The 72089-nt window shown below is 39.0% G+C and overlaps 3 protein-coding genes across 3 annotated transcripts; 2 read left to right on the top strand and 1 right to left on the bottom strand.

Annotated features, from left to right (window-relative positions):
* The first annotated feature begins 14484 nt into the window (after positions 1-14484).
* Positions 14485-15057, top strand: LOC143027516 (uncharacterized). Its single transcript, XM_076188802.1, has one exon. It carries the CDS (start codon positions 14485-14487, stop codon positions 15055-15057), a length of 573 nt encoding a protein of 190 aa, XP_076044917.1.
* A 16862-nt stretch (positions 15058-31919) lies between these two features.
* On the bottom strand, positions 31920-45927 carry LOC143027536 (mitochondrial tRNA methylthiotransferase CDK5RAP1-like). Its single transcript, XM_076188830.1, has 6 exons — positions 45902-45927; positions 42141-43402; positions 41820-41968; positions 41177-41303; positions 40103-40189; positions 31920-32144 (listed from the first exon to the last, which is right to left on the bottom strand). The coding sequence occupies exons 2-6, from the start codon at positions 43374-43376 to the stop codon at positions 31986-31988; spliced, it is 1758 nt and encodes a 585-aa protein (XP_076044945.1). The 5' UTR covers positions 43377-43402; positions 45902-45927; the 3' UTR covers positions 31920-31985.
* A 3073-nt stretch (positions 45928-49000) lies between these two features.
* On the top strand, positions 49001-49663 carry LOC143027515 (uncharacterized). Its single transcript, XM_076188801.1, has one exon. The coding sequence runs from the start codon at positions 49001-49003 to the stop codon at positions 49661-49663; it is 663 nt and encodes a 220-aa protein (XP_076044916.1).
* The last annotated feature ends 22426 nt before the right edge of the window (positions 49664-72089 follow it).

The following is a 72089-nucleotide window of genomic DNA, read 5'->3' as shown; positions in this document are numbered from 1 at the left end:
GTTCCTGTCTATATATATGAATATATAATATATATGATATATAATATATATATATATAATATATAAAATATTATAGTTCCTGTCTTCCTTGGCGTTTCACAGTTTTCTTCAGTGTTTCACAAAGAGAAAACGGACCCAGCCTAATGACGTCAGAAGCTGCGCACAATAATTCAAACGGTCTGACCTGTATATTTAGACCTTGGTACAAACAACGCGCAGGTAGTAGGACACGCGTCATCACCCGCCATTGGCCGGTCTTAAGGTGGAGGCACACTAGGTTAGCATGCTACTTGCTTTTGCTACTTTGAGTAGAAACTACTTCGGTTACAATAATCTAGATTTCCGTAAGAACACCTCGACACTGTGTCTAACATTCGTATTTTAGGTTTATCTTTCCTTAGTTCGTCGTTCAGCTTCTCGATATATGACCCAAAGAGTAATTTGACATTTGGAAATTTGAAGAATTTTTTTTATCGTAATCGAAGTTGTTTCTACTCAAGCGAAGTAGCGAAAGCAAGTAGCAAAGTAGCCTAGTGTGCCGTCACCTAGTCGCTCACAGGGGGGTGCCGACCTCAGTTGGGCAATGGTGATTTAAGCAGTTTGTATGTGTGTGTCATCATTGCTTTACGTGAGTGTGGGCGTTACAGTGTATAGGTGTATGGGTGGGCATTGCTACATGCACGTTTGTATGGTGCTCCGATAGTTGCCCAATGGAAGCCTTAAGCGGGCTACACACTATCAAACATGCTTGTCCAACAAGGTGTTTGATCAAACAATTTGAGAGTGTGTGGGCAGGTTGGAAGGTTTGACAAGCAGTTTGATACTCGATGGTCAAACTGCCTGTTTGTTCAGCATGTTTGATGAGTGTGTGGCGATGTTTGACCAAACATTGTCAGTTGGAAAAGTACAGCCATGTCATCAACACCTGAGAACCAAGTTTTGGTTAGAATTCATTTAACTTTACAAATTGCTTCCACCATTATGGAAAGTAGAAAGTGAGGAGTATAAGAATCGAAACCTCAAAGCAAAATGCTACAAACAGTTGAAAAGCTGAGAGAACATGCACCAAGTGTAACGAAGGACCTAGTATGCAAAAAAAAAAAAAAAAAAAAACGCTTTTCGCACCAACTATAGAAGGGAACTAAAGAACTTAATTAAAAGCTAAAAGTCTGGTGCTGATAGAGAAAACATATAAACACCATCGCTGTGGTATTACAATGCACTAGACTTTCTTCGTGATCAAGAAACTCAAGAAGCTCTGTGTACAATGGAATTGGATGAAGAGGTAAATACATACCTTTCATTACGTTTTATTAGTCCACATTAGTCTGTAATATTACAGGTAATCATCACACGCACACACACACGCACACATTTATATATATATATAATATATATATATACTGTATATATATATGCGGACATTTATATACAAACATATCATATATGATGTGACACAGCTATGAAGTGATTAATCTATATGAATTATACATCCTACTCCATTAAAATAACGACAGTATTTGTCTCTGACTTCCTTGGCAAATGATGATGAATTTATGTTAGTTGGTGCTAAAGGAATGCGTACTTTACTCTCATCAGGCCTATATGTTCCTCCCCAGTACTCTGCAACCAGTCTTTGACGCAAATAGTTATGCAAATAACAACATGTGAGGACTATTTTACAGACCTTAGGTGGGGAAAGGTTGATAATGGTCAGAAAAATTCGAAACCTACTTGCCATAATGTCCGCTGCACAACACAACGGGCTCGGGACATCTTGTAATTGTATGTCTACTGTTCTTTATTTAGATCAGGATGGCTGTAGGACTTCATTAAATTGTCTTTTAGAGGAAAGGCATCATCTGCCACGAAGACATACGGCACAGGGTCATTTGATCCAGGTAAAGGACTGGGTTCGGGGATATGTAGGATATTCTCGGTCAATTTCTTGCTGAATGTCGTGTTTGCAAAAACACCTCCATCAGACACCCTCCCGTTGGTTCCTACGTTTACCATCATGAACTCACAATTAATGTTCACAAGAGCCAGTAAAACGACACTGAATGTGTGCTTGTAGTTATGATAGTAAGATCCAGATCTAGGTGGCTCTGTTATCTCCACGTGCTTTCCGTCGAATGCACCTGGACATTGTGGGAAATTTCATAGCTGTTCAAACGTCTTTGATACACTTTTCCGCTCTTCCTCGGTTGCAGGCATCTGGTAACATTAAAACAGAAAAATATTAGATGTACATTTCTTATTGTAAGTGCATGCATTTCAATACATTATAGTCTAATTATCCACGAATTATCCTTGAAGCTTATAATAATATATGAGAAATTCGCTAGTGAACAGCGACATCAATCAGATCATTTTTATTACCGTCGCGCGGAGGATTCGAACCTACTGCTCTGATGCCAAGAGGTTCCATTCCTTGGCACCCTCAGGAACCAAGAACATCCGGAGGTGGTCCCCAGACTGCCAACAAGAAACGAAAAGATGGTGCTGAAACAAAAAGAAATGAATTGCTAGAATTGACGTGTGACCACCTCAAAAAAGGATGAGGATGAAATTGATGCATTGGAGGGGGGGGGGAACCTGGGCACAAGATTTTAGGAAAATAACCGAAGAACAAAAAAAATTCGCTAGGAAGGCCATTAATGACATTCTGTTTGAAGGTCGCCTAGGGACGCTCCCTAGGAACTCTGTTAAAATGAATGAGGAGAACAGCGTGCCTTCTAGTAGAACATCAACTCCAATTTCTGATACCAGTGTACAGCAATTGCCAGCAGTCATTCCAATGAATAATAATGATAATAATAATATCCTAACATTCCGTAGTCTTCCTGCTGCAAATAATGAACATAAGTCGATAGTAGATCTTTTGCAGAATCCACAGTTCAGTCTTTAATTCTGTTTATTGTCATGTCTGTGATGGACTACATAGGGGCATTTATGCATAGGTATTTATGTAGCTGTGAAATTAATAGCAGTGACTATTTTGTCTTAACGTATTCCTTTCCTTTTCTTTTGATCATGCATAATAACTTATTCTTTCAATTTACCAGACCCATTTTCTTTCAGTTTATTTGTCATTGAGACAATGACGTGTACTGCCAATTATGTTGAAGTGCTTTCTCAATTAAAAAAAAAGTAAAAATGTGTATTCTTGACTTCTTAATGAAGTCCTCTAAAGCTGACACAATGGCGTCACATGTCTCCATTACAATTAATCCAAGACTTTGAGGTGAAATACAAGTACTAAATTTCAAGTCTTCGAATGAATCACCTGTTGCAAGGAAGCGAAGTGTACTTGATAGTCGTTCACTTGGAGGTACAGCATCCCGAAGTTGGATGTTTCTTTTCTCAATCAGAGATCTGACCATTGTCAATACATTCGTGAAGGCATCATGATCCATTCCTAGGAAATTTTTGTAGTCTTTGGGTGATGTTATCGCCTCGTTCTTGCATTTCTTCTTGTAACACCCCTTCATCCACACTCTCTTCTTTCGCTTAGCAGGCTTTTGAGTGGCTATAGCTATACACGCTTTCTTTTGGCTCGTGTTGAAGGGACGTTGTCGGTAGGCATACTGACGTTTGATCAAACACCCGTTACAGTCTATGGCGATGTTTGAACAAACACGCTGGGCAAACATGTTTGATAGTGTGTAGCCCGCTTTAGGGAAATCCTGAACTTGCCAATGTGCATCTCAGGTGATGTCTTGTTGGGAATTTATCATTACAAAAGCGATAAGGACACGTCCCGAGCAGCTGTCATATGTAGCTAGATGTTTTTCTTAGGCCTAAACCTAAACTTACAATACAATTTAGTTAAAACTAGGATATATTACTACTACTACTATTTTCTGTTGCCATCAAAAGTACCCGACTACAACCATTTCCACTAATACTTCCACCAGATTAATCTACGAAATAGTTGCAATATTTTAATACCTCGCAAAGATAACATCACTTTAGAACATATTGGTTCTTATCCTGGGGTACCTGTATCCCAAAGTGATACGAAATCTTAATCCTTGGGGGTACGAGACGTGATAACCAGTGCAGTATATTTACCACGAGAAAGCATAATGTGCTTTCATTGTATCCTACTAATTGACATTTCTAATTTGAAATAAAAAAAGTTCCTTCGTTCAGTAATGGAATATATCTAATAACTTCTCAGCAATGTTTGTATCACTAGTTCTTTTCATATATTTGCATTGTATTTATGTTGGATGGGGGTAAGAGAAGGTTTTCTGAGATATCAAGGGGTACTAAGGGCACTGAAAAGGTTTAAGAATCACTGATCTAGAATGTATCCTATGTCCTCCCGACATCAGCTCGTGAAGAGGTGCATGCATTGTATATCAAATAACTGCATGCATTGTATATCAAATAACCCCGGACCGCCACATGACAAGTATTTAGACTCGTTTCGACAATTTGATCAAGTGATCAACCCCATAGCCTTCTTTTAACACCCGTAAATAACAAAGTGGTAGTCTTGGCCGTGCAAGTTATTGGTAAAAATAACAGTAAGTACGATTACAAGTTATTTGGAAATTCGTTAACAAAAATGGATAGTGAAAAGGATCTCTGAGTAATTATCAGCAATTATCTCAAATCATCTAAGCAGTGTATTTCAGCCTCTGAGAAAGCATATGAGATACTAGAACTGATTGCGCCATATTTTGACTTTAAAAGTTCATCTCTCATTAACAAGCTATATGAATCGTTAGTTCGTCCACATTTGGAATATGCTATTTCCGTATGGTCACCGAATCTCATTAATGACATTAACAGATTGGAAAAAGTACAACGGCGAGCCACAAAACGGATTCCAAATATCAAAAATAAATCATACAAAAATCGACTAAAACATTTTAATCTATTTTCTTTGTGACATTTTGTCAGACGTAGGTATGGGAATCTATTTTCTCTCTCTAAAAAAAAAAAGCGTAGACCTAGAGGTGACTTGATACAGGTAATTAAGATTCTAAAGGGATTTGACATCAAAAGTGACAAAATTTCAGGAAATTTCAGGAAATAGATTTAATTTGGAAGTGGGTATAGATAACTTCACCAACCGAGGCAGTGCATTGTGGTTCAGTTCGAAGCTTTAAGATTCGTTTAGAATAGATAAACACCTAATCAAGATGCTGTAATATCTGTCATTTATTTGTTTGTTATTATTTGTCTGTTTATTATTTATTTGATTATTATTTTATTTGTTATTGTTTATATTATTATTATTTATCATTATTCTATATTTTTTTTACACCCGACCTAGTTATGGACCAAAAGGTCTCCTGTCGGCATGTTCCTCCCTTGTAATCCTTTGAGTGAGAGATTCACAAGAGTCTTGGATCATGTGTTGGACTCGTGATCGACAGCTATTACAGCTGACGAGAGCTCAGATATGGCCCGATCTATGGGTAATGTTGTGACCTTACAACGGATCTAGGATAATTGCATACCAGGACAACTGCGCAACTGGTTACACAATCAGTGTACGTGCATGATAGAAACATTTAGTATTCCGAGTTTGTGATCTTCCAAATAATACAAAGGAAATATATATTCGACTAATCACATATTTGTTGCAACTAAAATCCCAACTTGATCCAAAATCTTTGTTGACAGACTTTGAAATTGGAAATTAATTGAAACATTGAAAAGGGAGGAAGCTATTGCAATAAAGAGAAAAGTGATTTGAATAGAGGTATTCAAGTAGTACGACAAAAAAGTCGGTGGGTGGGAGGGGTGTGGAGTGTATTTAGGGATGAAATGGGTGGGAGTGTTTTTATGCCTTTCCCTTTTTGGCTACCTCCCTTGGAAGGGGGAAAAAGCCTTGGTATATGTATGTATGTATGTATGTACATATGAGAATGGCTGTTCGAAACATAAACCTTCCCCAAGGGACTATGCGTTCCTAGACTGTATATATATATATATATATATATTTATATATATATATATATACATATATATATATGTATATATATATATATACATATATATATATATGTATATATATATATGTATAGATATATATATATATGTATAGATATATATATATGTATATATAATATATGTATAGATATATATATATATATATAATATATGTATATATAATATATGTATATATAATACATATATAATATATATATAATATATATACATATATATAATATATATACATATATATATATAATATATATATATATAATATATACATATATATACATATATACATATATATACATATATATATATATATATATATATATATACACGAGAAATTCGCTAGTGGACAGCGACATTAATCAGATAATTTTATGACCGTCGCGCAAGGACTCGAACCTGCGCTGTACATGACGACAAGAGGCCCCCATGACTGCCGCCTTACACCGCTCGACCACTGATGCTTAAAATCGTACGAACTCAGAACACTTTACTGGTTCTCGAGATTGAGAAGGTCACTACCTGCAACCCTATTCTCATTTTTACCATACGACCAAGCACGCTCGTGGGAGGGGTAAGGACCAGATCGAATGCTTTTCACGCTTCTCGCCATTGTAACCATACGAGAAATTCGCTAGTGGACAGTGACATTAATCAGATAATTTTATAACCGTCGCGCAAGGACTCGAACCTGCGCTGTACATGACCAAGCACGCTCGTGGGAGGGGTAAGGACCAGATCGAATGGGGGCCTCTTGTCGTCATGTACAGCGCAGGTTCGAGTCCTTGCGCGACGGTCATAAAATTATCTGATTAATGTCGCTGTCCACTAGCGAATTTCTCGTATGGTTACAATGGCGAGAAGCGTGAAAAGCATTCGATCTGGTCCTTACCCCTCCCACGAGCGTGCTTGGTCGTAAGGTAAAAATGAGAATAGGGTTGCAGGTAGTGACCTTCTCAATCTCGAGAACCAGTAAAGTGTTCTGAGTTCGTACGATTTTAAGCATCAGTGGTCGAGCGGTGTAAGGCGGCAGTCATGGGGGCCTCTTGTCGTCATGTACAGCGCAGGTTCGAGTCCTTGCGCGACGGTCATAAAATTATCTGATATATATATATATATATATATATATATATATATATATATATATATATATATATATATATATATATATAAATATATATATATATATGAATTAAGTAAGGTACAAGCTTAAATATCAAATGGTGTAGAGAACGGGGGCTGTCTCGGAGAGGGTAGCCCCAAGAGGCCTTATGTGAAGTATGCAGGCCTGGGGCTAAACAAAGTTGATGTCCTTGTTTTACCTGTACTCTGTTTATGCTAGTGTTGCCATCCCTACTGTATATGGTCTCTAAGATTTGTAAATTAATATATACTGAGACTATATTTTATCTGTTCAAGTGAACTTTGTGACATTTGTAGGCGTGTTGTTTAATGGCTTCATCATTTAGGTGGGAGGTCATTCAGCGACTAAGAGTATTGCATGTGAAGCCAATGTAGTGTAATGGCTGAAGTTTGCAACCTTCAAATGGACAACTAAACTGATACACTACATTGACTTTTTGTGTGCCGTTGATGGGTTTAGGGCTGTTTTTATTAGAAAGTGACTGACTTTAGGGTTCTTGTAATAAACATTATGTCTTCATTTTCCAGTGGGGTTGGTACACCTAACGTTATTTAGTTTAAGGTCTTGAATTACCCTTTCGTCTACCTTATATGCTTCATTCGAAAACCAAATGAATGCGTAAGACGCTCGTGAACCTGCTGTATGACTATTTGTAGACTTGTAATTGGACAACGCTTACGTAAAGTTTATTATTTCGAACAGTGTGGGTGTACGCAACCGGAGAAAAGTTTCTTGCATTTGATTCTAGCATCAAATGATGAGAATAGAGTATTAATATTTGGTACCGAAGAAGGCGTGGAGGATTGGTAAAGTTTCCTAATTGGGCTTCGGATGGTACTTTTAAAATATGTCCATATACACTAATGGAGTGACACTGTTCGAAAAAAATCAAGATTTTAAAGTTATAACTGTAGCTTTAGGAATATTACAAAGAAAAACACATTTGTTTTTTTTATTTACAACAGTTGCGAAAAGGGGAACGTGGCAATGTGTCTGGTTGGTCCCCCACTCTACGTCATCTGCCGGTGTGACGAGTTGTCGCAGCGAGTAGACAAAATATCCGCCTGTTGGTCGTTGCGTGGCTGAGCTGTCCGTTTGGATCAGAGATTTCATATATTATACTATTGTTATTTTTGGTTGGGTCTTGTTTCTTTGTTATAAGGTCCTTCACTTTCACACTCCCTCTGTTCCTCTCCTAATCCTCTCAATCAAGATCCTCCCATAATGATGAAGAATGGACGACGAAATGAGTGGTAGGGTGGTGAGATAAACACCGAGAATAGTTGAAGTTTTATATACTGACGTTTCGCTCTTAACAGAGCTTCAGAGTGTACATACATGGTCAGAAAATCAACAGTTTATACATCGCATCATTCCGCGTTCCTTCATTAATCCACCCCATCCCTCCCTCTCGTACCCTTCAACTCCCGTAGGACCATCCAGCCGGACCTTTTGGACAGCTTGATAAAACCATTCCGATTGTTACAGCAGGGCTGGGATGTTATGAACGCTGCCTCGACTATTTTTCGGTTTTTCTTGTCTAACCCTTGTTGTAATATTTCCACTCCGTCCCAATTGGGTAAATGTCCATATTTCTCCGCATGAACCACCAAGGCGTTTGATGTTCGGTGGGCCCTCAGGTCACTCTTGTGCTCATGTCCGCTTGTGTGGCCTCTTCCTGTCTCTCCAAAGTATTTCAGGTCACAGCCACCACATGGGAGTATGTAAATCATGCTGCTGTTATTGTGTTCTCTTCTACCCTTACCATTCACCCTCCCAACTACACTCAACAAGCTGATCCCTCTGAAACTACTACACTTACACTTGTCCCCCTTTCCCTTGTAAAATGCAACTATACAGGCACTACTCCAGTCCTCCGGTACTCTACCCTCTTTTCAACAAACATTAAATAACCTCACCGGCCAGTCCACCACAACTGTATCTCCTTTTTTCAGACATTCTGCATGGCATTCATCCAACCCAAGTGCCTTACCTGCTCTCATCATCTTAACAGCTGCTTTCACTTCATCTTTCCCTATTTCTCCTCCATTTTCCTCACTTATCACTGTCATTTTCTTAGCGCTTCCCACTGCAACTACCTTCCCTCCCTATCCTCCTTCACATTTAGCAACTCCCTAAAATACTCTGCCCACCTTCCTCTCACTGCCTTCTCTTCCATTATCATCTCTCTATATGCACCTTTTGCCTATTTCTCTCTACTTGATTCGCCTCTTCTTCCTCTTTTAACTTCTCTCTAAAACATCTTTTTATTACTTTCAAAATGTTCTGCTATACTCTTACAGCATTTCATATCTGCTCTCCTCTTTGCCTCCTTTATCTTATGCTTGACTTCCTTTCTCTATACTTTGTACCTCTCATACGATTCCCTCGTCCTAATTTGTAGCCAATCTATGAATGCCTGCTTCTTCTCTTATACGCCCGTCTTTGCTTCCCCATCCCACCGTTCAATACCCTTCTATCTATTTCCTCCCGCCCTCCTTGTTCCATATGCCATCCCCATTCCTCCTCCACTCCTAGCTCTACTCTATCCTTCACTCCCTCCCACTTCTCTGTCAGCTTCTTTTTATACTCCTCCTTTTCTTTCTCATTGAAACAGTCCACTCTAAGTACCTCCCTACCTTCTGCCCTTTTCCTCGTTCTCCACCTATTTCCACTCTCAACTTAACTTCCACCAAGAAATTACCTGATATTCCCCCATTCACTACTCTTGAAACATGTATACATCCTTAACTCCTGCCCACAAAAATGTCCTTTAAACTCTCTTACTTCTCACATCCGGTCACACCTACCTGCAAACGTCTTTTGAATTATCATTTTCTTTCGGGATGATCCAACATGACCTGACCTTGTCTATCCTTTCTGGCCATTTCCGGTCACAATCACATCCGGTCACACCTTTCCGTAAAAGTCTTTTAACGGAGTGTACAAAAGCCAACTATTTATCCCACCAGTTACTCCTCGTATCTTCAATTACGTTTTAATCATCCCTGAGGACAGGCAAAGCTCAGAAAGGAAATTAAGCTTGATTATAATTTACATCAAGAAACCCATGGCCAAGTTCCTAAAATCTACTGGTGGGAAAATATTAGTGAATGAAGAACATATTACATATCACTTTCATAAGAAAAACAAGGATAACTCAATAAAGTACTGGAGATGCGTAGAGAGATCTTGCAAAGCAAGAGTTCATACAGTGAATGACGAAGTAACGACTCATATTCATGAACATAATCATGGATCCTCTTCCGCTAAAGTCCGAGCACAAGATGCTATTTCCCAGTTGAAAACTACTTCAGTTTCAGAATACGAACCAACCAGAAGTGTTGTTGGAGCAATGATCGCCAAGGAAGATGAATTTTTCAATAGTCTACATCCCATCTTTTTCATCATCGGGAAGAAATGTGCGTCGATAGACAGAAAGCACAAATTGCGCCACCAATTCCACAGCAAAGAAATAATTTCGAGATAGCTGAATTCTATTTTTTTTTTTTTTTTTTTTTTTTTTTTTTTTTTTTTTTTTTTTTTGGCTTCAGATGGTACTTTTAAAATGTGTCCATCAATTTACTACCAGTTACATGGTATTCATATCCAACAAGAAAAATTTAGTATTTCGAGAATTTTTGTTCTTTTTTCCAAATAAGACAAATAAAACATATATTCGACTATTCACATATTTGTTGCAACTGAAACCCCATCTCAGTCCAAAATCTTTGTTGAGAGACACTGAAATAGGCACTCAGAAAGCTTTTGCAGAAGCATCCAGAAGCATCAGTAAGTTCCTTGTGACCAAGGATTGAGGCAACAGTATAGGGAAAATGACGAATTCAATCTAAAAATTCGATGTTTTCCCGCATTAGCATTTCTCCCCGTAAATGACGTTGTCGAAGGATTCATTTATTTGTCTGATGATTATGATATCCCACCAGAATTAAAAAGAATCTCGTACTTTGAAATAACATACATTGGCCAAGCAAGAGGAGTAAGGATGCCACCAACTTTTCCTATACAGTCTTGAAATGTTCGAGAACGAGTGACAAATCAGTTGCCCAAATCTAACAATAGTTTAGAAGGATTGCATAGTGCTTTGACCTGTCACCATCCTTCTATTTGGAAATGAATTGAAACATTAAAAAGGAGGAAGCCATTGCAATAAAGAAAAAAAGTGACTTGAATAGAGGCATTCAAGTAGTACGACAAAAAAAGTCAAAATGTAAATTAGAGAATCATGACTTAAAATTATACTGTCCTGATAACAAGATATTTTTTTAAAAGGGATAGCCAACAACATAGACAGTTTTTTGTTTTATTTGAGCTATATCAAAGTTACTTTTTTAGTTTTTTTGTCATAATTTTACTCCACACTTCTATTTAAACAACCAAAGTGTTAATAATTATGGAGTGGAAAAGGTAGTGGGGAAACTCCGTTAATAATTATTGTTCATAAATGCTTCAACAATGTTACTCTATTAGTGTATTTTGAAGAAATATAAAAACTGAAATAATTTTGACTTTTATTCCTTTTTGATGTTTAAATATTAACCTGGTTTAGCACATACACAATAATGTTACTCTATCAGTGTATTTAAAAAATATATATAAAAATTTAAATAATTTGAACTCATTCCTTTTTAAAGTTTAAATGTCACACAATATATCTAAATCAACAATTATAACTTTAAATTCTTTATTTTTCGAACAGCGTTACAATGGTTGTGTACGCAGTTAGGCAACTATCTGGTACGCAATTGTCCGTGCACCCCTTACAACATATACTCCCAACTCCCCACGAGAGTTGGAGTAACGACCAGCGGTGATTCCCCTTGGTCTTTGGATCACATGCTGGACTGGTGATCAACAGCTATTTCCCTCCCGAAAGAGAGCTCAGAGCTCGTATGACCGATCTATGGGTAATGCTATGACCTTACACGCATACACACCCCTAACTCCCCGCCCACGAGAGTTGGAGTAACGACTCGAAGCGCAGCGATACTGAAATAATTTCAGCCCTGGGCAGGATTCGAACCAGGTACCGCCGATACCTCCGTACTGACAGTCTGAGACTCTACCAACCGAGCCACCGAGTCGTGGGGATGCTCAAGTGTGTGATCCTTAGGCGTAGCTTGAATTAGGAGAGCATGTGTGTGTGCGTTTATGGCGTCATCTGAGTCTACTTTTTACTTGTTTGCTCCACGCGCCATTATGAATAACCTTGACAACCGAACAGACTGTAGAGCGAGTTAATCTTCGTTAGTTAAGAGAATGTTGTTTAATGGATGTAATTGTTTTATTTTGCTTTGTGCAAATATATCAACTTAATGGATGCGTACGTGTGTGCTTGTGGGAACTTAAAGCTTGTATGATGCTTGATCTATGTAAGAGAGCTCATGTATGACCGATCTATGGGTAGTGCTGTGACCTTACACAAACACACACACACAACTTTCCGCCCACGAGAGTTGGAGTAACGACTCACAGCGCAGCGATACTGAAATTATTTCAGCCCTGGGCGGGATTCGAACCCGGACCGCCGTAGTGGCGGCAGCGATCGTGTGAATCACTTGTGATCGACAGCAATTTCCCTTCAGGATGAGAGCTCATGGATGGCCCGATCTATGGATAATATTATGACACACACACACACACACACACACACACACACACACACACACACACACACACACACACACACACACAATTTGCCCACCAAGATTTGGAGTGCAACAATGCGTGCATATTATATGTGCATGTGTGTGCTACATGCATTCGTCTGTGTGATTCACCATGGTCTTGGCTCACGTGTTGGATTCGACAGCTGTTTCCCTCCCGGAAGAGAACTCATATATGACCGATCTATGGGTAATGTTGTGACCTTACACGCACACACACTCACCCCTGGGCATGATTCGAGCTCGGGCCGCTGTAGTAACAGTTGCGAACGCTACCACTGTACCGTCGTGTCGTGTATATGTGTATAAATATGTGCGCGTGTTTGTATGCATGTATGTGTGCAAAGCCCATACATGCCTAAGTGCCGCCCTAGGCACCATTCCTTACTGCCTATTATGGCTATTGGCTTGCGAAATAATTAAACTGATTTTAAACATTGTATTTAATGTCCCTATCCTATTGCAGAAAGGATAAGGGAAAACATTTCACATTCTGTTGATTCTAACGCAAAATTGGTATATTACGGTAAAATATTCAAGGCTCCTTCGACATTTTTTTATAATAATTATTTTGTCAGTCTTGTGGGCGGCATGTCCAGACTAAAATTGCCGCTCCCCTAAATGTGCCGCCCCAGGGCATCTGCCCCCCACCCCATGTGAGAGCCTTGCATGTGTGTACTATGTGCACCCCCCTGCCTTAGCCATGAACAGTATTTGTAAATGTGCGTATCAGGACAATTTTCCCCGGAGGACAGTTGCCCCCTAGGACATTTTCCCCGGAGGACAATTTCCCCCCATTGACAATTGCCCCCTAAGAAGAAGATAGAGAGAGTGGTGGTAGCAGTGGGAGGCGCCAAGAAAATGACAGTGATGGATGAGGAAAAATAGACTGTGTTATTCTAAAGTATATTGATATACTAGAACATTTACCCCTATATAGTTTAATTTTTAAGCCAACTAAACAATACTAAAACGAAATAAAAATAATTTAAAAAAAAATAATTTGATTAAGACGTTAAGTCTTTTAAATTTTTAGCTTCTTCATTAAAAAATATCCAAAAGGTAATTACCATGATTTAGCTTGTTCAAACCCTATAGTATTAGGAATAAATTTGCGGACTTCCTGCCTTTCTAAAGTATCATATGATTATTAGTATTGTCTGGATCTACGAAATGCCTATTGTAAAAAACAACACGGTGATCAACCCCCCCCCCCCCTGTTTTTAATGTCTTGTGCAGTTACAGGTTTAAGTGCAGAAGCAGCAACTAAAATGCCTCTCTTCATCACTTGCGCCGTGATATTAGACGCCAAAGACAAAGAGCTAATGTTGCGCTACTTTTGCCATTAAAAGCACAAGAACTGGTTTTGGAAGAACAGTATAAAAGAATCATCGATGGACAAAAAAAAATTCTTTATGATTCTGACAACTCTGTTGGTGAGCGTAGACTAAGGATTTTAATTTTCGGAACGTATAAAAGTGTAGAAATGTTATCTTCTTCTCTTCATTGGTTTATGAACGGAACATTTAAAACATTTCCTCAGATTTTTGCCCATGCTTTGCAATATAGTCGTACAGTACCTCTGATTTATGCTCTCCTCCCCGATAAAAGCCAAGCCACGTATACAACTTTTTTTTTTTTTTACAAGAGCTGGAGAAATTAAATCCTAATTTATCTCCAGTCAGCATGATGGTCGACTTTGAGAGAACCATGACCAATAGTTTGCATGCTGTGTTTAACCAAACAAAAATAAAGGCCTGTTTTTCCCACTTTAGCCAAAACACTTACAGAAAGGTACAAGCTTCAGGCATGCAGCAAACCTATCTAAATGACCAGGAATTTGTTCCTAGCATGAGAATGCTCGCAGCATATGCTTTTGTGCCGACTGCTGAAATTGAAGAAACGTTTGATAAACTACTGGAAATTATGGCTCCGGACAGTCAGCCAATACTTGATTATTTCGAAGACACTTATATTAGACGACCTTGTAGGAGGAGAGGGCGACGAGAATCAATGTTCGACATGGCTCTATGGGGCATGAACGACAGAACGAAGAAAGATCTTCCAAGAACAAACAATTCAGTCGAGGGATGGCATCAGAGTTTTCTTGAAAGCACTGGTTGCTACCATCCCAATATTTGGATTTTTATTTCAAAACTCCAGAAAGAGCAGTCACTTCAAGAGTTTAGTATCAGAGTGCAGCCGGCATTGCAAATGAAGGATCACGGAAAAGGTATAAAGATTGCTCCCAGCGAATAGTCAGTTTAGTCAACGATTACAACAGAGAGATTTTTTATTAAAAAGAATTGCGTATAATCTAAGTTTTTAAACAAAACTAAGCTTACTTTCATTCTTTGCAACTAAATGTATTTTTACTCTTTGACTTTATAAATAGAGTTTTGAACAAAATTAGCCTTATATTTGTATTTTTTCAATTGTCCATGCGGGAAATTGCAACTAAATGTATTTTCACTCTTTGACTCTTATAAAGTTCTGGGTAAAATTAACTTTGAATTTGTATTTTTTTTTCAATTGTCAACGGGGGAAAATTGACATCAGGGGGTAAATGTCCCAGGGGACAATTGACAACGGGGAAAATTGTCCTGGAACTGTAAATGTGTACGTGCTGGCACTTCCACCTATTCTAAGGTCACCCTCTAAAAGTGGAATAGTTTTCTTTATTACTTGGCATCCGTTTTCTGTTGCGAGGGTGACCTCTGGATAATTTCCACTCGAACACATGTGATTTTTTTTTTATTCAACTAATTATCCACTTGTTCTCTATGTCGTCGTTATATTCAATTAATGAAGGACATAAATTGCGACTGAAATTGCCTTCAAGAAGAAACGTTCGTGCATTGGTACATACATACTTTCTCAAGAGCGCTGCAAATTAGGATATGAGTGCTTAAAAACAAAAAATGAATAGGAATTGTCTGTTAAGTATTGTGTGTGTGCTCGCGCGTATGCATGTGCATGTGCACGCCTGTGTGTGTGCATATACTTAGTTGGATTCTAGCTGTATTTTACGGGAAGGTATGCTATGCTCGCGGTGTCCCGTCTTCGTATCTCATTTTATCTAGACTGTTTTGAAAATCATGTATTGTTTTGGCACACACCACTTCCTCATCTAACTTGTTCCAAATGTCTATTACTTTGTGCGGGAAGCTGTTCTTTTTCAGGTCTCTTCTATAACTATCTTTCCTGATTTTCTTTCCGTGTCCTCTTGTATTTCTACTGTCCCATTTTATTAGATCCTTACTATCAATAGTTTCTATGCCTTACATGATTCTATAAATAGTTATCAAGTCTCCTCTCTTTGCTCTAATGTCTGTAGCTCAAGTTTTGCTAGTCTCTCTTCATATGATAGTTCTGAGAGTGTTGGTGTCAATTTTGTAATTGCTCTTTGTATTCTTTCAAGTTTTGTTATATATTTTTATTTTGTACTTGGTGACCACGTCGTCGCTGCATATTCCAATCTTGGTCTTATCAAAGTTACTAGTATCTTCTTCACCATTTCTTCATCTAGGTATGTAAAGGCAACTTTGATTGTTCTTATTAAATCATAAGTTTCTCAAAAAAAGATTTGTTTATATGTTTCTCAGGGGACATATTATTCACAATAATGACTCCCAGGTCCTTCTAATTTTCTACTTTTTTATTTCTTCTCCCAATTTATATGATCCCACTATTCTTTATTTGCTTCTTCCAAATTCCATTTTACTACACTTCTTAATATTGAATTCCATCTCCCACTCCCTACTCTATTATATTTCATTGAGATCACTCTGTAGCGACTCACAATCTTCTTCAATTTTCACTTTTTTTTTTAACAATTTTGCATCATCCGCAAAGAAGCTCATATAACTTTCAATTCCTTTAACCATATCATTAATATATATAGCAAACATTATTGGGGCCAGAACTGTTCCTTGTGGAACACCACTTATCACTTCATCCCAATTAGAGTGTTTGTCTCTTATCACTATTCTCATTTTTCTTTCATGCAAGAAGTCTTCCATACTTTTCAGCAATTTGCCCTGTATTCCTCCTGCAGTTTCTAATTTCTTAAGAAACTTCTTATGTGGCACCTTATCAAAATTTGTTTTCATGTCTAGAAATACACAATCAGCCCATCCATCTATTGTATTACATCTATTAGCCATGAATAGAAACACATTAAGTTTGTGACACATGATCGTCCTTATCTAAATCCAAATTGCCTTGGATTTAGTACTTTTTTTCAAATGCTTTACCCATCTACTTTTGATAATTATTTCACAAATTTTAGCTATCGTACTTGTAAGAGAAATTGGTCTATAGTTAGTAGGGTCTTCCTTGTTTCCCCCTTTACATATTGGTACTATATTTGCTCTTTACCAATCTTCTGGAACTTTTCCTTCTTTCAATGAACTGTTTATTAGATTATGTATTTTGTCTGTTAGTTCATTCCTGCATTCTCTTAAAATCCAGTTTGCCATTTCATCTGGTCCATGCGATTTTCTGACATCGAGATAACTCAAGTGTTTCATTGTTTCATTCCTTGATACTTATATCTCTTTCATAGGGGGGACTTTCTCCTCCCATTCGATATCTCTAGGTTGTATGTTCTCCCTTGTAAACACCGATTTAAAATGCTTGTTCATAATATCTGCCATTTCTATTTCCTGTGTGTATTTCCTTGTCGTAGTTTCTCTAATTCTTGTTTGCTTTTCAGTTTGTTGTTTACAGATCTGTAAAATAGTTTTGGTTGATCTTTACAATTTTCTATGACATCTTTTTCGTATTTTCTCTTTTCATCTCTGCACTCTTGTACATATTTATTTCTATAACTAGTATATATTTTCCATTTTTCAGGTTTTTTGTCTTTTTTCCATTTTATCCAAGCTTTATCCCTTTTGTCTTTTAACTCCCTACATCTTTTGTTGTACCAGCACTTTACATAATATTTTCTTGTTTTTGTCTTGAAACATACTTTTCCACTCCTTTATAAATTGTTATTAAAATATTCCATCTCTGTTCTACTGTTGTTTCCTCCTTGTGTATCCTTTCCCAGTCTGCTTTTAAAAAAATTCTCTTATTTTATATAAAAAAAAATTCATACATCAATCTTCCCTTTCTATGTTGTTCATTTTTTTTTCTCTCATTTAGTTCCAGTCCAACCAATATGTGGTCACTTTTACTTATTGGTGTCTTATATTCAATCTTGTCCACTATTTCGGGTTCTGATGTGATTATTAGGTCCAGTCTCGATGATTCTTCCTCATTTCTATACCTAGTATTCTCTTGTATCCATTGCGTCATTGTATGTTCTATAATCATATCAAGTAGTACATTTCCCCATAGGTCGTCTCCACCCTTCACTGTCATCTCTTCCCAGCAGATTTCTTTACAATTAAAGTCACCCATTATAACTATTCGTCCTCCATCTTCTAACATATTTTTGTGTTCTCTCTCTTCCCTTGGAAGCCGTTTTAGGAGGCACATAATTTACTACAAACTTCCTGCTCTTCCCATCCTTGTCCTCCACTTCCATCGTAATCATCTCTACTTTCCATATGTGACATTCCTTACATTTATATCCTTCTTAGGAACATAACTCCACCCCCTTGTTTTACCTCTCTGTTTCTAATCCAATAATTATATGCACCATGTCCTACACTGTTGGGTGGTAGTGAACCTTTCAATTTTGTCTCTACAATTCCCATTATGTCCGGTTCTTTTTCCTTCAGATAATCATTCAGTTCGTTCAATCCTGTTATTAAGCCATCTATATTTGTGTTTTCCATTTCCCTTCTGTTTTCCTCTGCTATGAACCATTTCCTCACTTTCATATTCACTACTCTCCAATAGAATTTCTCTTTTTCTGACTCTGTTCTTTTCTCGTTTTTTTTCCTTAGCTTCTAGTCTTTTTGTTTTCTCATCCTCTCTTTCCTCTTTATTCATTTCTCTTTTTATCCATACCTGTTTATATTTTTCACTGTTTGCTAGTTTCCCTGTTTTTGCTAAGATATTCTCTGCTGTCGTTTGTGACCTAAATTTAACCTTAATTGGTCTGGTCTTATCTGTATTGTATTACCCTAATCTATATATTTCTTTTATTTGTTTCCCTATTCCTGGTTCATCTTCTTGAACTACTTCTAATTTCTTACCTTTTCCTCCTTCTTGTAGTCCTATTTTGATTATACTTCTCTTCCATCCCTAATATAATTATACATTTATTTTTGTCCGCAAAGTCTCTTACTATATTCTCCTTCTCCCTCATCACTTTAATAACTGTGTCCGTAGTTTGTTCTTTCATCTGCTGTTCCATTATACCTCTAAATTCCATTTTATTGTTCTCTTGTACTTTTTTTCCAACCACTTACCTCTTTTGCTATGGACTCTTTATTTTCTTTATTATTCCTCTTTAATTCCTCATTCTCTTCCTTTACTTCTCTTAACTGTCTTTTTAATTCTTCTATTTCTTTAGTTAGATTTTGATTCTCTTTCCTTAGTTCTTCCAGTTTATCAACTTTCTCGGCAACTAGAGTTAATTGGTCAAACCTAACCTCCCATTCTTCATTCATTTTTTTTTTTAATTTCTCCTCTAGATTTACTAGTCGGGGGAGGTTGTCACCTCCCTCATTAAATCCATAAAAGCAGTTATCTTCTCTTTCCATTGAGCTGCTATTATCTATATTTCTGCTCTTGACACCTCTGCTTCCTTGTTGTTCGTCTGTGTATTCTGCCCCCCGTTTGTTTACGCTTCTCCTAAGATCCGGGGCCCGTTCGTCCCCTTCCTCATTTCCTTCCATTTTCTTCAGCAATCCCTTCCCTTCTCCTTTTTTCACCTTCCCACTTCACCACGAGCTTTCCCCTTCCCTATTAATACAACACAGGTACTTCCTTGTCGTTGTGATCCTCGTATGTGGAAAAAAGCACAAACCCTTTGATACCCACAGAACCTTGATATCACTAGAATATCATTCCGCGTCCCACAATCCAATTTCTTACAGCATTAAAACCTCAGCTGCCTCTCATGATTTTATATACTGTACATGATCTCCATTCACGTGCATAAAACAAATGTGGACCTGCTATCTGTATTGGGAACTAGCGAGAAAATTCTTCCCATAACACCCTACCAAGCTCCCTGGTCACTTCCTCCACAACAACCGTTTTGCCTTATAAATATTAATTTGTTGAAAAGGAAAGAGTGTAAGCAATAGCTTATAAAATGTTCTCCCCTACTCTGTCTTCAAACAACAATGACCCTGATCTAAACCAAACCTATTACCTAGGGCGACAAAACACCAATACCTTCATCTATCCACAACTTCCTGAAAAGGGACTTTCAACCAAACCATCGACTAATTTAACTAATGTATGGAATACAAGCTTTAAGAATCATTTAGATAAACACCTAAGCAAGATGCTGTAATGATTACCATTTATTTTATACTATTTGTTATTGTTCTGTTATCATTTGTCTGTTTGATTCTCATTTATTATTAGTTATATGTCAGGTTATTATTTTCTATTTACCTGTTTGTTTAATATCTAACTATACCTATGCATTTATATATGAATTTTATTTGTTATTTACATTATCATATTTTTTATTTATTCTTTTATTATTATTTTTTTTCGCATCCGACCTAGATATGGACCAAAAGGTCTCCTGTCGGCATGCTCCGCCTTTGTAATCCTTTGTAATTTTAAAGATTTCACCGGAGTCCAGACTTCGCTGCCACCCCGACCGACGCGTGCGTGCGTGTGCGTGCGTGTGTGTGTGTGTGTGTGTGTGTGTGTGTGTGTATTTACCTAGTTGTATTTACCTAGTTGTATTTTACGGGAAGGGGAGCTATGCTCGTGGGGTCCCGTCTTCATATCTCATTTTATCTAAACTATTTTTAAATTCATGTATTGATTTTGCACACACCACTTTCTCATCTAACTTGTTCCAACTGTCTATTGCTCTGTGAGGAAAGCTGTTCTTTTTAAAATCTCTTCTATAGCTGTCTTTTTTTATTTTCTTTCCGTGTCCTCTTGTATTTCTGTCATCCCATTTTATCAGATTCTCTCTATCAGTAATTTCTATGCCTTTCATGATTCTGTAAATAGCTATCAAATCTCCTCTCTCTCTTCTTTGCTCTAGTGTCTGTAGTTTAAGTTTTTGTAGTCTCTCTTCATATGATAGTTTTGAGAGTGTTGGTGCCAGTTTTGTAATTGCTCTTTGTATTCTTTCAAGTTTTTTTATACATTTTTTTGTACTTGGTGACCATATCGTTGCTGCATATTCCAATCTTGGTCTTATCAGGGTGATTAGGATTTTCCTCACCATTTCTTCATCCAGGTATGTAAATGCCACTTTGATTGTTCTTATTAAATTATAAGTTTCTCCAAAAATCTTATTTATATGTTTCTCAGGTGACATATTATTCATAACAATGACTCCCAGGTCCTTCTCATTTTCTACTTTTTTTATTCCTTCTTCTCCCAAATTATATGATCCTGTTATTCTGTTTTTGCTTTTTCCAAATTCCATTATACTACACTTTTTTGTATTGAACTCCATCTCCCACTTCCTACTCCATTCTTGTACTTTATTTAGATCTCTCTGTAGTGATTCACAATCTTCTTCAGTTTTCACTCTTTTCAGTAATTTTGCATCATCTGCGAAGAAGCTCATATAGCTTTCAATTCCTTCATCCATATCATTAATATATATAGCAAACATTATTGGGGCCAGAACTGTTCCCTGCGGGACACCGCTTATTACTTCATTCCATTTTGAGTGCTGATCTCTTATCACTACTCTCATTTTTCTTTCTTGCAAAAAGTCTTCCATCCAATTTAGCAATTTACCTTGTATTCCTCCTTCATATTCTAATTTCTTAAGCAACTTCTTATGTGGTACTTTGTCAAAAGCTTTTTTTAGGTCTAGAAATGCACAATCAGCCCATCCATCTCTTTCTTGTATTATATCTATTAGCCTTGAATAGAAACATATTAAATTGGTGACGCATGATCGTCCTTGTCTGAATCCAAATTGCCTTGGATTTAGTACGTTGTTTTTTTCCAAGTATTTTACCCATCTTCTTTTGATAATTCTTTCACATATTTTTGCTATTGTACTTGTTAGAGAGACTGGTCTATAGTTGGTAGGTTCTTCTTTATTTCCTCCTTTATATATAGGTACTATATTTGCTTTTTTCCAATCTTCTGGAACTTTTCCTTCTTTTAAGGAACTGCTTATTATGCTATGTATTTTGTCTGCCAGTTCATTCCTGCATTCTTTCAGAATCCAGTTTGCTATTTCATCTGGCCCATGCGATTTTCTGACATCAAAATTACCCAAGTGTGTCAATATTTCATTCTTTGTTACTTCTATTTCTTCCATAGGGGGGACTTTTTCTTTCCACTCAATCTCTTCAGGTTGTATATTTTCCCTTGTAAACACTGATTTAAAATGTTTGTTCATAATTTCTGTCATTTCCATTTCCTCAGTGTATTCAACTCCTCCTTGTCTTAATTTCTCTAAGTCTTGTTTGTTTTTCAGTTTATTGTTTACAAATCTGTAGAATAGATTTGGTTGATCTTTACACTTTTCTATAACATCTTTTTCATATTTTCTTTTTTCCTCTCTGCACTTTTGTACATATTCATTTCTATAACCAGTATATATTTTCCATTTTTCAGGTCTTCTGTCTTTTTTCCATCTGTTCCAGGCTTTGTCTCTTTTGTCCTTTAACTCCCTACAACTTTTGTTGTACCAGCATTTTACATATTCTTTTTCTTGTTTTTGTCTTGGGACATACTTTTCCACTCCTTTTTTGTAAATTTTTGTCAAAATATTCCATTTCTCTTCCACTGTTGTTTCTTCTTTGTATATTTCTTCCCAGTTTTCTTGTTGGAAGAATTCTCTTATTTTATCAAAGTTTGTTTTTTCATACATCATTCTTCCTTTTCTATATTGTTCATTTCTTTTCATATATTTTTCTTCATTAAGTTCCAGTTCAATCAATATGTGGTCACTTTTACCTATTGGTGTTTTATATTCAATCTTGTCCACTATTCTAGGTTCAGATGTAATTATTAAGTCTAGCCTCGATGGTTCTTCTTCATTTCTATACCTAGTGTTCTCTTGTATCCATTGTGTCATTGAATGGTCAGTAATCATCTCAAGTAGAGCATTTCCCCATGAGTCATCACCACTCTTTACTGTCATTTCTTCCCAGCAGATTTCTTTGCAATTAAAGTCGCCCATCATAACTATTCTTCCTCCGTCTTCCATTATTTTAGTTAATGCTATCTTTGTGTCCTCTAACATACTTTTATGTTCACTCTCCTCCCATGAGGCTGTTTTCGGAGGCACATAATTGATCACAAATTTTCTGCTCTTCTTATCTCGGTCTTCCACTTCTATCATAATCATCTCTACTGTATTCTTTCCATATATGACACCTTTCACGTTTATATCCTTCTTAGTCAGGAACATAACTCCACCCCCTTGTTTTTTCTCTCTGTTTCTAATCCAATAATTGTATGTATCATGTCCTACACTGTTGGGTGGTAGTGGGCCTTTTAATTTTGTTTCTACAATTCCCATTATGTCCGGTTCTTTTTCTTTCAAATAATCATTCAGTTCATTCAATCCTGTTATCAATCCATCTATATTTGTGTAAGACACTCTTAGTTTTCTGCCACTTCCATTGTATTCTCTGTTTCCCTTATGTTTTTCTTTAGTATGTCGAACTGCTTTATTTTCATGTTCACTACTCTCCAATAGAATCTCTCTTTCTCTGACTCCGTTCTTTCCTCGTTTTTTGCCTTAGCTTCAATTCTTTTCTGCTTTTCTGCCTCTCTTTCCTCCTTATTCATTTCTCTTTTTATCCATACCTTTTTATATTGATCATTTGTTGCTAGTTTCCCTGTCTTGGATAGAATTTTCTCTGCTGTTGTTTGTGACCTGAATTTAATCTTAATTGGTCTGGTCTTATCTGTACTATATTTTCCGAGTCTGAATTTTTCCTCAATTTCCTTTATAATTTCTGGTTCATCTTCCTGGACTAATTTTAATAAACTGCTTACTCTTTCATTTTCCTCCTTGATTCTTGCGGTTCTATCTGGGTTATGTTTCTCTTCCATTCCTAATATAATTATACATTTCTTTTTGTCAGCTAATTCTCTTACTATATTCTCCTTCTGTCTCATCACTTTAATAACTGAGTCTTCATTATGTTCTTTCAATTGCTGTTTGACTATGTCAGTGAATGAAACCTTATTCCCTTCTTGAGTTATTCTCCAATTTTTAGCTTCTGTAGCTATTTTCTCTCTGTTTTCATTACTATTCTTCTTCAGTTTCTCATTCTCCTCCTTTACATTTCCTAACTGTCTTTTTAGGTCCTCTATTTCTTCAGTTAAGTTTCTGTTAGCCTTCTCTAGTTGTTCCAACCTTTCAATTCTTTGGAAAATGGAGTCTACGTTACCTAACTTACGCTCCAAGTCCTCGATCACCTTATCAACTCTCTCCTCTAGTCTTATCAGTCGGGGGGGGGGGGGGTTGTGTCCCCCCCACCCTCTTTAAATCCCTGGAACATATTCTCGTCACTTTCTTCTGTATTGCTCCTCTCTATACTTCTAATCTTTACATTTTTATTAGACATGTCATCCTCACTCAGTCGTTTGTTTACCTTCCGCTTGTCTGGCTGGGCCAAGTCTACTCCCTCCTCATTTCCTTCCATTTCCCTCAGTAATCCCTCCCCTTTTCCTCTTTCCCTACTTTCCCACTACTCCACGAGCAATTTCCCCCCCACCCTGCAAAAACACTAGGCACTTCTCTTTGCGTTGGGATCCACAGACTTCAGTTTTCTTCAGAACGTCATCCAAGCCGTCCATTCGCTGAAGTGTGTGTGTGTGTGTGTGTGTGTGTGTTTGTGTGTGTGTGTGTGTGTGTGTGTGTGTGTGTAAAAAATTCACAAGTGTCTGAAATTTTGTCGTGTAAGCTTTAACTCAAGTGGTCTTGTGGTACTGTTATAAATTTGCAAAACTGAAACCATGAAATTCAATTTTGCAAAACTCATGGAAGCAATGTACAGTATATATATATAAGCTAATGAGACTTTTTTTTTTTAAATATCCATCATGGCTGAGTTAGTAACAATATGACAACAACAAAGTTAATTTGAATGATACCATTCTAAGACCCAAAAGTTCAGCAACTAGAAAAGGTTCCTCCCTCAAACCCCAACACTATGAGAAAGATGAGTAACTTACCTGTTGTGTTAGGGAAGGCCTTGATTGCATGGTTGGGTTGTTGGGTGAATACTGTGGGCCACTAGGACTCATCATTGCAGTCGACAAGGTCATAGGCCTTTGGAATCTACCTCGTTGTGGATTGGGCGGAGGGCAATTACCACCAGGCGGTGACGTTGGCGAGACTGTCTATGTGTGTCCTTTGGGGCAAGTTTGGGCCAAATTGCCCGACCTGACGATTTCGGTCAAAATTTATAGGTACCCTTAGTTTTTGTATGTGTATATGTGAGAGTGTGCGCGCCATGTGTATCTGTGCTTGTCGAATGCGTGTGCGCATGCCGTGTATGTGTGTGTGTATGTGCATGCCGTGTGTGGGTGGGGGTTCTTAGATCATGTGTTGGGCTCGTGATCGACAGCTATATTCCTTCCGGATGAGAGCTCAGAGCTCATATATGGCTCGATTTATGGGTAACGCTGTGACCTTGCAAAGCACACGCACACAACTCCTTGCTCACAAGAGTTGTGAAGAGCAGCGATACTGAAATTATTTCAACCCTGAGCGGGAATAGAACTCGGTCCGCTGGATTAGTGGCCGCGATCGGTACTACTGTGCCGTCGAGATATGTGTATATGTAGTGATATTGAAATATGGCAGAAGTGCATGATTTAAGATGTGTGTAGTTGTGCACATTAGCGTGTCCTTATTCATGCAAATGCGGCAGCGCCACGTGACATTATGTCATATCACGTGTGCTTCAATATATTCATTTAATCAGGTCATTTGTAGCCTTAGAGTACTAGTGTTTTCTCTAATGATTTCTGTATAAGATCATGAGAGGCTCTCTACCTTTATGTATGAAGTGCAAGGTTTCCAATCCAAGCAATAATCTACGGATGTGAAACTTCGAAACTGACGAAGGCGATGGAGACTACTAAGGAGTGCACCGAGGAGAATGGAGAGAGAAATGGTGGGAATAACGTTGAGGGACCGAAAGAAATCAAGTTGGGTGAGAAACCAGACTGGAGTGAAAGATATTGTGGAGGCAGTAAGAAAGAGGAAGTGGAATTGGCCAGGTAAGGGAGAAGGTAGGAGATAGGGATGAGTGGAGAGTGACTGTGTATAGATGATACTGTTATGCAGGAAAGGGAGGGGCTGGGGATAGGTGCTTATGTGTGAATTATATTTTGACACATCCCAAAGGGATTTCTCCTAGCCTTCTCTTTTTCTGCATGAGGGAACGGTGAGGTGGGGTAGTCGCAGTGTGTGTGTGTGTGTGTGTGTGGGGGGGGGGGGGCTTTAGCCCCCAAAAAAAAGTGGCCAGCCCCCCATTAGCCCCCCAACTGAAATGAGCAAATTGAAAATTTAAAACACTCATTGAAATAATTTTATTAAGTGGAATTTTTAATTGCCAGGGCTAAAGATTTGTCAGCCATCAGTGCTAGCCCAACCATTAACCCCCTCCCCTTCTGAAATGAGGATAATACATGTGTATTATCATATTACTATTAGTCCCCCCAAAAATTTGCTGAGCCCCCCCTTAGCCTCCCCAACTAAAAATTCCTGGCGCCGCCGCTGGGTAGTCGTTTAAGTGAAGCAGCATTGCTGCGGATGTAGTGTGTTTTGCTACATTGCTTCTGACCCAGGGCAGTGGGTAGGTTACAGGGATAACCCATCATCCATGAGGAGCTAAGATGAGAGGGGGGAAAGGGTGGTGGGAGTAGGTACGTGCCTTTGACTTGGCTAACTCCCTTATAAGGAAAAAAAGCTCTTATTATACAGATAGAAGACAGTGCAAACGATTGATGAGCAATGGAGCAAATATGTTACTGAGTGGATGCCGCGACATGGGAAACATCCAAGAGGGAGACCAGACTGAAGGTGGAGAGACGTGATAGAAAAATTTGGAGGAGTGACGTGGCAGAGGTTGGCTCAGTCATGTGAGACACCTTTGTTCAACAGTGAACTCTGGATGGCTGATCGATTGATTGACTATACCCAAAGCCTCAATTAGCCACCCACAACCAGTGGAACCACAGTTCTTCATTATTTCTAAATCTACTGTTTTCTTTTACCCATTGTGTCACTGTACTATAGCCATTGATTTTCTCTACTGTTTTCTTTTACCCATTGTGTCACTGTACTATAGCCATTGATTTTATCCACCTTTCACTGTCACCTCTTTCCAACAGGTTTCTTTGCAGTTAAAATCTCCCATAAGTACCACGTTACTTCTACCCTTCAGTATCTCGTTTAATGAAAGTCTCATATCATCTAACGTTTTGGAATAATCTCTCCAAGACCCCGTTATTGGGGCACATAAATCACTGCAAACTTTCTGCTTTTCATGTCACTATTTTCAACTCTTATTGTGATCATTCCACCCTGTTCTCTCCATATGTGACTTTCGTCACATTTAGGTTTTTCTTAACCAGGAACATGACTCCACCCTGTTTCTCCTCTCTATTTCTAAGCCAGTGATTATATAATCCATGCCCAACATTGGTAATCGAGGACCCCTTAATTTTGTCTCCACAATTCCCATTATGTTGTTTTTCTTCTGACAGGCAATCATTTGGTTCATTTAATCCTGAGATTAATCCTTCCATATTGGTATAAGCTAGTTTTAATTTTCTACTCCATCTCGTTCTCTGAACCTTTCGTTTTCTTCTTCGTCTTCTTGAATATACCATTTTTCAGTCTCATTTCTAACACTCCAATAGAACTGAGTTTTCTTGGTCTCAGTTTTTTTTTTTTTTTTTAAGATTCGTTTCTTAATGTCTTATCTCTTTCTCTTTCCTCATCATTTCTGTCTCTTTATCCATTTACTTTTGTAGTGTTCGCTTTTTGTTAACTTTCCTGTTTTGTTTTTTTTCGCTGTCATTTGTGACCTTAATTTGATCTTTAGGGGTCGACTTTTTCCTTCTGTATATTTACCCATTCTGTACACTTCCTCTCTTTCCTTTTCTATTTCTTGCTCTTCATCTTATACTACTTTTAGACCTTTCCCTGTCAATTCTTTCTCTTCTTTATCTCTCAGGAACCAATTTAATTTGTTTTCTTTGTCAAGGACTTCCATGCCTTTCATGATTCTGTAAATGGCCAATAGATCTCTTTCTCTTCTTTGTTCCAGGGTTGGTAGTTTCAGGATGTATCTATCCACTCCAACAATTATGAAAGTGTTGGGGCCATCTTTGCCATTGCCCTTTTGGTTATATATATATATATATATATATATATATATATATATATATATATATATATATATATATATATATATATATATATACATATTTTTTTTCTTTACTGGGTGTCCTTAGTGTTACTAATATATATATATATATATATATATATATATATATATATATATATATATATATTACCATTACCTCATCCAAATAATTAAAAGCCACCTTTATTGACCTTAGTAAATTGTAGGTTTCTCTGACTATTTTGTTTATCTCCTTGTCTGGTGATATGTCTGATGATAATTACTCCGAGGTCCTTTTTGGAACTTTCTTTACTTCATTTGTACCAATGTCATGTCCTGATTTTTTTTTTTTTTTTTTTTTTTTTTTTTTTTTTTTTTTTTTTTTTTTGTAACTCCATCATACATTTCTTAATGTTGAAGTTCACTTTTCACTCTTGGCTCCATTCCCAGACTTCGTCCAGGTCTCTCTGTAGCGATTCACATTCTTTTTCTGTACCGTACTTTTTTAGTTTTGTGTCGTCTGCAAAGTAGTTTATATATTCTACACCTTCATCCATGTCATATATATATGTATATATATATATTTTTTTTTTCATGCAAGAAATCTTCCATCCATATATGTATATATATATATATATATATATATATATATATATTTTTTTTTTTTTTTTTTTTTTTATATATATTTTTATATATATATTTATATATATATATATATTTTTTTTTTTTTTTTTTTTTTTTTTCATGCAAGAAATCTTCCATCCATTACAATAATTTTCCTTGTACACCTGTTGTTTAGTTTTTTCTTAATATTTTTTGTGTGGTACTTTATCAAATGCCTTTTGTAAATCCAGGAAAGCACAATCTGCCTATCCATCCCTTTCTTGCATTATATCTATTAACTTGAATAAAAAGCAAATCAAGTTTGTGACACATGATCTTCCTTGACTAAAACTGAATTGTTTTGGATTCATTATATTGTTCTCTTCTAGATGTTTTGTTCATCTATTTTTATGGCTTTTTCACATATTTTAGCTATTGTACTTGTAAGGGAGACCGGTCTATAGTTTGTTGGGTCTTCCTTGTCTCCCCCTTTATATATTGGCACAATATTGGCATTTTTCCAGTCTTGCAGTACCTTTCCTTCTTTGAGTGAGCAATCTATTATCTTATATATTTTGTCTGTTAGTTCATCTATACATTCTTTTAGTATCCAGTTTGCAATTCCATCCAGGCCATGTGATTTTCTGACATCAAGGTTCATTATTTGGTCCCTTATTTCTTTCTGCATCACAATTATTTCTTTCATTGGGATCTTTCTCCCTTTCCTTCATCCCAAATGTGTGTATTTTCATTTGCAAATAGAGATATGAAATATTTGTTCATAATTTCAGCCATTTCTATATCTTCTATATATTCCATATTCCCTTGACATAGTTTCACTATTTCCTGTTTATTTTTTAATTTACCATATAAATATCTGTAGAATAATTTAGGCTGATCCTTACATTTGTCTAGTATGTCTTTTTTCATATTTCTTTTTTCTGCCCTGCATATTTTCACATATTCATTTCTTAGTTTAATGTATGTCACTTACCCTTTTTTTTCTTCTTTTTTTCCATCTTTTCCAAGCTTTGTCTCTTCTATCTTTTGCCAAACTACATTTTTTGTTGTACCAGCACTTAATGTATACCTTTACCTGTTTTTGTTTTATTATGTATTTATCCACTCCATTATAGATTTCTTTTAATATTGTCTATTTCTCTTCCACCTGTGTTATTTCATTAAAAATTTCCCAAATCACTTTTTGAGAGAATTTTCACAAAATCCATTTTGTTATACATTAGTCATCCTTTTCTGTGTTTCTCGTTCCCAAATAAATTTCCTCTTTTAGTTCAAGCTCAAGTAGTATGTGGTCACTCTTCCCAATTGCTGTCTTGTATTCCATTTTATACACAATTTCTGCTCTGACATAGATATTAAGTCTAGTCTCAACGGTTCTTCATTATTTCTATATCTGGCATTCTCTTTTACCCATTGAGTCATTGTGTATTCAATGGTCATGTCCAGTAGTATGCTTTCCCAAAGGTCCTCTCCACCTTTCACTGTCATCTCCTTACAGCATATTTCTTTAGAGTTAAAATCATCCATAATTACAAGATTTCCTCCTTTTAGCATTTCATTTAATGTATGCCTTATGTCTTCCAACATTTTGGAAGGGTCACTCTTTCCAAGAACATGTTTTTGGGGGCACATAGATCACCACAAATTTTCTACTTTTCTTGTCACTATTTTCAACTTTTGTCATGATTAATTCCACATTATTTTCTCCTGTGATCTTCATCACATTTAAGCCCTTCTTAGTCAAAAATATGATTCCTCCACCCTGTTTTTCCTCTGTATTTTTAATCCAGTGGTTCTATAAACCTTTCCAACACTATTTGGTGATAGTGGACCTTTTAATTTCGTCTCAACAATTCCCATATCTGGTTTTTCTTCTGCCAGATAATCATTTAATTCATCTAATCCTGAAATCAGACCATCTATATTGATATAAGTTACTTTTAATTTTGTTTCCTTTTCCTCGTTTTCTGTTTCCTGTTTTTCCTTTCTTTTGATATACCATTTTCTCAGCCTCAAGTGTGTGTGTATGTGTGCCATGTGAGATCAAATATTAGGAGCTAAGGGAACGGATTCCATTTAAAGAATTAGGCTAGCTAGGCCAGAGTTGAACTTTTATATAATTGCAGGTTATCTGGCTACAAGCTCATGTGACTTCTCCAGACTGAATGTGGAATGTAGTCAAATATTCTATTTTTTTTACTATATTCATTTTTTATACTTACTGGCAAGATCTCATCTCTTTTATGGGAATTATGCTAAAGGATGTGTTTCCACCACAGGTGTTGATCTTTGGTTGATAACAAAGGCTATATAATCCAGACTGAAGATTTTATGAGTCACACCTGTGTAGGACACCATCCCAGAAAGTATGTGGGCAGCATTTCTCAGTTTGAGTAGTATATCCATAAAATAAGTAGCTAATATTGAAGTGGATGCTTGCTGGCCCAGCAGGTTAGGGCATCGTTACTTGCAGTGAAGGTCGAAATGATGACAATTTGAATCCTGCTTGAGGCAAGTTGAACCAAGGGCATGGTTCATTAAGTTCCATGCTACAAAGTCCACAGTTAGGGGTACCATCCAAGCCTCCTGATAGGGGGAGTTTGTGACATTAAACCAAATCAATCACCAATATTGAAGCCACTCTAGAGAGAGGCAAAATCAGATAACTGAGTTCCAGACATGCATGATATTTCTGTACCTCTTAAATACTAAAACTGTCTCCTTCAGAAGCTAAAAAGGGATATTAGCATTCTTGACATATACATATATATATTGTGTATTTGTGTGTGTGTGGTACCTGCATTGTTCCACACCCAGGCTGTGGGGCAGGAGACAGGGATGACCCTTCATCCACAAGGAGCTAAGATAGAAGGGAATTGGCTGACGGATGGGAGTGGGATGGGTGGAGGCAAGCAGATGCCCCTTTGATGGCTACCTTCCTTAAGGAGAAGCTTATTGGTATATAGATATTCATATATTCATATTTGTGTGTATAAATTATTTGGGGGGCTGATATACGAGAGAAAAGGATAATACTAAAGGCACAAGTAATATCATCTGCTATATACATTTACTTGTTATCTTTATAAATATACACAACTAACAAAATCACAATCATGAGTGAAACTGATCCATGGTAACAATTCTTATTGGATATCCTTTCAAGACTTGAGAATTGGCCTCCGTTATTTGTACTTCTACATACTCTCCAGATGTTGGATTCTTGAGACAATTTCCACCTTCAACCGGTGTCTCCATATCAGGAAAAATTACCTGTGAGAAAATAAACATGTGATTAATGTGGTATTATCTTTAAAACTTATCTACATATACAGTAAACCTTTAATAAATATACATACATATACCAACAGCTTTTTCTCCCTTACAGGGAGGTAGCCAACAAAAAAATGTAATTTTTGCAGGAAAATTAAATTTTCCCTGATACAAACCTGAGGTACTCCTTACAATAGGATACTTCACGTAGCGCAAATATTTCTACTGCTAAATTAAAATCCTCACTCTGTGGGTCTGGGCAATGCTTATCCTCAGTAAGGGGCCCTATTGGGGCAAGGGGGCCCTTGCCCTCCACCACAAGTCTCGCACACTATATTCCATTCTCTGAGCCAGGTATGAAATTAATCACAAGGTTTGTCAGGCAAGGAGAAGGAACTTTTTAGGGGGGTGGTTGAGGAGGGCCATTAGAGGTAAGGAGTACCTCAGGTTTGTATCAGGGAAAAATTAATTTTCCTGCGAAAATTACATTTGTTCCGAAGAATACAAACTCTTCGGTACTCCTTACAATAGGAGACTCGGACTTAGGAGGGAAGGAAGTTGTTATCTAGCCTGGAAAACCACCGTAAGGAAAATTTAGTGTGCTAAGACTACGTTGACCAGATCCCTATACATTCCCCTAAACTTTGAAGTGCACCCCTTTCTGTTCCCAGGAGTGGAGACAGACAGGTTATACTCACTTTTGTACCACTGAAGGGCTTGAATTGATTCCCTTGGAATGCTTGAGAGCCCTCGGGTGAGGTAAGGGAATGTAGGAGTATGAGAAGGACTTTGGAAAGTTATCACCGCGTTTGCCGAGCCAGAACCTGGATGAGTTGTCAGGGTCGGCTGTGTGCTATTGGGGAGGGGTATATCATTTCAGGACTTCTTGGGCGGCCACTATGGGGCCCAAAGAGAAGTTCCCTAAAGATTCCCACATAACTTCTTTGAGGTAAAAGGAAGTGAACGTATTCTGGCTCTTCCATATACCTGCTTGAAGAACCTGGTTGACTGACAGATTCTTTCTGAAGACTAGGGAGGTCCCCACTGCCCTCAGGTCATGGGCTTTCGCTTTAGGGCAATCTGTGTGGTTCATGTCGTAGGCTCTGCGGATGACTTCCTTGATCCAGTAAGAAATTGAATTCTTAGTGATGGGCTTCGGCTTAACTTTAGCAGAGACAAACAACTTCTTTAATTCTGGTGTAAGATGTTCAGTTCTCTTGAGATAGGTCCGGATAGCTCGTACCGGGCATAGTAGTGTTTCAGTCTGTTCTCCCCCTACAAATTTGTCCAAGGACAGAACACTAAAGGACCAGAATCTAGGGTCGGATTTGGCAATGAATTGAGGCATGAAAGTGAAGGAGACCTCTTTCCATCCTTTGGAATGGGCGACTCTATAAGAGATGGCGTGTAACTCCCCTACTCTCTTGGAAGATGCTAGGGCTAGCAGAAAAACTGTCTTCAAGGTGAGGTCCTTCAGATGTGCCTCTCGGAGGGGTTCATAAGGGGGACCCCTCAGAGAGTTCAGGACTAATGCCACATCCCACGGAGGAGAACTGATTTCCCTGGGGGGGCACGATCTTTTGAAGTGCCTGAAGAGCATGGAAATTTCTGGTGAAAGGGCTAGGTCCATTCCCTTCAGAGAAAACACCTGATTTAGAGCTGCCCTATAGCCTTGCACTGCCGAGAGGGAGATCTTCTTGGACTTCCTGAGGAAGTGGAAGAAGGAGGCGATCTCAGGAATGGTGGCTTGATCTGGGACTATTTTCCTGGAGTGGCACCATTCTGCAAAGGCATTCCATTTCCCTTGATAAAGGTTAGCTGAGGAAGAGCGAATAGGAGCGGACATGTCCTCCGCCACCTCTCTGGGAAAACCCTTCTTTAGGAGGATCCGGACCATAGTCTGAACGCGTGAAGATTGAGTGCTGAAGGGTTCTTGTGCCAAGCCCCGTTGATGGGTTGATGTAGAAGGTCTGGTCTTCCCTGAAGGGCCAGGGGCTCTTCTACTGCTAGATCGAGGGCGTCTGGAAACCATGGGGCTTCTGGCCACCAAGGAGCGATCAAAGTCATCCGAAGGTTGGATGCGTTTCTTGCTCTCTGGAGTACCTTCTGGAGCAAAGGAAACAGTGGGAAAGCGTAGGTGTCCAGGTTGTCCCAACTTTGTAGAAGAGCGTCTTCTCCTGGTGCCAGAGGATCCGGGAGAGGGCTGAAATATATTGGGAGTTGGTGATTCCATCTCGTGGCGAAAAGGTCCACTACTGTAGAGGGGAGACCCATTTGCTGAGGATGAAGTTCACTACTTCTTGATGGAGGGACCATTCTGTGCTGATTATCTGATTCTTCCTGCTGAGGTGGTCCGCCCAGACATTCCTCTTCCCTGGGATGTAGCAGGCTTTGAGTAACACTTGGAGATTCTCGGCTAGATTGAGGATGTCCATAGTCAGAAGGCATAGGTCCTGGGAGACTGTGCCTCCTTGCTTGTTCAGGTAGGCTACTAACGAGGAATTGTCTGACATTATGCCCACTACTTTCCCCGAGACTTGATCCTTGAAGTGACGGAGAGCCAGGAGTACTGCTTTCAACTCTAGCCAGTTGATATGGGCTGTCCGGTCGACTGTGGACCAGGAACCGCTGACGTGATCGTCGTTGAGGTGGGCTCCCCAGCCCTCCTTGGAGGCATCGGAGAACAGGAGGACTTCGGGGGGAGATGGGCTGAGGAGCATCCCCACAAGCAGGTTGCACGGGTCCTTCCACCAGAGAAGAGAATCCTTGACTTCTTCGGTGAGGGAGATGTGTTGTAGGGGTTCTCCCTCTTGCAGGGCCCACTGAGACTTGAGGAGCCACTGTAGTGGTCGCATTCTTTGTCTGCTTCTGGGGATTAATCTCTCTATGGAGGCCATATGGCCCAGGAGGATTTGGCATTGTTTTGCTGTCAGGAACCCGGTCGATAGTGCCTGTGCAACTAGAGAAGTGAGATTCTGGATCCTCTTTTCTACTGGGAAGGACTTCATTAGGGAGGAGTCCAGGACCATACCCAGGTACGTGACTCTCTGTTTTGGTAAGAAATCTGACTTCTCTGGGTTTACTACTGTGCCCAATTTCCAGACGAAGGTTAGGACCATTCTCAGGTGTTCTTGGCATAGCTGGGCGGAATGTGCAAGGATCAGCCAATCGTCCAGGTAACAGAGTAGGCAAATTCCCCTGGAGTGGGACCACGCTGAAACGAGTTTGAACACTCTGGTGAAGACTTGGGGTGCTGTGGAAAGTCCGAAGCATAGGCAGGTGAACTGGAAGGTGTTGCCCTTGTGGACGATTCTGAGGAATTTCCTGGAGGAGGGATGCACTGGTATTTGGAAATAGGCATCTTGGAGGTCCAGTGACACCATGAAGTCCCCTTCCCTGATAGACGCCCTTACGGACTCTGGGGTGTCCATTCGGAACTTCATCAGGGAAAGGAACTTGTTGAGTGGAGACAAATCGATGACTGGTCTCCACCCCCTTGTTGTCTTTTCTACTAGGAATAGCCTTGAGTAGAACCCTGGGTCCGGAGTCGAGACTTCCTCTAAAGCTCCTTTCTGGAGCAGAATGGAGATTTCCTCCGCTAGGGGCCCCCCGCGAGCCGAGTCCAGGTGGTAGCTGCTGACTTGGATGGGATAGGGGGAGAGGTTTGGGATAGCATGAAAGGGAAGACGATAGCCTGTATTGATGACTTGTAGGGTCCAGTCTTCCGCCCCAGCCTCTTCCCAATGCTCTCCAGCCCATCCGCTTTGTGCGGATGGGCTGGCGAATTCCTAGAATTTTCTGTGGGGGGGGGGGGTGGAGCCTCTATGGTGTTTGCATCTAGGTTCTCTATTCGGAAAGGGGCGGGGCTTTTCTGTCTGCATTTTCGACTTGGAGGGGTGGCCTTTCTTCTTTCTTAGAGTGAGGAAATGGCTGTCTTTGCATCTGAGGGGTCCCCGGGGCTGATGGGGGGAGGGGGGAGGTTGGCCTTGGCCTCGAGGTAGGGACGGCTTCTCTCTCGAAGGCTCTGTTATGCATCAGTTGGTTTTTGCTTGTGATTGCTGAATCCACCATGTCCGGGGGAATCAGCATGTGGGTTAGAGCATAAATTTCCCTGAGGAGGGGGTCACTGGGGTCCTCTAGGATGGTGTCTCTCCTGCGTGACTCGATGTTGGCCCAAGATGTTGAGAGGCAGGCCGCTTGATGCTTCAGGGCTCTGCTCGAGCTTTCCAATAGAGCCTGGAGGTTGCAGCTTGGGTAAAAACTCCCTTACTGAAGCCAAGACGCGTTCCAGCCAGGAGTACACCACAAGAGAGAGAGCCAGGCCCTGAACGAGGTCCCTGTATTCTCTGCCGGAAAGAATGTCGTCTCTTCTGAGTAGTGAATCCACGTCCGCTTTGACAAGCTCTGGTAACCTAACCGGGATCGAGGCTTCTTTGAGATTTGTCCCTGATGGGATGTAGAAGCGTTTTTTATTTTCCACTGGAACAGAGCGCCAGCGCGCTTTCTCAGTTGTCCGTTTTGTAAGTGTGTCGGAGGCCTGGCTCATGGCTCTTACCGTCTGTGTACTCCATGGGAGTTGGATAGGAGGTGGTTTTGTTGTCTGAGAATTGCCCATCCTGAAGATTTCTGACTCGAACGTGGCTTCCTCTTCTTGTGGAGGGCCCAGTTGAATAGCTCTCCTAACTTTAGAGAGGATCTCTGAGAAGGAGGGTTTAACAACCATCTGGGATTCCGACTGGGAATCCTGCGAGGTTTGGTAACTTGCCCTCTCATCCCAGGTGCTTTGGACGTCATTGTCGTCGTAGCCGGAGTCTGTCTGGTCAGCGAGAAACACCGCATCTTCATCCTCATCCCTGATTGGTTCGGGGGGGTTCTAATCAGCTGGAACATGTTCTAGGGGGGCTCTTGTGGGCGTTGAATCCTTTCATACTTCGGAGTTCAACAGGAACTTTTTTTGAGTTGCCCGTATGAATTCGCGTTGTTCATCCATCATCTGTTCTTTCATTGTGTGAAAGAGGGAATAGATAGTGGAGAGAAGTTCCTGTAAATGCCCGCTTGGAGAGTCGCGATTAGGTTCAGATGGTCCGGGGGACCCTAAGGAGAGGTTCTCTCTTCTGGTCGAGGTGGTTTTACCCGCAAGTAACGCACGCGTAGGCTCACCTCTGTCCTCGTGATCAAAGGGCATGGAAAGGTCTCCGTTGATCACCCGGCTCTTCCTAGGATGGGTTTTATGCGTACTGCGGGAGTCCTGAGTAGAAGAAGAGGCTGAGGGGCTCTTTGTCTTCGAACCCGGGTTCTTTGTCCGTTTCGGCATCGAGTTTCTGGGAAGGGTCGAGGGCAAGCTGCAAGCGACCTCATCCGAGAAAAATCTCTTACAGGAGCGGTAGCTAGAGGTGGCCAGAGGTGCATGTCCGTCTAAGCTAACCGCCCTGGTTGAAGGAATAGAAGACAACTTGGCCTGAGAATGACTCGAGGTGGACGTTGTACAACCTTCTTGTCTACTACGCTTTGGAGGAGGGAGAGAATTGCTCGTCTCCTCTGAAGTCGTAGTCTGCCTTCTCTTGGTTTTGGGGGATGAAGGTGGAAGCCATTTTCTATGCTTGCGCACCTTTTTCCCTGCATGCGCTTTCTTGTGAACATGAAAGTACACGGACCACTGACTATCATCCCATTGAATGCACGTCTCACATGGGGATGAAGGTGAACACTTGAGAGCTCTACACTTTATACACCAAATATGAGGGTCAGCTTGTGCTGGCGGTAACGGGGTGAGGCAGGGATATCTCCCTTCGGTGAAGGCACACAACCTATCTTGAACAACAACAACACTGGAACAAGATTCCATACTGACAGTGAGGGGTAGGATACCCAGTGGCGGTTAGGGGAATAATACAGGAAAGGGAGAGGGCACTCAAGAAATTCCAGGACACAGGATGGGTAGGTAAACCCCGATGAAATTGAAGGACGACAAACTCCTTAGCGTCCTGGGAGTGAGCTGGTGACGATCGAAGCAGGTTGCTTGATTTTCGGCACACAACTTAAATATTGAACCGTTGATTAATTAACGGTTTGCTGCCATGCTAATAAGGGATTTTGACTTAAAATTGGCCCAATAAGGGGGAAACCAATAAAAGCTAAATAAGAGCAGGTATAGTTGAGAGATGTTGACTACCGCAAAGAGAATGGTGTATAGTGTGCGAGACTTGTGGTGGAGGGCAAGAGCCCCCTTGTCCCAATAGGGCCCCTTACTGAGGATAAGCGTTGCCCAGACCCACAGAGTGAGGATTTTAATTTAGCAGTAGAAATATTTGCACTACGCGAAGTATCCTATTGTAAGGAGTACCGAAGAGTTTGTATCAGGGAAAATTTAATTTTCCTGCAAAAACAAAGGCATAAAATCCATTCTCACTCATTCCATCCCCAAATACTCCACTTCCATTCACCTCCCTCCCTCCATCTTATCTTGGCTCCTGGATGATGTGTCATCCCTGCATCTTGCCCACTGCCTTGGATCAGAAGCAATGCAGCAAAACACAGCACATCCACAGCAAGGCTTCATTTAATAAATATGATATTCATAAATCAGACATCAGGTATTTTCAGGGTCCCACACACACATTCCCAGACCTGCACAACTTAAAACAACAGCACTCATTGGCAGTCCTATGCCATCTTGAACTTGCAGACAAGAACAAGTTACAGTGTAAAAAGACTATCATCTAGAAATAGCAGTAATACAAGTAAAAATGTAGAAATACAGTACTGCAGTACATGTATCATATAAGAGTATATCAGATATATAAGAACATAAGTATGAAGGACACTCCAAGAGACCATAAGGCCTACAATAGGCAGTTCCATGTCCATTACCACCTATCATCCCCATCCATAATGTTATCTAACTTCCTCTTAAAATAACCAATAGTTTCTGCACTTATTATGTGGTTACCAACTCTATCACATTCATTAACCACAATCAGGTACTGTACTGAGTAAGAGTAACTTACAATCAAGTTCCAAGTTTTATCGTCACTGTGCTTCTGAGACCAAATTGAAAGAAAACAACCAAAATTATCCCAAGCCTGCCTGATAAGATATATGAAGAGAGAGACACATACACACACAGAATTATGAGAGGTGTGGAAGTCCTTGATAGAGATGACTTACTAAATTGGGATAAGAGAAACACAAGAGGACATGGAAGGAAACTCAAAAAGGACAGTGATTGAAGACCTGAAACAAACAGCTTTCCCCACAGAGTGGTGGATGTATTGAACATACTAAATGAAACAATAGTGTGTGCAAAAACAATACAAGAATTTAAGAGCAAATTAGATGTGGCAAGATACAGAGACGGGACACCACGAGAGTAACTCCTCTTCCTGTAAGATACAAATAGGTAAATACACACACATACAAAATAAATAAAATAAAAATGACATGATAATGATATTTAGAACTGAAAAAATGAGTAGAAAAAAAATATCAAAAAACCTGCTGGTTTGGGATAAAAAGTATGAATTTAACCACTTCCATACGGTGCCGCACACGTCGGCGTCATGAGGAGCAAGTGGGTACGTGATGATGCCGACGTCGGCCTTTTGATTATATTTATTGTAGTCGTACCTACGTAAGCTTCATTCTCTCTAAACTGGCTTCATCATATTTTCTATGGTTATCAAAATTCACGGGTGAAAGAGAACGAACAATTAAGCACTGACTTTATTTTTTATAATGCGATTATTATGACGCAACATCGCACATCGGGCAGCTAATGCTACCAGACGTGCGATGTGCCCCGTATTGAAGGGGTTAAAAAGTTAGGTAAAAATACAACCCAGGCAGAAAACATGAATGAATTTAAAGCAAATTTTGAGAAAAGGACACAGAGATAAGACCCCAAGAGTACAGTTCCAAAATGCGTACTCAAAATAAGGTAATAGGGAGGAATGACTGACCTTAGTGTTGCCATCATTACGACCAGCAAAGTCCTTGGCACTTCGTTTACTATGCCCCTCAACTAACACTAGCTGCTTCTCTCCAATCTGAAAATGAATTGTTCTTCATCAGACATCCAGTGTGACAATTATATGAGCCAGCTATATTACCACCTTTCATCTTTTTCACACTGTCACATTCAAAGTGTCAGATCAATTGTAAAACCCCCACACACACACACTGATCAATAAAGGTTTGAAGTGCTCCACCATCGCTCAGGTCATGGTAATATTTTTCTTATTACTCAATTTAGAATTTGGGAGCATTCATGGCCAGGTTCGGTTACTATCATTACCATTACTGGTCAGGCACATGCCGTCAACCAGGTCATGGTAACATTTTTTTTAATAACTCAATTTATAGTTTGAGAGCATTAATGATGGTGATAACAACCTAACCTAATCTAACAATTAATGATTCCAAACTGTAAATTAAGTAATAAATTTTTTTTTACCATGACCTGAGTGACAGTGCAGTGACAATGGAGCACTTCAGACCTTTATTAAACAGTGTGTGTGTGGGAAATTCTACAATTGATCCAAAGCCTATCCTCCTTTCCATTCAACAAATTGAAATATTGTACATATTGTCATTAACATCTGTCCAACTGCACCCTTTATCCTTCCCTCACTCTTTTCACTTCCCAAACATCTTTTTATTCTTTTCATAACCTTCTATCCAACACCTTCCCCACCTCACATCTACTCTCCTTTTGACCTCCCTAACATTACATTTTGCTTCCACCCTCTGTAATCTGCTCTCATTTGCCTCTTCATTTCTTCTTTTCAACCATTCTGCATATGTTTGTTTCTTTTCTGCCACCACTCCCTTGACCTCTTCATCCCACCATTCTACTGCTGCTTCTTCTGTTCCCTACTATCCTCCTCATTTCTCACACCATCTCAGTGTACTTTAGCACTTCCTCCTTGAAACATACCCATTATACTGGTAATCATTTATACGGATTAGTCATTCTAAACATTCACTTAGTAAAGTACACATCTTATTACAATAAAACATATATATAATCTTACTTGTGCCTGATTAAGTTTAAGGGCCTCTTGGCGAAACAACTTTATCATACGATCCAGTCTGTCTAGTTTGACATTAGAAGGAACATCATCTTCAAACCTTCGGTGAGCTGGGGTCTTCTCTCGTAAGCTTAAAATGAAAAATATATCCAATATAATTAAAATCTAAACACTGGTTGGACAGAAAAATAAATATATGCACATACCAAACTGCCTTTTCCTCCTTATGTATATTTATTTACCTAGTTGTATTATACAGGAAGGGACCTATGCTTATAAGAGACCCATCTTTGTATCTTTCAGCATCTAGTTTGCTCTTAAATTCTTGTATGGTTTTTGCACACACTATTTTTTCATCCAATTTGTTCCAAACATCTATCACTCTTTGTGGAAAACTATTCTTTTTCAGATCTTGAGAAGCCAGAGTTGATTTACCCCCACCATTTCCTAATATATTGACCCCCCTTCCCCCTCATCAGTTTGAGACGACATGAAAAATTTCCCTTTGGACCATGTCACTTCTTCTCCATGTCATGTCATCTGACACTCCTAAAGTTCCAAAGGTGTTGTATTAGTAACAGCCTACCTGCATATGAAAAAATCAATACATGCACTTCATATCTCATACAAGAATTAAGAAATTCACCTGTATGGGAAGAGGTAGCAGTAGTTGTATCTAACTTCCTTTATTAAACTTAATGTATCCTGGAATTCTTCTTCAGTTTCTGAGCAGAAGCCACAAATGAAGTCTGAGGACAGGGAAACTCCTGGGATTATATCTCTGATATGAGAGACCTAAAAAAGACATTATGAAAATGAGAAACAAATGACAAATTTAATTTTATCTGTCTGAACATACAGTATGGGTAATTCTGCCAGTGTATATATCTTGTTAACATTAACATATTTAAATCTAATGTTATAATTGCTGAGTTTGTTACATTTTACCAATGGTAATAATGCTTACCAGCTCCAGGTAAGAATCTCTTGAATATCCTCTTCTCATAAGATCAAGAACTCTCGTGTTTCCACTTTGAGCAGGTAAGTGTATATTGCTGCAAATATTATTTCTCTCTTTTATAAGATACAACACCTCATCAGGAAAGTCTTTCGGATGTGGAGATGTGAACCTTATTCTTATTTCAGGGTTGATTTGGCTGACTTTATCTAATAAATCTGCAAACCTCAGTCCACCTTTTTTAGTTTTATAAATAGTTTTGAATCCTTTGGCAAGAGTAGTTTCTTCAGAAGTAAATGATTGGCTATATTCTGAAATATCTCTATAGCTGTTAACATTTTGACCAAGCAGTGTTATTTCCTTAATGCCCTGATCAGACAGAAACCTGACTTCTTCTAGTATAGATTCCACAGATCTAGACCTCTCTCTTCCTCTCGTATGAGGAACAATACAATATGTACACATATTGTCACACCCCCTCATAATGGAGAGAAAGGCTGACATCCTGTTTTCGGATAAGCTTAATGGCATAATATCTCCATACGTTTCTTCAAGTGACAACAAGACGTTTATTGCTTTCTGACCATGTTCAGTAAGGGCTAAGAGTCTTGGTAGGTCTCTGTAGCTATCGGGACCAACAACAAGGTCTACTGCTCTGCTCTTTTCTAGTAGCTGTTGCTTTAATCTTTCTGCCATACATCCTAAGACACCAATTTTCAATGGAGTTTGATTCTTCTTTTTCATTCTTTTATTTTTCAAGCCATTATATAAATCTAACTTATTCCAAATCTTTTGTTCTGCCCCTTCCCTTATGGAACATGTCACTACTAGAATAATATCAGCATCTTCAATTCTTTCAGTTCTTTGAAAGTCATGAGACTTAAGAATTGACCAAGCAATTTCAGTATCGCTTACATTCATTTGACACCCATATACATCAAAATAAACTTTCCTTTGATGACCACTGACATCCTCAAACTTTACATAAGGATGTGATACTTTTTCGGCCAGTTTCTTTGTATAACGATTATCTAAAGATTGGCTGTTAGCCAGGAAATGAGATAATCCTGGACCATTCATATATTTGAGCCTTTTGTCCTCTGTAGCAGCAGTTTTACTTCTGATAGCTTTAGAGGATGAATATTGAGTACGATGTAATGGTTCACAGTATCCCAATCTATTTTTTAATAGTATTCGTTGGATACTAAATATCTGCAATATACCTGCCCTTGATGGTGATCTCATTGTTACAGTGATGAAGAGGAATACTTCTGAAATAGAAAAAAAAATTCTGTTCAGACATGTTTATTATTCTTATCCTAAAATAAGATCACCTATATTTACCCTCTATTTCTCCTTTACCCCCCACTCCAATTTATATTGATTTGTAAACCATATCAAAAATAATCTTAATAGTGTAATATTTTTGCAAAGGGTGTGTTTTATTAATGATATAGGTGTGTAATTTGATTTGGCTAATTCAGATCACATGAAGAATCATCACCCCAGATTTTGACAGGGTGACAATTCTTCATGTGGCTTATCCTAGGGTGACAATATTTTATGTGGGTCATCCTGGGTTTATGATTCTTTGATTGTTTAAGTTGATGACAATAAGCATAACCCTCATTCAATCTAGCCTAACCTATCCTAATCTTTATTCCTCTGTTGATATTTGGCATACTGGGGTGACAGTTCTTCAGGTGGGATCTAATGGCATGACGATTCTTCATTTAGGCATTCTGGGGTGGCAATTCTTCCCTTTATAAGGGGAACCATGCTGTGGAAGTATAGTAGATAGAAATTTATTTTTGCCGTCCAAAGCCTTTGCTTGCAATTGATTTTAGTACATCTCATTGATTTATTCTCACTGTCAGTTCCTTGATGTGTGGGCTGAAGTTCTTACATCTAAGTGAGAGCCACAATTTTTGGGCTCTTTTCCAATGGAAGGGTTTGGCCATGTAGCTTTACTTTACTACTGGATGTTTCTCTGATTTATGATTGTGTGCAGTGAATAACACTGGTGATTTTTGAGAAGATGTGGTCATTATATTATTTCTAAACCACTATTCTAGTTTGCTTAAATAGGCTTGGGTGTTATTAAAAGCTATTTTGTGATTCCTAAGCTAGGTTATCATCACTAGGTCATGTGTGTGGGTGAGCATTTTGGTACTAGGAGTTCACATGTGAAGAGTTGGTGTAATACAGTATCACCATCAGTACTACAGTATTCTGTAAACCCCATTCAATACTTGGCATTACCTACCCTATCCTAGCTTAAAATAATCTAGTCTAGCATAACCTAACTGGAGACCTGAGAAAATCATATAATGGAGATAATTATGTAATTCTAATGGTGATACTTTCATCTTAATTTACCAAGTAGACCCATGTTAGGACTGTGAGGTAAGTTGCAGTTACCAGTTGCCTTTAGGAATGGTACTCGTTAAAATCTGCAGCCCCTGGGGACCACCCTACTCCCTCAGCCTTTCATAACATCTTAAAATAAACGCCTATCTAGTGTAATATCAACATAATATTGTCTTTAACATAAAATCATAAATCATTGAGTTAAAACTAGAAGTTCCAAGGTTAATATTGTTAGATATTCCCTCCTTATTTCAGTACTTTTAAAACCTAAAGCAGCAATTTAGACCTACCCCGAAAACTACATCAAAGCAACTTCCATCCATATAAAGAATTATCTCATTCAAGTTGCCTATCTATACACTATACAGTACACCACAATGATTGTTCTCCCTTTCAAGGGGGAATATATATTGTAATATATTTTGCCATTAATGAAGAAAAACCTTACTAGGAAAATTATCTCTTGAAATTTTACTTATCATGTATGTATATTACCAAAAAATTAACATACAATATTTGCTTTTCTTCTATCACCTATAATTGGAAAACTTATACCAGGCGAGTCAATCACAATAGTGATTTATATCATTAATCATTATGGTATAGTGGCAATTTTAGGGGTCTCTAAGGCTCCTCTACAGTTCCTTTTCCTAGCATTTCTAACAAAAATGTAACCACATTTTCAGTGAGTTACTGAGTACTCTTAACTCTATCAGTTTAGTTTTTCTTGATTCTTTGCCTGTTCGTTATTAATCAAGTTACTTCAATATTCAAGGGTAGTTTCTGGATTTTTCCTGTGGGGGATGGGGGTTCATTATACTTTATTTCCCGCTTCTAATTGACATTTCTAGACTAAATTTTCAGTGGTTATACTACTATCATTTCTACTTTATATATACTGCATAATACTTCGTTACACTATCATCTATCTATGTTAGTATGTGCAAGGATAGTTTTCTGGGGAGGAGGTTTTAAGTCATTTAATGGCCACTTCTACCTTTTCCAAATAAAGACTGCTGACTAGATACTCATGAAGTGTACAGGTTACCCTATCAAACCTACTGCACGATATCAATGTTGGTTTAAGATATTTCAATGTTTACATTTACTTTTTTGTGGCTCCGAACTTACAATGTACTTCTTTCGAATCTAACACAAAATCTTTAGACACATTAGTTATGAATCGGGAAGTAGATTTGGAAGATTTCACAGCCAATATTGGAGAAATCAACTGTGGAACTACAACAGTCATACCAAGATGTTGAACAATTAGAAAATATTTTACTTTACAAAGGTTGAAAAAGTGAGAAAATTATGTATGCGTTCTAACAAAAAAGTTCTTAAATGTGTCATCGTCATTGCCTCGTGTTATCTATAGGTAAATGTCTTGCTATACATACCAAGTGCAAAATTGTTTGTTTGTCCATTTCCCACCAAAATGAAAATATACATCTGTGGTCGGCTTACCGATATAAAAAAAAAAATGTATATATATTACAAAGGATTACAAAGGCAAAGCATGCCGACAGGAGACCTTTTGATCCATATCTAGGTCGGATGCACAAAAAAAAAAAAAAAAAAAAAAAAAAAAAAAAAAATAATATTAATAATAAATTAAAACTAAAACAATGTAAATAACAATTAAAATACATAAATAAATGCATTGGTATAGTTGAATAACAAACAAACAGGTAAATAGTAAATGATAATAAATTGACATATAACTAATGATAAATGAAAATCAGACAGACAAATTATAACAAAACAAAAACAAATAATATAACATAAATTATAATAATTACAGCATCTTACTTAGGTATTTATCTAAATGATTCTTAAAGCTTCGAACTGAACTACATTGCACTACCTGTGCAGGAAGTTTATTCCATTCATTAACTACACGGTTGGCAAAGTTGTTTCTACCTACTTCCAAATTGAATCTATTTCCGGACAGTTTGAGACCATTGTTTCTTGTCTGATTCTCATTCAATGTGAAAATTTGGTCACTTTTGATGTTGTCAATTCCCTTTAAAATCTTAAAGACCTGTATCAAGTCACCTCTGAGTCTACGCTTTTTTAGGGAAAACAGATTCATGTGCTTAAGTCGATTTTCGTATGATTTATTTTTGATATTTGGAATCAGTTTTGTGGCTCGCCGTTGTACTTTTTCCAGTCTGTCAATGTCTTTAATGAGATTCGGTGACCATACGGAAACAGCATATTCCAAATGTGGACGAACTAACGATTTATATAGCTTGTTAATGAGTGATGGACTTTTGAAATCAAAAGATCGCGCAATCAATCCCAGAATCTTATTTGCTTTCTCAGAGGCTGAAATACACTGCTTGGATGATTTGAGGTCGTTACTGATAATTACGCCGAGATCTTTTTCACTATCCACTTTTGTTAACGAATTTCCAAATAACTTGTAATCGTACTTGCTGTTATGTTTACCTATGTGCATTACCTTGCATTTACTTGTGTTAAATTTCATTAGCCACTTTTCAGACCATTGCTGTAATTGATCTAAATCTTCTTGAATATCTAATTGGTTTGAGTGATCATTTGCCACTCCGCACAGTTTTGTATCATCAGCAAATTTGGAAACAGTAGATTTTAGTCCATGGTCTATATCATTTATATATACTATGAATAGAAGTGGCCCAAGAACGGAACCCTGAGGAACTCCACTTGCAACACTTTTCCATCCAGAAGTTTTTCCATTTAAAACAACTCTCTGTTTTCGACCTTTCAACCAATTACTAGTCCAACCTAATAGGCTACCACTTATTCCATGCAAAGCTAATTTAGTAAGTAGTCTTTCGTGTGGGACGGTATCAAAAGCTTTTGCAAAGTCTAGATATATTAAATCTATATTGTTTCTTTTGTCATAATTCGAGACAACTGTGTTGTAGAATTCGAGTAAGTTAGTCACGCAAGAATGTTTCCGTCTGAAACCATGTTGGCTATCATTTATCAAACGGTTACTTTCTAAATGATATTCGATAGCATCTCTGATATATATATATACATATATATATATATATATACATATACATATATATATATATATATCTAAGTCTAAATAAAAATATTCTTCTAAAAAAGGCTGTGGAAGTCGGGGAAAGGTGGTATTTCGGTGACACTTTGTCCTAAAAATATTCTTGAAAAAGAGCTTGGGTAAGTCGGGGTCAGGTGGTATTCTTCTTCTTCTTCTTCTTCTTCTTCTTCTTCTTCTTCTTCTTCGCGTTCCTCTTCTTCTTCTTCGCGTTCTTCTTCTTCTTCGCGTTCTTCTTCTTCTTCGCGTTCTTCTTCTTCGCGTTCTTCTTCTTCTTCTTCTTCTTCTTCTTCTTCTTCTTCGCGTTCTTCTTCTTCTTCTTCGCGTTCTTCTTCTTCTTCGCGTTCTTCTTCTTCTTCTTCGCGTTCTTCTTCTTCTTCGCGTTCTTCTTCTTCTTTGCGTTCTTCTTCGCGTTCTTCTTCGCGTTCTTCTTCTTCTTCTTCTTCTTCTTCTTCTTCTTCTTCTTCTTCTTCTTCTTCTTCTTCTTCTTCTTCTTCTTCTTAACGTTCTTTTTCTTCTTCTTCGCGTTCTTCTTCTTCTTCGCGTTCTTCTTCTTTTTCTTCGCGTTCTTCTTCTTCTTCTTCTTCTTCTTCTTCTTCTTCTTCTTCTTCTTCTTCGCGTTATTCTTCTTCTTCTTCCTCGCGTTCTTCTTCGCGTTTTTCTCGCGTTCTTCTTTGCGTTCTTCTTCGCATTCTTCTTCGCGTTCTTCTTCTTCTTCGCGTTCTTCTTCTTCCTCGCGTTCTTCTTCGCATTCTACTTCGCGTTCTTCTTCCTCGCGTTCTTCTTCGTGCTGGTGATCCCGTGTTGGGGTTCCGCCCCGAGGCCGAGGCCGAAGGGGAAAACGAGGGATTAGAGTGCGGAAAGCTGCGGCCGTAGGCCGCCGTTTGCGCAGCCAAGCCTCCGGCGAAGCCGGGAATGGCAAAGCCCGCGGCTTGTATATATACATATATATATATATATATATATATATATATATGTATATATATATATATATATATATATATAAGGTATTTTTATTTAGAAGTGCACACCTACGCTATACAGCATTAGAAAATGAAATGTTGATTTTGTAAATTATAATAAATCAGTGTAATATATTTTTATCTTACATTTTTTCTATCCTTGGCAGTTGTAATTGTTATTTCGAACTATGTGTTGTTTTCATTATCTGTATTTCATGTATATGGATTCAATACCAAATAAACTTATTCCTCACAGGTAGACAGCAGCGGGTGCTGGTCAATGGCGCTCTCTCCAACTGGTCCAGGGTCACCAGTGGAGTTCTTCAGGGTTCTGTTTTGGGCCCCCTCCTCTTCACGATGTTTGTATCGGATGTTCCCGATCTCCTCAAGATGACACAAAAATCTACCAAGTAATAGAAGTACTCGACAACAGCAGTCTCCAAGAAGATCTAGTAAGACTGGAGTCATGGGCACAGAAAATGCAGATGCTGTTTCACCCAGAGAAATGTAAGATTATGCATGTGGGAACAAACAACCCACTATATGAATATACAATGAATGGATCTGATGGATCACCACACACGCTGGTGTCAGTGGAAGAAGAAAGGGATCTGGGGGTCACGGTGGATCAGCGGCTGCAATTCTCAAGCCATATTCAAGCACAGGTCAGCAAGCCCAATAGAGTACTTGGAGCAATCAAACACACTTTTACGGCTATGGTCAAAACTGCCTTCCTCCACCTGTACAAAAGCCTAGTTCGCCCTCACCTGGAGTATGCCTCGGTAATTTGGTCCCCAAAGCTGAAAAGAGACAAGGCTGCACTTGAAAGAGTACAGAGACGGGCAACACGATTGGTTACAGGACTGTCTCACTTATCCTACTCAGAGCGACTTGCTAGTCTTCAACTCCCAACACTCCAGTTTAGAAGACATAGAGCGGACCTTATACAAGCTTTCAAGATTATGAAGAACATTGATCTGATAGATTACAGGAGGGAATGCAACAGCTGTGGAAGAGCGATGTTCAACTCAACACTTAGTACAGCGACCAGAGGTCACAACTTAAAGCTACAATTACAACACCAAACTAGCTACAGAAAAACTTCCTACCTGCAAGAATTACAGAACCATGAAACAAGCTGAGCCAAGAAACCATTAGTGCCAAAACCGTAGAATCTTTTAAAAGTAAAATCGCGAAAGAATTGTCTACTAGAGAAGAACTCCACAAGTACATTAATCCTGCTGACCTCTCGGTGCTTAGGGGCTGCAACCTGCACACTAACACCGCTATAGCGTCCAACCTTGCCATGTGGTCTTGTTACCCTTCGGGGTACCTAATGACCAATACTAAAGATAATTATTATTATTATTATTATTATTATTATTAACAACGTTGCTAAAATTATACACAAGCGAACGAAGTCGCGTCGAGTCCTTTAGATGCAATTTTTGTTTTGATAAGATCCGGAGGTCAAAGACGAAGGACGACCCAGATGACCTCTAGAATTACAGGTACTGCATTAAATACAGGTTAGGTTAGAATAGACGAATTGATCATGCTTCAATTTTCTTTGATCTCCGCAGCAACCAAAACAAAGATGGTGTCTCAAGTAGCCGAGGCAGTTTGTTTCTGTATCGCTTTTAGTATTTTTTTTCTGTTACTGATTTCCGCCAAGAAAAACGTATATTACGTTGGTGTATTATAAGTTTTAAAGTTAATATTTAATTTTCTATTGCTATGGCGCGTAGGGTCTCCGGAAAAGGTCAGTAATTGTTTTCCCCCTTTAGTTTTTATTTCTTTATTTATTTTTATGGACTAGCATGGTTTATACCGGTTGTGTGGTGAAAGTATACGACGGAGTAGTAGTTTCACTCACTGACACCATTTAACACTATTTCTCAGAGGAGGCTCCCATACAGGCACCTTTCCCATTCCAAATACTCAAAGGATTATAAAGGCGGAGCATGCCGACAGGAGACCTTTTGGTCCATATCAAGGACGGATGAGAAAAAAATATACAATAATGATAAGTAAATAAAAACTACAATAAAGTAAGTAATAATAAATACTCTCGGATGGTTATTTTTTTGTGAAGATAATTTTGTGAATCGTGGCAACATATTGAAGAAGAAGCAAAGGCAGTTTCTGTAGCCGAAGCGAGCTCGCCGAGATATACACATAAGCGGAAGTAGGCTGATAATTTTGTCTCATGGAACGATTGTTAGATTCATACCAGTAATTTTTAACGTTTTGATGACTCCAGACCCCCAATGGATTGGCTAATATGATCCCAATCTTCCTTCATTTGACTGTCGAAATAATCACCACCATTCCTATTAGTTGCCAGTATGACTTCCAAATATATCAATAACTTGAATTTACTGTATCATATGAATAGCTAAGAATAGAAATAAAATAAAATCATAAGCATCATTAACTTTATCATAACAGCAAAACAAAGAAATGAGAAATGACAAATATGCACAGCTATAATTCGACAACATAACAGACTCGTACTAATATGGTGAGATATTTACTGATTAATGCAAAACATGGAATGGATGTGGTGATGATATGGTTTAACGTCACAAACTCCCCCTATCAGAAGGCTAGGACGGTGCCCCTCACAGGACTTTGTAGTATGGAATTTAATAAACCATGCTAGGTTCAACTTCGCCGGTGGCAGGATTCGAGCCACCATCCCCTCGACCTTCGCAACAAGTAACGACGTCCTAACCCGCTCAGCCAGCGGGATGTACAATTCTAATCAACCTATTTCCATTGAGTGCGAATACACACACGCACACACACTTCAACGAACGGACGGCTTAGAAGACGTTTTGAAGAAAATTGAAGTTTTGTGGATCCCAACGCAAAGAGAAATGCCTATTGTATTTACAGGGTGGGGGGGAATTGCTCGTGGGGTAGTGGGAAAGTAGGGAAAGAGAAGTGGAGGGATTGCTGAGGGAAATGGAAGGAAATGAGGAAGGAGAGGACTTGGCCCAGGCAGACAGGCGAAAGGTAAACAAACGGCCCCCCGACCAGCTGAGCGACGATGAAATGTCTAATAAAAATGTAAAGATTAGAAGTATAGATAAGAGCAATACAGTAGAAAGTGATGAGAATATTTTCCAGGGATTTAAAGAGGGTGGGGGGGGACACAAACCCCCCCCCCCGACTGACAAGACTAGAAGAGAAGGTCGATAAGATGATCGAGGACTTGGAGCGTAGGTTCGGTCATGTTAACAACATTATACGGAGAGTTGAAAAATTGGAAGAACTAGAGAAGGCGAACAAAAACTTAACTAAGGAAATTGAAGAATTAAAAAAACAGTTAAAAGAAGTAAAAGATGAGAATAAAGTCTTAAAGGAGAATAATAAGGAGAACAAGGAGGGTTGGAAAAAAATTCAAGAAAATAGCAAAGTTGCATTCACTGACATAATCAGACAGCAAATGAATGAACAAACTGAAAACTCAGTTATTAAAGTGATGAGACAGAAGGAGAATATAGTAAGAGACTTAGCAGACAGAAAGAAATGTATAATTATATTAGGAATGGAAGAGAAACATAACCCAGATAGAACCACAAGAATCAAAGAGGAAAATGAAAAAGTAAGCAGATTACTAGAATTAGTTCAGGAAGATGAACCTGAAATCATGAAACAAATCGAAGAGAAATTCAGGCTCGGGAAATATAGTACAGACAAGACCAGACCAATTAAGATTAAATTCAGGTCACAAACTACGGCTGAGAATATCTTATCCAAAACAGGGAAACTAGCAACAAGTGAACAATATAAAAAGGTATGGATAAAAAGGGAAATGAATAAAGAGGAAAGAGAGGAAGAAAAACAGAAAAGACTTGAAGCAAAGGGAAAAAACGAGATAAGAACGGAGTCAGAAAAAGAGAGATTCTATTGGAGAGTAGTGAATATGAAACTAAAGAAAGTCGACATACAAGAGAAAAACAAAAGGGAAACAGAGAATACAATGGAAGTGGCAGAAAACTAAGAGTGTCTTACACAAATATAGATGGATTAATAACAGGATTGAATGAGCTGAATGATTATTTGAAAGAAAAAGAACCAGACATAATGGGAATTGTAGAAACAAAATTAAAAGGTCCACTACCACCCAACAGTGTAGGACATGATGCATATAATTATTGGATTAGAAACAGAGTGAAAAAGGAAGGGGGTGGAGTTATGTTCCTGACTAAGAAGGATATAAACGTGAAGTGTGTCACATATGGAAAGAATACAGTAGATATGATAATGATGGAAGTAGAAGACAGAGATAAGAAGAACAGAAAGTTTGTGATAAATTATGTGCCCCCGAAAACAGCCTCATGGGAAGAGAGTGAACATAAAAGTATGTTAGAGGACACAAAGATAACATTAAACAAGATAATGGAAGAGGGAGGAAAAATAGTTATGATGGGCGACTTTAATTGCAAAGAAGTCTGCTGGGAAGAAATGACAGTAAAGGGTGGAGACGGCTCATGGGGAAACGCTCTACTTGAGATGGTTACTGACCATACAATGACACAATGGATACAGGAGAACACTAGGTATAGAATTTAAGAAGAACCATAGAGACTAGACCTAGTAATTATATCCGAACCTAGTAGAGTGTACATAATTGAATATAAAACACCAATAAGTAAAAGTGACCACATATTGATTGAATTGGAACTTAATGAAGAAAAATATATGAAAAGAAATGAACAATATAGAAAAGGAAGAATGATGTATGAAAAAACAAACTTTGATAAAATAAGAGAATTCTTTCAAAAGGAAAACTGGGAAGAAATATACAAAGAAGAAACAACAGTGGAAGAGAAATGGAATATTTTGACAAAAATTTACAAAAAAGGAGTGGAAAAGTATGTCCCAAGACAAAAACAAGAAAAAGAATATGTAAAATGCTGGTACAACAAAAGCTGTAGGGAGTTAAAAGACAAAAGAGACAAAGCCTGGACCAGATGGAAAAAAGACAGAAGACCTGAAAAATGGAAAATATATACCTGTTATAGAAATGAATATGTACAAATGTGCAGAGAGGAAAAGAGAAAATATGAAAAAGATATAGAAAAGTGTAAAGATCAACCAAAACTATTCTACAGATTTGTAAACAATAAACTGAAAAACAAACAAGATTTGGAGAAATTAAGACAGGAGGGAGTTGAATACACTGAGGAAATGGAAATGGCGGAAATTATGAACAAACATTTTAAATCAGTGTTTACAAGGGAGAACATACAACCTGAAGAGATCGAATGGAAAGAGAAAGTCCCCCCTATGGAAGAAATAGAAGTAACAAAGAATGAAATATTAACACACTTGAGTAATCTTGATGTCAGAAAATCGCATGGACCAGATGAAATAGCAAACTGGATTTTGAAAGAATGCAGGAATGAACTGGCAGACAAAATACATAGCATACTAAATAGTTCCTTGAAAGAAGGAAAAGTTCCAGAAGATTGGAAAAAAGCAAATATAGTACCTATATATAAAGGAGGAAATAAAGAAGAACCTACCAACTATAGACCAGTCTCTCTAACAAGTACAATAGCAAAAATTTGTGAAAGAATTATCAAAAGTAGATGGGTAAAATATTTAGAAAAAAAACAAAGTGTTAAATCCAAGGCAATTTGGATTCAGACAAGGACGATCATGCATCACCAATTTAATATGTTTCTATTCAAGGCTAATAGATATAATACAAGAAAGAGATGGATGGGCGGACTGTGCATTTTTAGATCTAAAGAAAGCTTTTGACAAAGTACCACATAAGAAGTTGCTTAAGAAATTAGAAACTGAAGGAGGAATACAGGGCAAACTACTAAATTGGATGGAGGACTTTTTGCAAGAAAGAAAAATGAGAGTAGTGATAAGAAACCAGCACTCAAAATGGGATGAAGTAATAAGCGGTGTTCCGCAGGGAACAGTTCTGGCCCCAATAATGTTTGCTATATATATTAATGATATGGATGAAGGAATTGAAAGCTATATGAGCTTCTTTGCAGATGATGCAAAACTACTGAAAAGAGTGAAAACTGAAGAAGATTGTGAATCACTACAGAGAGATCTAAATAAAGTACAGGAATGGAGTAGGAAGTGGGAGATGGAGTTCAATACAAAAAAGTGTAGTATAATGGAATTTGGAAAAAGCAAAAACAGAATAACAGGAGCATATAAATTGGGAGAAGAAGGAATAAAAAAAGTAGAAAATGAGAAGGACCTGGGAGTCATTGTTATAAATAATATGTCACCTGAGAAACATATAAATAAGATTTTTGGAGAAATTTATAATCTAATAAGAACAATCAAAGTTGCATTTACATACCTGGATGAAGAAATGGTGAAGAAAATTCTAATCACCCTGATAAGACCAAGATTGGAATATGCAGCAACGATATGGTCACCAAGTACAAAAAAATGTATAAAAAAACTTGAAAGAATACAAAGAGCAATTACAAAATTGGCACCAACACTCTCAAAACTATCATATGAAGAGAGACTAGAAAAACTTGAACTACAGACACTAGAGCAAAGAAGAGAGAGAGGAGATTTGATAGCTATTTACAGAATCATGAAAGGCATAGAAATTACTGATAGAGAGAATCTGATAAAATGGGATGACAGAAATACAAGAGGACACGGAAAGAAAATAAAAAAAGACAGCTATAGAAGAGATTTGAAAAAGAACAGCTTTCCTCACAGAGTAATAGACAGTTGGAACAAGTTAGATGAGAAAGTGGTGTGTGCAAAAACAATACATGAATTTAAAAATAGTTTAGATAAAATGAGATATGAAGACGGGACCCCACGAGCATAGCTCCCCTTCCCGTAAAATACAACTAGGTAAATACATATATATATATATATATATATATATATATAATATATATATATATATATATATATATATATATATATGTGTGTGTGTGTGTGTGTGTGTGTGTATGTGTGTGTGTGTGTGTGTGTGTGTATTTACCTAGTTGTATTTTACGGGAAGGGGAGCTATGCTCGTGGGGTCCCGTCTTCATATCTCATTTTATCTAAACTATTTTTAAATTTATGTATTGTTTTTGCACACACCACTTTCTCATCTAACTTGTTCCAACTGTCTATTACTCTGTGAGGAAAGCTGTTCTTTTTCACATCTCTTCTATAGCTGTCTTTCTTGATTTTCTTTCCGTGTCCTCTTGTATTTCTATCATCCCATTTTATCAGATTCTCTCTATCAATAATTTCTATGCCTTTCATGATTCTGTAAATAGCTATCAAATCTCCTCTCTCTCTTCTTTGCTCTAGTGTCTGTAGTTCAAGTTTTGCTAGTCTCTCTTCATATGATAGTTTTGAGTGTTGGTGCCAATTTTGTAATTGCTCTTTGTATTCTTTCAAGTTTTTTTATACATTTTTTTGTACTTGGTGACCATATCGTTGCTGCATATTCCAATCTTGGTCTTATCAGAGTGATTAGAATTTTCTTCACCATTTCTTCATCCAGGTATGTAAATGCCACTTTGATTGTTCTTATTAAATTATAAGTTTCTCCAAAAATCTTATTTATATGTTTCTCAGGTGACATATTATTCATAACAATGACTCCCAGGTCCTTCTCATTTTCTACTTTTTTTTATTCCTTCTTCTCCCAATTTATATGCTCCTGTTATTCTGTTTTTGCTTTTTCCAAATTCCATTATACTACACTTTTTAGTGTTGAACTCCATCTCCCACTTCCTACTCCATTCCTGTACTTAATTAGATCACTCTGTAGTGACTCACAATCTTCTTCCGTGTTCACTTTTTTTAACAGTTTTGCATCATCTGCAAAGAAGCTCATATAACTTTCAATTCCGTCATCCATATCATTAATATATATAGCAAACATTATTGGGGCCAGAACTGTTCCTTGTGGAACACCGCTTATTACTTCATCCCATTTTGAGTGCTGGTTTCTTATCACTACTCTCATTTTTCTTGCAAAAAGTTTTCCATCCTTTTAAGGAGTTTGCCCTGTATTCCTCCTTCGGTTTCTAATTTATTAAGCAACTTCTTATGTGGTACTTTGTCAAAAGCTTTTTTTAGGTCTAAAAATGCACAATCAGCCCATCCATCTCTTTCTTGTATTATATCTATTAGCCTTGAATAGAAACATATTAAATTGGTTACGCATGATCGTCCTTGTCTGAATCCAAATTGCCCTGGATTTAGCACGTTGTTGTTGTTGTTGTTGTTTTCAATATTTTACCCATCTACTTTTGACAATTCTTTCAAAAATTTTTGCTATTGTACTTGTTAGAGAGACTGGTCTATAGTTGGTAGGGTCTTCTTTATTTCACCCTTTATATATAGGTCCTATATTTGTTTTTTTCCAATCTTCTGGGACTTTTCCTTCTTTCAAGGAACTGTTTATTATGCTATGTATTTTGTCTGCCAGTTCATTCCTGCATTCTTTCAAAATCCAGTTTGCTATTTCATCTGGTCCATGTGATTTTCTGACATCAAGATTACTCAAGTGTGTTAATATTTCATTCTTTGTTACTTCTATTTCTTTCATGGGGGGACTTTCTCTTTCCATTCGATCTCTTTAGGTTGTATGTTCTCCCTTGTAAACACTGATTTAAAATGCTTGTTCATAATTTCCGCCATTTCAATTTCCTCTGTGTATTCAACTCCTTGTCTTAATTTCTCCAAATCTTGTTTGTTTTTCAGTTTGCTGTTTACAAATCTGTAAAATAGTTTGGTTGATCTTTACATTTTTCTATGACATCTTTTTCATATTTTCTCTTTTCCTCTCTGCACGCTTGTACATATTCATTTCTATAACAAGTATATATTTTCCATTTTTCAGGTCTTCTGTCTTTTTTCCATTTGGTCCAAGCTTTGTCTCTTTTGTCTTTTAACTCCCTACAACTTTTGTTGTACCAGCACTTTATATATTCTTTTTCTTGTTTTTGTCTTGGGACATACTTTTCCACTCCTTTTTTATAAATTTTTGTCAAAATATTCCATTTCTCTTCCACTGTTGTTTCTTCTTTGTATATTCCTTCCCAGTTTTCTTTTTGAAAGAATTCTCTTATTTTATCAAAGTTTGTTTTTTCATACATCATTCTTCCTTTTCTATATTGTTAATTTCTTTTCATGTATTTTTCTTCATTTAGTTCCAGTTCAATCAGTATATGGTCACTTTTACTTATTGGTGTTTTATATTCAATCTTTTCTACTATTCTAGGTTCAGATGTGATTATTAGGTCTAGTCTCGATGGTTCTTCTTCATTTCTATACCTAGTGTTCTCCTGTATCCACTGTGTCATTGTATGGTCAATAATCATCTCGAGTAGAACATTTCCCCATGAGCCGTCTCCACCCTTTACTGTCATTTCTTCCCAGCAGACTTCTTTGCAATTAAAGTCGCCCATCATAACTATTCTTCCTCCATCTTCCATTATCTTATTTAATGTTATCTTTGTGTCCTCTAACATACTTTTATGTTCACTCTCTTCCCACGAGGCTGTTTTTGGAGGCACATAATTTATCACAAACTTTCTGTTCTTCTTATCTCTGTCTTCCACTTCGATCATAATCATCTCTACTGTATTCTTTCCATATGTGACACTCTTCACGTTTATATCCTTCTTAGTCAGGAACATAACTCCACCCCCTTGCTTTGTCTCTCTGTTTCTAATCCAATAATTATATGTGTCATGGCCTACACTGTTGGGTGGTAGTGGACCTTTTAATTTCGTTTCTACAATTCCCATTATGTCTGGTTCTTTTTCCTTCAGATAATCATTCAGCTCATTCAATCCTGTTATTAATCCATCTATATTTGTGTAAGACACTCTTAGTTTTCTGCCACTTCCATTGTATTCTCTGTTTCCCTTTTGTTTTTCTCTAGTATTTCGAATTTTCTTACTTTCATATTCACTACTCTCCAATAGAATTTCTCTTTTTCTGACTCTGTTCTGTTCTCGTTTTTTTTTTTTCTTAACTTCTTGTCTTTTCATTTTTCCTCCTCTCTTTCCTCTTTATTCATTTCCCTTTTTATCCATACCTTTTTATATTGTTCACTTGCTGCTAGTTTCCCTGTTTTTGATAAGATATTCTCTGCCGTAGTTTGTGACCTAAATTTAATCTTAATTGGTCTGGTCTTATCTGTATTATACTTTCCGAGTCTAAACTTCTCTTCAATTTGTTTCATGATTTCAGGTTCATCTTCCTGAACTAATTCTAGTAATCTGCTTACTTTTTCATTTTCCTCATTCATTCTTGTGGTTCTATCTGGGTTGTGTTTATCTTCCATTCCTAATATAATTATACATTTCTTTTTATCTGCTAAGTCTCTTACTATATTCTCCTTCTGTCTCATCACTTTAATAACTGAGTCTTCAGTTTGTTCTTTCATTTGCTGTTTAATTATGTCAGTAAATGCAACTTTACTGTTTTCTTGGATTGTCTTCCAACCCTTAGCTTCTTTATTATTCCTCTTTAATTCTTCATTCTCCTCTTTTACTTCTTTTAACTGTCTTTTTAGTTCTTCTATTTCCTTAGTTAAGTTTTTGTTCGCCTTCTCTAGTTCTTCCAATCTTTCAACCCTTTGCGCAATTTTTGACATTCTACCGAACCTACTCTCCCAATGTTCGGTCATTTGTTCAAGTTTTTCCTCTAGTCTTGCCAGTCGGGGGAGGTTGGTATCCGCCCCCCCCCCTCATTAAATCCATGGAAATTATTATCCTCACCTTCTATTGTGCTGCTCATATCTATGTTTCTAATCTTTACATTTTTGTTAGACCCTTCATCGTCACTAAATTGATCCGGCCCGCGTTTGTTTACATGGCGTCTGCCTGCCTGGACCAAGTCCTCTCCTTCCTCATTTCCTTCCATTTCCCTCAGTAATCCCTCCCCTTCTCCTTTTTCCTCACTTTCCCACTACACCACGAGCAATCCCCTTCCCTGCAAATACAATAGGTACTTCCTTTGTGTTGAGATCCACGAAAATTTCACTTTTTCTTCAGGACGTCAATCCTCGCCGTCTGTCCGACGTAAGTGTGTGAGTGTGTGTGTGTGTGTGTGTGTGTGTGTGTGTGTGTTGGAGCAGCTAATCACACAACATTGGCTATAGCAGCCGACAATCGTAAATGGTATGAAATCAAGGTCAACAACCACCTGCAGAGAACTTCGTCAGTCAACCCCACGATAGCAACAGGCATAGGGTTATCACTTATCACGCTCCGCTCCCTCCATTTAGCAAATGGAGTTCCTTTCCATCACGATCATGTACACCACTTTCTTCATGAATCCATGAAGTTAAAAAATGTGGATAATGATGAAATGGAAAAAGCAGACCTTTCACATATGACATTAAACCCTGTAGGGTCATCCGTTATTTCAGACAATGTGGAATCGCAGGACAGTGTGTAGTGGCGGGGCTCCACCCACCAACCGCGTCTTGGACACCCGTCTCCCATGCAGACCGAGCCGGGACTAATGACGTCACCAACGCAAGCGGAAGCGCTCTCACTCACCAGGGCTCGCAATTGGCCCATAGCCAAAGGGAAGGAGGCCAATCAAAAGACTAGTCAGGAACCGAGACCTGATTGTGAGCCGCTTACCTTACCTTACCGGGGTGCCGTATCGACTTGGATGTTGGCCACTATGGATCGCCATTCCTGTCTGCACATGGCTCTTCTTAACAAGATGGCATTTATTTCTTCTACAGACGTCCTTAATCCGTCCACATATTATCTGCGTGGTCTTCCTCTTGCCCTCTTTCCTTCTATTTTTCCTGTTAGGCACGTATGTTCTAATTGTTTTCTCATGTGAGCCGCTGCCAGGATTTAAAAGACGGCCTCTTGCCAACGGAGGGCAGAGCAGCAGCAACTCGACTAGCTCCAAGACCGTCTCTCTCCTTGCATCGGATCGAGGATCTACAGGCTCCAATACCTCTCTCCTAACACTGGATCGAAGACTTACGGACTCCCGTCCATGATTTGCATTCGCACCTTTCTAGGTGTTATATAAAAAAGAGATTCACCTTCTCAAGCAAGGAGTTTTAGTTCTTCCTTGTTTGCTCATCCTAGAACACAACAAATTGGTGACCCGGTGTGTGGCAACCAAGAAGATAGCAGACCCAAAGCTCAAGCCTCCCAACTTTTCCGATGATGCGGACAACTGGCTCATCCACGCTCAAGGATATTTGGACACTCAGCAGGGGGTGGCCGACCAACAAGCCTTCGGGGTGTATATTGCCGCACTCCCGACGGAAGTTATCACCCTCGTCCAGAGCGTCATTCTAGCAAGCGTCGACTTACACCACACTCTCATGAAGGAGAAACACTACAGTGAAAAAGCAACAGTGTAGTGAACACAGAGTGTAGTGACATTACGCGTGCTAATTATCACCCCTCGACCAACCAAACCTCAGTCAATAGTGCAGTGAGCAGGACCGTTCATTCGCCGACCAGTGCCGAGAACCAAAGTGTGTAGCAGCTACGGGAGGAAATAAACGAAATTAGAAAATTGTTGAATCAGTTAACTGACATGTCACGAAGTGTCGTCCCAGATAGAAATGGTGGTACCTGCTGGTACCATGCCCGCTTTGATGAGAGAGCACTCAGATGTACCGAGCCCTGCAGCTGGTCGGGAAATGCCAGACACGGGGGACGGTAGGCACCGCCAACCACGCCTCCACCCTCTCGGTGCGTAATGATCATTCTGGATTCTCCTTCCTGGTGGACACGGGCTCTGCCGTAAACATCATGCCTCCTGCAGCAGCCCCAAGACAAGGGAAAGACATCTCATCATGCGACCTGCTCGCAACCAACGGAGCTCGTTTAGTTGTTGCTGTTGCAATCGAAGAGGCTGTTCTTGCGACTTGCTTGGTAAGACCACCCGCTCGCGCGGGATCAGTTTTTGTGGGAGTGGAAGAATGTCTGTAAGAAAATGAAAAGATGATAGTAGTTGTGTATAAAAGAGGGCTTTTGCCACCGGGAGATTAGGGATATTTATTTCGTGGTGTCGTGGCTTTGGAGGTATGAGCTGGAGACTGGGATTTATGTGTAACCGTTAGGTTACGTGGGAATATTTATTCTTCTTATCCTCATCCAACAAAGTTAAAAAAACAAAAAAAAACAAAAAACAAGTAGGAGGCTCAGTCATAGGGATAGAGAAATTGGGAATAATTTTAGTGGTAGATAAACTGAAATGAAAAGATGTAGTAGGAGAGAAAGTTATAAATGAAAACAATTTCTGTAAAAGAAAAAGTTTTTGTAGTTGTGTTAGTTTTGTTTGCGATATGGTTGTGTGTGTATTCTACACATAGGCCTCCAACGTGTATCCTTATAGCCTGACAAGGGAATACGAGCCAGCCTGCACATTTGTAGTATTACCATCATGACCAGAGAGTGACATTTTGAGGGCCTTGTTGACTGTCTCTCAAGGACCAGAGGATTTTTCAAGTGTATCCATAGAGATATTTTGTTATTTAATTGGCTCCAGGGACCACACCATTTACTAGTGTATCTTAAACAATGTGATTTGCATCAATTATTTGAGTTATGTGAGAGAGATGAAGAAACCTTCCACGAGTAGGTCACATAAAGATTTAGATCTTATGAACCCAAACTTGGACTGTTAGGGTGTTATGTTAAATATGACTGATGTGGCCAGTTGGGCCATTCCCCACTTCCAAATCTTGTGTTGTGATTTGATGAAGAAAGTTTAGAACAAAATTTGAGTCACTCTGGACCCGCACAGGAAAGGAGATTGCTAGAATTATATATATAATATATATATACAGTAAAACTTTTATCCGACTTGTCCAAACATCCGACTTTTTTCTTCAGTGTCCCAAGTTGGATAAAAGTTAAATTTGTCCAAATATCCGAACGTCGAGTGGTTCTTTAGTTGCTTCTCTCGCCACTACCAGCTCATGGCACTCAGGCAGGCTGTTATTTTCGCAGACATTTCAGTGTTTGTTTGGCCTTTTGAGATTATTTCTCCTTGTTTATAATGCTTTATTATATCGTAAACAAGTAAAATTGTCTCAAACCAGTGAGTTTTTTTTTTTTATATTTTAGTGTACGTTCAAACATCCGACTTTTCCAAACATCTGATCTAGGGTAGGTCCCACCAAGGTCGGATAAAAGGAATTTTACTGTATATACACACACACACACGCACGTCGGTCGAAGTGACAACGAAGTTTGGAACTCCCAAAAAACTTCAAGTTTCATCGATCTCAACGAGGGAGCACCTTTGTTGTATTAATAGGGAAGGGGAAGCTCGTGGTGTAGTGAGAAAGTGAAGAAAAAGGAGAGAGGGAGGGATTGCTGAGGGAAATGGAAGGAAATGAGGAAGGTGACGAACGGGTTTCCCCGGACGTCGGGAGAAATGTCAACAAGAGGGCTGCAGACGACGCAGGCGAAGTCGAAATTATCGGTAAAATATTAAGTGGAGATAATAATTTCCATTGATTTAATGAGGGGGGGTGCCAACCTCCCCCGATTAGCAAGTCTAGAGGAAAAACTAGAGAAAATGACAAAATATTGGGAGGCTAGGTTCAGCCAACTTACATGGATTACGGAAAGAGTTGATAAATTTGAAAAAATGTATAATTATATTAGGAGTGGAAGAGAAGTATAATCTAAATAGGACCACAAGAGTAAAAAAGGAAAAGGTAAACAACATATTAGAAGTAGTTCAAGAGGATGGACAAGAAACAGGGAAATTGAAGAAATATATAGACTAGGGAAATATAATACAGATAAGACCACACCAATTAAGATCAAATTCAGGTCACAAACGACAGTAGAGAATATCTTAGAAAAAACAAACAGGGAAACTAACAGACAGTGAACAATATAAACAGGTATGGATAAAAAGAGAAATGAATAAAGAGAAAAGCAAGGAGAAAACAAAAAGACTTGAAGCTAAGGGAAAAAAACGAGATAAGAACAGAGAAAAAGAGAAATTCTATTGGAGAGTAGTGAATATAAAAGTGAAGAAATGGTTCATAGCAGAGAAAAACAAAAGGGAAACAGAAAACCTAATGAAAGTAGCAGAAAATTAAAAGTGTCTTACACAAATATAGATGGCTTAATAATAGGCTTGAAAGAACTGAATGATTACCTGAAGGAAAAAGAACCAGACATAATGGGAATTGTTGAGACAAAATTGAAAGATCCACTACTACCCAACAGTGTAGGACATGGTGCATATAATTATTGGATTACAAACAGAGAGTTAAAACAAGGGGGTGGAGTTATGTTCCTGACTAAGAAAGATATAAATGTGAGGAATGTCACATATGGAAAGAATAGAGATGATTACGATGGAAGTGGAGGACAGGGATGGGAAGAGCAGGAAGTTTGTAGTAAATTATGTACCTCCTAAAACGGCTTCGTGGGAAGAGAAAGAACACAAAAATATGTTAGAAGACACAAGGATAACACCAAATAAAATAATGGATGATGGAGGAAGAATAGTCATAATGGGTGACTTTGATTGTAAAGAAATCTGCTGGGAAGAGATGACAGCGAAGGGTGGAGACGACCTATGGGGAAATGTACTACTTGATATGATTATAGAACATACAATGACGCAATGGATACAAGAGAATACTAGGTATAGAAATGAGGAAGAACCATCGAGACTGGACCTAATAATCACATCAGAACCTGAAATAGTGGACAAGATTGAATATTAGACACCAGTAAGTAAAAGTGACCATATACTGGTTGAACTGGAACTAAAAGAGGAAAAATACACGAAAAAAATGAACAATATAGAAAAGGAAGATTGATGTATGAAAAAAATGGTCAAATAAGATGATTATTTCAAAAAGCTGACTGGGAAAGAATACATAAGGAGGAAACAACAGTAGAAGAGAAATGGAATATTTTGACAAAAATTTATAAAGGAGTGGATAAGTATGTTCCAAGACAAAAACAAGAAAAATATTATGTTTAGTGCTAATACAACAAAAGATGTAGGGAGTTAAAAGACAAAAGGGATAAAGCTTCGATAAAATGGAAAAAAGACAAAAGACCTAAAAAATGGGAAATATATACTAGTTATAGAAATGAATATGTACAAGTGTGCAGAGAAGAAGAGAGAAAATACGAATAAGATGTCATAGAAAAATGTAAAGATCAACCAAAACTATTTTACAGATTTGTAAACAACAAACTGAAAAGCAAACAAGAATTAGAGAAATTACGACAAGTATTGTATTCTAAGGTTTGTTAGCATTATGTTCCTTGTAGATTCAGATAAATGCGTCGTTAGAATTCTGTATGTGTATGTACCAAGATCTATATATACCAGGTCTAACCACTTCTGACCGAATTTCGAGTGTTGGCGCAGCGGGCCCGTGACATCACCTGGCTGCTCAAAGTGGGGTTCGCGCGTCCCGTCGCTGTTAGTGGTATCTGGTTCATCGTGCGGGCATGTCGCTGCCTCCGCTCGCACCGCTCCACGCAATTAGTTATATTCTGACAATGAAGATCTATATATACCGGTATATGTAGATCTTGACAATATGGCTTATTGTACCATTAAGGGTTGTGGCTCAAACCAAAGAGGAATTAAGCCAAATGTTAATTTTCATCGTTTCCCTGCAAATACACGCACATGTGAACGTGTACACATATAAGCACACACGACGATATCTCCCCGTAAAATACAAATACATAAACACACACACACACACACACACATATGTGAACGTGTACACATATAAGTACACACAACGATATCTCCCCTTTCCGTAAAATAAAACCATATAAATACACATACACATTTAACAGGTCATACGTCTCGGTGGCGCAACAGGTTAAAAGGCTGCCTGTAAATGCTCAGATATTGGGTATACCTGGTTCGAATCCTTTCCAGGTTCAATTTTTTTCAGTCTCGCTGCGTTTCGAGTCGTTACTCCAACTCATAAATCGGACATACGAGCTCTGAGCTCTCTTCCGGGAGGGAAATAGCTGTCGATCACGAGTCCAATACGTGATCCAAAAGACAAAGATGAATCACACACACACATGTGAATATGTACACATACAAGCACACGCGACGAAATATCCCCTTCCCATAAAACACACACACACACACATATATACACACACACACATATGTGAACGTGTACATATATATGTACACACGATATCTCCCCTTTCCGTAAAATAAAACCATATAAACACACACACACCCTTTCATTGTTGCAAATAGCTCGGTGGCGCAATTGTTTGAGAGGCTTGCATGTAAAGTCTAGGTATCAGAGGTACCTGGTTCAAATCCTGTCCAAGTTTAATTTTTTTTTCAGTCTCGCTGCGTTTCGAGTCGTTACTCCAACTCTCGTGGGCGAGGAGTTGGAGATATGTGTGCGTGTAACTTCATAGAGCTCTCTTCCGGGAGGGAAATAGCTGTCGATCACGAGTCCAATACGTGATCCAAAAGACAAAGATGAATCACACACACATGTGAACATGTACACATATAAGCACACACGACGATATATCCCCTTCCCATAAAATACACACACACACACACACACACACACACACACTGATAATAGCAATGAGCTAGAGAGAGAGATAACGGGGGGGAAATTTAATAGTTCCAGTCTTCCTTGGCGTTTCACAGTTTTCTTCAGTGTTTCAGAAAGAGAAAACGGAAGCAGCCAGATGACGTCAGAAGCTGCGCAGAACGGCTCAAGCGGTTAGACCTGGTGTATATAGATCTTGGTATGTACATGCGTGTCAGCGTGAATGTTCGAGAACTTACTAAATGCCATTTTTGTCTATTAAGTAATTATCAATTTATTTGTAATGCGAAAGTAGAATGAATGGGATATAGATCATTACTACTATCAAATTTAAGTTGTGTAACTGAAAGGTGTATGAATGTAAATTTCTGTGCGCGAGTGAATAATCGTAATAATTGTAGAAATCCATTATTAGCAACTGTTTTGGGCACGCTATCCAGGCGTCAGTTCACGTGAGCGAGCTGTGAGTGAGTTCAAGTCTGCGAAAAGGTCCACTAGAGGGGAGCCCTATTTGTTGAGGATGAAGTTCGCTACTTCTTGATGGAGGGACCATTCTGTGCTGATTATCTGATTCCTCCTGCTGAGGTGGTCCGCCCAGACATTCCTCTTCCCTGGGATGTAGCGGGCTTTGAGTGACACTTGGAGATTCTCGGCTAGATTGAGGATGTCCATAGTCAGAAGGCATAGGTCCTGGGAGACTGTGCCCCCTTGCTTGTTCAGGTAGGCTACTACCGAGGAATCGTCCGACATTATGCCCACTACTTTCCCCGAGACTTGATCCTTGAAGTGACGGAGAGCCAGGAGTACTGCTTTCAACTCTAGCCAGTTGATATGGGCTGTCCGCATCGGAGAACAGGAGGACTTCGGGGGGAGATGGGCCGAGGGGCATCCCCACGAGCAGGTTGCACGGGTCCTTCCACCAGAGAAGAGAATCCTTGACTTCTTCGGTGAGGGAGATGTGTTGCAGGGGCTCTCCCTCTTGCGGGGACCGCTGAGACTTGAGGAGCCACTGTAGCGGTCGCATTCTTTATCTGCTCCTGGGGATTAATCTCTCTACGGAGGCCATATGGCCTAGGAGGATTTGGCATTGTTTCGCCGTCAGGAACCCGGATGATAGTGCCTGTGCAACTAGAGAACTGAGATTCTGGATCCTCTTTTTTACTGGGAAGGACTTCATTAGGGAGGAGTCCAGGACCATACCCAGGTACGTGGCCCTCTGTTTTGGTAAGAAATTTTACTTCTCCGGGTTTACTACGGTGCCCAATTTTCGGACGAAGGTTAGGACCATTCTCAGGTGTTCTTGGCATAGCTGGGCGGAATGTGCCAGGATCAGCCAATCGTCCAGGTAACGGAGTAGGCGAATTCCCCTGGAGTGGGACCACGCTGAAACGAGTTTTGTTGTTGTTGTCGTTCCCTAGACTGTCTGTCCGAGCAGTCCCGTCTCCCCAAGGAAGGCCACAGCCGAAACTGGGTTTTCCCACAAATCCTTTATAGAGTGTATGTTGTGTTGTTTGCGTGCATGATTGTGTATAATGCAGTCTTCCATTATGTGTTGTATGGTATGGGGTGAAGTGTTACATTCTGGGCAGCTGTTCACAACACGGTCGTCCAGCCTCTTCTGGTAGCTTAGAAGTGCTGGGTGGTGACCGCATCGCAGTCTGGCCAAGTGGACTCTGTCCTTACGTGGGAGAGAGGATTCAGAAGGGTGGATATCAGGGGGTCTGGCATGTAGCAGTGTGTTGTCTTTCAGTGTGTTAATGGAGCGGTGAGTGATATGATTATGAATATGTTTCCGGAGGCTGGTATTTGGTGGTTGTGGAGGAAGAGAAGAGAGTATCTGTGTGTAATAAAGGTCTATGGGTGTAGTTTTAATGTTTCTTGGTGTGTGTGGGTGTTCTGCTATGTAGTGTAGTGGGTGTGATGTGTTTGTGGTGGCTGCAGCAAGTGTTTGTGTGCCTCTCATGTCGAGGTGGTCCTTGACTTTGAGGACTTTTGTTTCATGGTGTAAATGGTCTGTAGGTGATGTATTTGTGCAGCCTGTAATTGTTTTTAGGGCTTTGTTTTGTATGATTTGAAGGGTGTTGTGGTGTGTCTCACTGAGATTAGGAGCCCATGCAGGACTCGCATAATTCATCACTGAGCGTATGCATTGTTTGTATATTGTTATATTAGTTTCTTTGTTTTGTCCAAATGTTGTTCCAGTAATTGACTTGAGTGCGTTAAGTCTAGGTGTGCATTTGTTTTTTATGTTTGTGAGGTGTTGTTTGAAAGACATGGATGTATCGTATGTTACACCAAGAATTTTCGGTGTGTTTGTGTGTGGTATTAGAGTGTTGTTGATGTAGAGATGAGGTATGTATTTGTGTTCTTTTGTCCAGTTGGTGAGAAGTGTTGCTGTAGATTTGGTTGGAGCTATTTTGAGTCTGTTTGTGATGAACCATGTGTTGAGTGTGTCAAGGTAAGGCTGGATTATTTCTGCAGCTTTGTCTGTGTTACGATGTGTGCATGTGATTGTTATGTCGTCTGCGTAGGAAGAGATTTGTATTTCTGAGGTGTCTGGCGTGGGTAAGTCATGCATGTATAGATTAAATAATGTGGGGGATAGAACTGAGCCCTGTGGTACTCCGTTCTTAATGTTTCTGATGTGTGATGATTGGCCATTATATGACACATGAGCATTCCTGCCTGCCAGATAATTGGCCAGCCACCTTTTGGTGTTATTGTGCATGTCTGTGTTATATATTTTATTTGTTAGGTTGTGGCGGGGGATAGCATCAAAAGCTTTACTAATGTCCAATGTTATAAGAAGTGTTCTGTGGTGGGGCCTATCCGAATTGATGCCATCTAAAATTCTTTGTGTGAGGTTTGTCAGAAGAGTGTTTGTGGAGTGTAGTGGCCTAAAACCGTGTTGTGAGTTAGCAAGGGGAATATATGGTGTGACAAGTTTAAGTATTAGGCGTTCAATGACTTTAGAGGGGGTGCAGAGAAGTGTGATTGGGCGGTGCGATGTTGGGATTGTTGGGTCTTTGTTCGGTTTTGGGATGGTGATTATTTTACCATGCTTCCAGATGTCGGGTATAGTGTTGTGTGAATAGCTGTAGTTTGCAATGTTTGTGAGTGCGTGTATACCTTGTGGTCCAATGTGTTTTAGGTGGATGTTGCTTATGTTATCAGGGCCACAGGCAGATGAGTGCTTGAGACTATGCATTATGAGTTTTGTCTGACTGTCTATGAAGGGTGTATAGTCTGAGTCTGTGGGAAAGTCTTTCTTACGTCGAATGGTGCGTCGGTCGTCAGGGTGAGATGTAAGATGGCTCGTCTGTGCGAAATGACGTATGAGTGCGTTTGCTTGTTGTCTGTTTGAGGGTAGAATATCTGTTGTTGTGATTATTGCTGCGTGAGAGCGTGTAGTGTTAGTGTTGGATAGTGTGATGCTGTTGAGTGTTTTGTACAATTTGCTGGTGTTTGTTTTGTGATCAAGTGTATTGATAAAGTTTTGCCAATTTTGTGTTTTTTGTTCATGTATTTTATTGGCAATCACAGTGTTTAGTGTTTGTATTTGGTCTGCTATGTTTTGAGGGATAGGTGTGGGGGTATCGTGTTTAAGTGTGTCACGTTGTCTGATGAGGCCTTGGATTTCTGGTGTGAAGTTGGGGTTGTGTGATTTTCTGTTGCCTCTAGGGATGTATCTCTTGTCTGCGTTTTGTATGATTGTATTAAAAGCGTGCACAGCATTGTTTATGTTTGTGATTGGTGTACTGTTAAGTGTTTCAAAATGTTGTTCTGTCTCTTCATTAAAGGCTTCCCAGTTAGCTCTCTTGTAATAGGTGTAAGTGTGTCTGTGGCCAGCTGGGGTGCATCTTGTTTTGGTGGTGATGATGATTGGAAGGTGGTCAGAACCAAGGGCTCCGACCACTCTCCATGATGTTGTTGGGGTTAGGCAGGGGGAGCAAAAGGTGATATCAGGAGAGGAGGGAGTGTAGAGGGCTTGGTATGGGATATGTGTATGATTATGCGTGTTGTTCATGATAGTCAATGAGTCGAATTGAGTTTGTATATCAAGCCCTCTGTCTGTGTCAGGGTTGTCGACAAACCAGGCAGACGACTTGGCGTTGAAGTCACCACCCATGATCAGGTTGGGGATTGAGGTTAGTTGGCTGAGTTGAGGTCTGAAGGTGTTTGGAACTGTGGGGGATGATTGGGGGGGAATGTACATGTTAACTATTGTTAGTGTTGAATTGTTGCCTGTGCGGATACGAATGGATTGGGTTTCAGTTGTGTTATCTGTGGTAGGGAGGAGAATTTTGGTTGTGGCACTTGTGTCCACAAAACAGATGGAATGGTGGATCAGGGTGATGAGTCCACCGCCATTGCCGTCAGTCCGGTCTTGTCTGATGGTGGTGTAATTATGAAATGATGGTGTTTTGTGTGAGTGTCTTAATTTTGTTTCTTGTAGAATTGCAATGTGTATGTTGTGTTGTGTTTGAACACTCTGGTGAAGACTTGGGGTGCTGTGGAAAGTCCGAAGCATAGGCAGGTGAACTGGAAGGTGTTGCCCTTGTGGACGATTCTGAGGAATTTCCTGGAGGAGGGATGCACTGGTATTTGGAAATAGGCATCTTGGAGGTCCAGTGACACCATGAAGTCCCCTTCCCTGATAAACGCCCTTACGGACTCTAGGGTGTCCATTCGGAACTTCGTCAGGGAAAGGAACTTGTTGAGTGGAGACAAATCGATGACTAGTCTCCATCCCCCTGTTGTCTTTTCTACTAGGAATAGCCTTGAGTAGAACCCTGGGTCCGGAGTCGAGACTTCCTCTAAAGCTCCTTTCTGGAGCAGAATGGAGATTTCCTCCGCTAGGGCCCGCCCGCGAGCCGAGTCCGGATGGTAGCTGCTGGCTTGGATGGGATAGGGGGAGAGGTTTGGGACAGCGTGAAAGGGAAGACGATAGACTGTCTTGATGACTTGTAGGGTCCAGTCTTCCGCCCCGGCCTCTTCCCATGCTCTCCAGTAGAGAGAGAGGCAACCCCCTATCTTGTGCGGACGGGCTGGTGAATTCCTAGAATTTTCTGTGTGGGGGGGGGGTCCGGAGCCTCTATGGTGTTTGCGTCTAGGTTCTCTATTCGGAAAGGGGCGGGGCTTTTCTGTCTGCATTTTCGACTTGGAGTGGAGGGGTGGCCTTTCTTAGAGTGAGGAAACGGCTGTATTTGTGTCTGAGGGGTCCTCGGGGCTGATGGGGGGTTGGCCTTGGCCTTGAGGTAGGGACGGCTACTCTCTCGAAGGCTCTGTTATGCACCAGTTGGTTTTTGCTTGTGATTGCTGAATCCACCATGTCCGGGGGAATCAGCATGTGGGTTAGAAGGGGGGCCCTCTTCAATGGAGCATAAATTTCTCTGAGGAGGGGGTCACTGGGGTCCCCTAGGATGGTGTCTCTCCTGCGTGACTCGATGTTGGCCCAAGACGTTGAGAGGCAGGCCGCTTGATGCTTCAGGGCTCTGCTCGAGCTTTCCAATAGAGCCTAGAGGTTGTATTCCTCCTGGGATTGCAGCTCGGGTAAAAACTCCCTTACTGAAGCCAAGACGCGTTCCAGCCAGGAGTTCACCGCGAGAGAGAGAGCCAGGCCCTGAACGAGGTCCCTGGATCCTCTGCCGGAAAGGATGACGTCTCTTCAGAGTAGTGAATCCACGTCCGCTTTGACAAGCTCTGGTAACCTAACCGGGATCGAGGTTTCTTTGAGGTTTGTCCCTGATGGGATGTAGAAGCGTTTTTTATTTTCCAATGGGATAGAGCGCTAGCGCGGTTTCTCGGTTGTCCGTTTTGTGAGTGCGTCGGAGGCCTGGCTCATGGCTCTTACCGTCTGTGTACTCCATGGGAGTTGGATAGGAGGTGGTTTTGTTGTCTGAGAATTGCCCGTCCTGAAGATTTCCGACTCGAACGTGGCTTCCTCATCTTGCGGAGGGCCCAGTTGATTAGCTCTCCTAACTTTAGAGAGGATCTCTGAGAAGGAG

Source organism: Oratosquilla oratoria, chromosome 8, assembly GCF_046742065.1.
Source record: "Oratosquilla oratoria isolate Oo_2021 chromosome 8, ASM4674206v1, whole genome shotgun sequence".
Classification (NCBI taxonomy): Eukaryota; Metazoa; Arthropoda; class Malacostraca; order Stomatopoda; family Squillidae; genus Oratosquilla; species Oratosquilla oratoria.
The sequence above is the reverse complement of the archived record's forward strand: the minus strand, read 5'-3'. Positions and strand labels throughout refer to the sequence as shown.

What these genes read in the sequence shown, in the direction of transcription:
- LOC143027516 (XM_076188802.1), top strand. Translation starts at nt 14,485, where the DNA reads ATGATGGTCGACTTTGAGAGAACCATGACCAATAGTTTGCATGCTGTG.
- LOC143027536 (XM_076188830.1), bottom strand. Translation starts at nt 43,376, where the DNA reads ATGAGATCACCATCAAGGGCAGGTATATTGCAGATATTTAGTATCCAA. An exon ending in TTAAACTTAATCAGGCACAA is followed by an intron (nt 40,190 to 41,176) that starts GTAAGATTATAT and finishes ATTCATTTTCAG; the next exon opens with ATTGGAGAGAAGCAGCTAGT. An exon ending in GTAATGATGGCAACACTAAG is followed by an intron (nt 32,145 to 40,102) that starts GTCAGTCATTCC and finishes ATTTTCTCACAG; the next exon opens with GTAATTTTTCCTGATATGGA.
- LOC143027515 (XM_076188801.1), top strand. Translation starts at nt 49,001, where the DNA reads ATGCAGATGCTGTTTCACCCAGAGAAATGTAAGATTATGCATGTGGGA.